The 66,759-nt window shown below is 30.5% G+C and overlaps 6 protein-coding genes across 11 annotated transcripts; 5 read left to right on the top strand and 1 right to left on the bottom strand.

The window, feature by feature from the left end:
- The first annotated feature begins 17,065 nt into the window (after nt 1-17,065).
- Nucleotides 17,066-18,880, top strand: LOC126665670 (probable WRKY transcription factor 7). The gene is made up of 3 exons (XM_050358535.2): nt 17,066-18,011; nt 18,106-18,231; nt 18,338-18,880. The coding sequence occupies exons 1-3, from the start codon at nt 17,185-17,187 to the stop codon at nt 18,498-18,500; spliced, it is 1,116 nt and encodes a 371-aa protein (XP_050214492.1). The 5' UTR covers nt 17,066-17,184; the 3' UTR covers nt 18,501-18,880.
- A 10,307-nt stretch (nt 18,881-29,187) lies between these two features.
- LOC126665734 (uncharacterized protein At4g06744-like) lies at nt 29,188-30,760 on the top strand. The gene has a single exon (XM_050358625.2). The coding sequence runs from the start codon at nt 29,240-29,242 to the stop codon at nt 30,563-30,565; it is 1,326 nt and encodes a 441-aa protein (XP_050214582.1). The 5' UTR covers nt 29,188-29,239; the 3' UTR covers nt 30,566-30,760.
- Nucleotides 30,761-33,911: 3,151 nt separating this feature from the next.
- LOC126665049 (uncharacterized protein At4g06744-like) lies at nt 33,912-35,349 on the top strand. Of its 4 annotated transcripts, XM_056104379.1 has the most exons (3): nt 33,912-34,467; nt 34,879-34,968; nt 35,044-35,349. In XM_056104379.1, exons 1-3 carry the CDS (start codon nt 33,975-33,977, stop codon nt 35,250-35,252), a joined length of 792 nt encoding a protein of 263 aa, XP_055960354.1. In that variant the 5' UTR covers nt 33,912-33,974; the 3' UTR covers nt 35,253-35,349. The 4 variants fall into 4 exon arrangements, with proteins under 4 accessions (XP_055960354.1, XP_050213686.1, XP_050213687.1 ...); XM_050357729.2 differs by having other exon boundaries at nt 33,916-34,467; nt 34,540-35,349; XM_050357730.2 differs by having other exon boundaries at nt 33,916-34,968.
- A 2,858-nt stretch (nt 35,350-38,207) lies between these two features.
- Nucleotides 38,208-43,785, top strand: LOC126664539 (probable inactive receptor kinase At5g67200). The gene is made up of 2 exons (XM_050356972.2): nt 38,208-39,877; nt 43,179-43,785. Exons 1-2 carry the CDS (start codon nt 38,479-38,481, stop codon nt 43,757-43,759), a joined length of 1,980 nt encoding a protein of 659 aa, XP_050212929.1. The 5' UTR covers nt 38,208-38,478; the 3' UTR covers nt 43,760-43,785.
- A 4,799-nt stretch (nt 43,786-48,584) lies between these two features.
- LOC126668115 (uncharacterized) lies at nt 48,585-50,094 on the top strand. The gene is made up of 2 exons (XM_050361332.1): nt 48,585-48,862; nt 49,317-50,094. The coding sequence occupies exons 1-2, from the start codon at nt 48,737-48,739 to the stop codon at nt 49,680-49,682; spliced, it is 492 nt and encodes a 163-aa protein (XP_050217289.1). The 5' UTR covers nt 48,585-48,736; the 3' UTR covers nt 49,683-50,094.
- A 217-nt stretch (nt 50,095-50,311) lies between these two features.
- LOC126668105 (kinesin-like protein KIN-4A) lies at nt 50,312-58,993 on the bottom strand. Of its 3 annotated transcripts, none has more exons than XR_007638339.2 (26): nt 58,431-58,993; nt 57,283-57,429; nt 57,030-57,179; nt 56,540-56,793; nt 56,026-56,213; nt 55,818-55,942; nt 55,670-55,706; nt 55,479-55,570; nt 55,256-55,366; nt 54,929-55,042; nt 54,670-54,763; nt 54,394-54,506; nt 54,048-54,146; nt 53,849-53,962; nt 53,631-53,747; nt 53,440-53,520; nt 53,073-53,144; nt 52,897-52,990; nt 52,622-52,653; nt 52,438-52,535; nt 52,261-52,359; nt 51,878-52,099; nt 51,484-51,646; nt 51,240-51,395; nt 50,844-51,154; nt 50,312-50,762 (listed from the first exon to the last, which is right to left on the bottom strand). XR_007638339.2 is itself a non-coding variant. In XM_050361325.2 (25 exons), the coding sequence occupies exons 1-25, from the start codon at nt 58,641-58,643 to the stop codon at nt 50,942-50,944; spliced, it is 3,213 nt and encodes a 1,070-aa protein (XP_050217282.1). In that variant the 5' UTR covers nt 58,644-58,987; the 3' UTR covers nt 50,312-50,941. The 3 variants fall into 3 exon arrangements, 1 of the variants encoding a protein (XP_050217282.1); XR_007638337.2 differs by having other exon boundaries at nt 51,240-51,410; nt 58,431-58,986; XM_050361325.2 differs by having other exon boundaries at nt 50,312-51,154; nt 51,240-51,410; nt 58,431-58,987.
- Between the last annotated feature and the right edge of the window lie 7,766 nt (nt 58,994-66,759).

The following is a 66,759-nucleotide window of genomic DNA, read 5'->3' as shown; positions in this document are numbered from 1 at the left end:
CTAAACGTTTGAAAATTATGGAGACTTTTACTAAATGTTTGGCCTTTTATGATTTAGTTTTTATGGATGTGGCAAGCATTGACACGTCACCTAAATGACACATCAGCACAAGCACACTCCATTTGGGGATTAGACATTTTTAAAAAGTTGTCATACAGGTTGAGACATTATCGAGACGGTTTAGACGTTTGGACATACTAAAAACTTTCGCTAAACGTTTGACTTTTTTGGGTTATTAGGCCTTAGAAAAACAATTAAAATCAAACGAACTGAAAATTTCATTTGTTTTAAAATTGAAGCGAAACGAATTGAAATTTTAAAGAATTAATTTTTAAATTAAACCGAGCCGATTAGTTTATCAATTATTTCAGTTCAGTTTAGAATAAAATTTAACTAAATTATTTTATGTTTAAAACTTATTTCGCTTCAGGGGGTTGGTTCACCGATACAACCTTTGTAACCTAATGGTATACTCATGGATTGGCTAGTTCATATTTAGAAGGTTGTTGAATCAAAAATTTACATTTTTTTATTCTACCAAACCGAATTGAAATTTTTTATTTATACAAAAAATGAATTAAATCATAATTTTAAAAAATTAACCCAAACAAAAACTAATTAGTCAGTTTGATTGGTTTTTTTGGTTCGATTATTCTAGCTCAGTTTACATGAGAAGTTAGCTAAATTATCTTTATCCTAAAAAAATAAAGAGGTAATTAGACATTACACGGTTAAACAACAAAATAATCTAATTAATACGGATCTTCATGTCTTGTTATAAAAATACCTCAATCTTGTTCTTTCTTTATTTTTCACACTTTTATTTAATGTTTTTACTATTCGATATATTGAAATATACGTTTAGTAGGAAGGGAAGCGGGTGATAAGTACTTGACTTTAAGGGATTTGAATTTACTGTCAATTTTATCAAGTGTGCTGATGTGCAATGTTTTTTGGTGATCAACAGCGTCGTATAGGATAACTTCTTCTCCTTGGTCAGAGTGGTTTCTTGGCAATCAACGACGTCGTACGAAACATCTTCTTCTTGCGGTTGTTGGTGGCAAATAATTTAATGGTTTTTATTTTTTGATAGCGGAATATCTAATTGAACCCCTTTTGTCTCTTCTAAACATGGAATTGCCCCGCAAGTATTTGATGATTTATTCAAGTGAAAACAATTTGACAAGGTATATCAAAGGTTAGGGATATAGATTGAGAAAGAGTTTTTTTATCTTTTTTTTTTAGTTATATTTGCCTATAAATGTCCGTTCTCTAACCAATTTGTGTGTGATAAATTTTGAAAATGAATCTATTTTTGGTGTAGTATGCACCTTTTTTAATTTAGTTTAATTTTGCAGCTTTTTGATAAGAAAAAATTCATATCAAAGTAAATAGGTTTTTTTTTTTGCAAACTAATAGTTAGTAAACTGTTAGTAAACTAACTTAATTTTTTTAGTAATTCGTTAGTAAATTCATTCTTATAGTAATAAAAGTAATAACGTTGAAACTAATTTAATACATTTTTTATAATATTGCTGGTAAACTGATAATAGATTAAGTAATAATTCATCTTAACATTTTATAATTTTAAAATAAAAAATAATAATTCGGTTTTTAAATAAACTGATAGGAAATTATCAGTAAATTGTTAGTGAACTTGTAGTAAATAGATGTTTAGTAAATCGTTAACAAACTTAAATCGTATTTTTACAAATGAAAAAAGTATTTTTGTAAGTCAGACATTGTTCAAGAAAATACAGTTATAAGTAAAATTTTAAAATAATACTATATAACTACCTATATGTAGTTGATAGGATATAAATAAATAATGAAATATATAGCTGATAATGAAATATATTATTTTTTAAAAAAAATTGGTTTGAAACGAAATTTCCGCTTTAGAATCGGAACTGACGGTTCCAATTTAATAAATGATGAACCATCTCAGAACGATCTCTTTGCAGTTTAAGCATGATTCAAGGTTTGACCAGACCGATTCATGGTTCAACCCGTGCATGGCCACCTATAGGAACGGTGGAACCGAGAACTGCCTTCTACGCGCGCTGGTAGAGCAAAGCTAGCCATATTATATCTAAAATGGGTAAAATAATTCCGTATATAGTCGATTGTTATTGACCATAAAAAGTAGGGCTAATCTATACTATATATAAAAGCACGGATGGGAGGGGGGGACAGGCAAATTTGCTGAATAATCCTTTTCAGTTTATTTTATAGTTATTAACTAATTAATTATTTAATTAATTACTATTGTAATTAAAATCCTAATTAAAATAGGTAGCTAAATTATTTCTAATTTAGTTTTTAGTATGTAAAAAATAACTAAATTGTCTCCAAATTAGTAGGAATACATATCTTTTAGTTTGATTTAACTATAAAATTAAAATATTGTATTTGGTCAATATATTATTATTTAGATTTCTATCTAATTATTTTAAAGATATTATTAATAAAATTAAGTTAATTATGGTTATTATTAAAACAAAAGAAGAATAAATTATGTATGGAAAAATTTTGATAACCGAATATACTATATTTACTTTTATAATTTTTTTTAACTAATTTAATATTAATTATAAATAAAAAATTGATATAATTATAATAAATTTATTAATATATATATATTGACGAGTTACGTTACGAGTCACGTGCATAGCACGTAATGCGAAAACTAGTACTTTAAAAAATCCCGATTTTATAACTATTTTTCCATCTTATTTTGACGGTAAAAAACAATTATTTACGGTGGTTAAAATGGTGTGGGAATGAGGAGTGACCACGTCACAAGACATTTATAAATTGCTGGAAATTAAAGTGGGTAGCTTAAACAAGTGGGGGACTAAGACTGGGACCGGTTGTTTGTCAATTTGAGTGGGACCCTTTCAGAGTTTCGTGTTTTGTTTGAGATTCAATAATTTCACTTTACTCATGCGCGCCCGCCACCCAGATTCCTTTTTATCACCTTTTCTTTTGTTCCTTTCAATTATCACCATCTGCAAAGGATTGTGAGATATGGTAAATGTACCTCTATGGTCACCTCTTCCCTCCACAATTACATCCTACATCCTTTTCTTTATTCTTAGTCCATGTCCTAGCTTAGTTGCCTACAATAACAACTCTGTTTAGCAATTCTTGATATTATTTCTTGAATCCTAATAGTTGAATTTGAAAATCACATAGTAATATTATTATTATTATATGTTTTTCTAACTGTTATATTATTATATATAATGGCAGATTCAACAAGTAGAATCAAATAGCATGCTAGAAACAGCAAATATCTCCAAAAATATTTCAGGCAGTAAACTATTTTTATGAAGCTTCTGATCAACGGAGGGGAGTAGCGGACCATCTGCGAACCGCTCCCTTCGTCCATAAATATTTTAACTTTATGGTTGAAATGATAATTGAAGGGAGAGAACATTATCGATCACACATCAAAACTTTGGTTGTAGTACTTATATATTGTTTATTATTATCCAATTATAAATTTCATTATCAGTCCATGTATAAGCCTTTTGTAACTGTTGCCAATGTCGAATTGAATATCAAAACAGTAAAAAGAATATCTCAGGGTAATTAATAGATAGTTTCTTTTAAAATCTAAATTAAGGCATTAGGAGAAGCATAGAAATGGATAATGACATGAATATTAGAATATCAAAATTACATCCTAAATGGGGCATTCATGTATTCAGATTCTTTGTAAAAGTTGAATCTCGAATACAATTAATTAATTGAGGACTGGACAAAATGGTAATGTCATCCAATCATACTGATAACGTGGCTGTCTTCTTCGTCATTCTTATTTAATTTTTTAGACAAATACTTATTTAAATTAGGTCGCTAATTAAATGATATTTCTTTAAGATATTTGTTGTCCAGAATTTTCTCATTTTTTGTTCTTTAGTCCCAGTTGCTTCCATGTTATCTTTAAGTTGGTGGATTATTGAATACAATAAGATAAGAAGGTAAAAGTGGGTGTAAACTATTTAAAATTTAATTTTAAAATAATATCATTAATATATAATTTAATTTATTTATTTATTTTTCATTTTATAAACTTTTACAGAATTACAATAAAATATGTAACATTTTAATTTTTTTAATACTCCATTACTTCAATTTTTTTTGTGGAGAATTTTGTGGAATTATTTGAAACAAAGTATGTGGTCCTCATTTTTCACAAAACATAAGAAGATTAGTGTACATTATGTAAGGAAATGATAATACAAGGCAGTTCCTTTCACGACAATAAGAAAAAAATGATTCATCCAACAATACCTGATTGACTTTTGATACCAATACTTAGGTGTTTTTTTGAGTTAATGTTATAAAAATTCATCAACTTTACACGTTTTTTTTAATTTAATAACATTCTTTAAAAAAAATCATAAATATACACCGATTTTTATTTTTTCTAAATTTATATATGGAGCTGACGTGTCACTCATTCATTGGTTAAAAATGACTTACACCTTAACAAATTGCACCAATGAATGAGTGGCATGTCAACACCATGTATAAATTTGGAAAAAAATAAAAATTGATGTATATTTATGAAAACTTTTAAACAACGTGATTAAATTGAGAAAACATATAAAGTTGGTGAATTTTAATAACAGTATCCCTTTTTTTTAAACGAAAATACCTACTTAGTTAAAGCTTAATTTTATAAGGCAAACAACTCACAATTGTTATTGTGATTGATTAATTTGGGATGCAAAAGTAATATTCCATAAGCTTTAAAACTTATATTCTCTCCGTCCCACTTAAGAAGGGACATATCCCTTTTACACATAGATTAAAAAAATAATAATTACTCTTGATTTTTCTTATTTTACCCCTATTAATTATTGTCTTGTAGTTTGTGTGTAGAGTACTAGCTTTAATTAAAGAAAGAGAAAATGAGGGTATAAAAGAGAATTTCTTGTAAAATGGCACAAAAACCATGATTTGGCCTTTTTATGTGGGACAAAAAAAATTGAGATATGTCCCTTCTTAAACGGGACGGAGGGAGTAACATATTTAGATAAATAAGGTTTAATCATTTAATAATACATATAATCTTTTGAATTCTTTTATTAATTTTTCAATTTTTAAAAAGCGCCAATTTTTGGCTATATTTTAGTAGGCAAAAAGTATAAATAAACAACTTATGATTTTTACAAAAATACAGACAACCTCTTAAACTATTTTTGGATACAATTAAGCCCATTTGTTTTCAAAATAGAATAATTAAACTCTTTCGTCTATCAACATTACAAACTACCGTTAATTGTTGATAGTCTCTCATAATTTTATAGAAAAATATTTAAAAATAATCTTAATGTTTAAAATATTTACCAATTATACATTTATTAATCTTTTATTACCTTTTCACCTCCAACTTCCCAATTACTCTAATTTAATTAAAATTCTTATTAGAATTAATTAAAGCAAAATTTAATTTAATTAAACCAATCAAAACTCAATTAAATCTAGTTAAACCAATTAAATTAAATTAAATCTAATTTAATCAATCAAAAACCGATTAAATCTAATTAAACTCTAATTTCGGATCAACCAATCACAAATCAAACCAATCAAGATAGTAACCAAAACAGCCATAACCAAACATCATTATAGAGACAGATTAACTGAGATGACATCTCGGCATTTCAGAATATAGTCATCCAATAAAATACTTAAAGAACTCTAGAAGACTTTATAATATGTGGCAAACGTTATCGTGCCACACGAACATAACACAAAAATAATGTTCAAACAGACAGATACAGCTTTGCAGAGCATTTAATCGATCGTTGAAGAATTAAACATGTAAATGTTACTAAAGTGGCCTATATAAATAATTTAAAGGATAAATTTTTTTTGGTGAATAATTTGAAGGATACATTTGAAGGTGCTATCTAATTCATTCTACTTTTACATTACTTCTCTCCTTTCTCTTTTTATTTTCCCTTATTATAAACTCATTTGAGCTTCAGAATGAACGACCAAATAATTATTTGGATATGTTTCTGACCACTATTCTAGTGCTTTTAGGTGACTATTCATCTTCTAGTCTTACCTCGAAGTTGATAATTATTTATCGATTGGGTATTGATAACATAGCGGTAATGCGGGTAACTTAGGAATCAGAACACATGAACAGCTCGGAGCTCATAGCTCGTCGATAGCTTGAAATTCGTAGGCCGCATTCTAATGTTCGCCAATCAGAGACACCAAATGCACGAGCTCATACAAGAAAGCTGGTCGCATTACCATAACTCGGAGAGCATGCATGCGTAACAAACTAGAGGGGATCACAAAAGATCCCTTGACACACATAGTGGCGGATCCAAAAAATTTGGATGGTGGGGTTCATATATATACTAAAATTTAATATATTTTTAATTAAATAATGTCAAAATAATTTATTTTTTACAATTGTTCTTGATTTATTAATTTTTTTATAAAAATATTTAATACTTACACTGTTATTCGCACTATTTAAATATACTTTTTAATATATAATACTATCAATTGCATGTATCACAAATATAAGTTTGTCTATGTTCTGAATCAGATAATTAAGAGACTGAAAAATTATTTTATTTTATAATATTTTAAGCTTAATACCTTAAAAATACCCCGACCTCTTTGTCCCTTTTTAATTCTACCTTAACGTTGAAAACTGGTTAATTTTACTCTATTTCGCATTTTCTCGTTTCAATTGTATCCGTTTTAAGCCATTTTTATATATGTTCTAAATTTATTATTAAACTGAACTATACTACGACTAAAATTCATTTATAAATTGACTTTAAAAGACATAAATAATCGATTCATTTAAAATTAATTTTCATGATGTTCTCAGAAGAAAAAATGAATCCTTATTAACAATTCTGCTAACCAATTGCATTAAACACTCCAGATTGTGTCAATTTATCCATAATTGGTTGACTGATTTTCATTTTAAATGTTCTGAATAACAAATTTATTTTATTTTTTGAAGTTAATTAATTAAATTTAAATATCTTTAACTGAAACAATTTTAATCAATCAAATTAATTAATGATAATTTTATTAATTTTTTTTTTTACTATTTCAATATCAATAAAAATATATTAAATGATGAATAAATTAATTATTGATAAGAATATTATGGATAAATTTTAATATAATAATATTTTTTAGATATACATGTAAGTTCAATAATCTATAATCGTACATGGAGGAAGTACTGATATAGCTAAAAAAAATTAATCGGATCGGGGCGGCGAAGTAGATTTTATATTTTTGTTTTACAAAAAATTGTGTTTCTAAACTTTCCACTTTTTTGCATTATCTTGGCGGAATTAATTTTCAACCAAACTATGAAAAAAGAATAAGACAAAGGGAACATAGGCAAAAATTCGATCTAGATACAGAGAGAAGCAAGTTGTTTCTTCAACTGAAATAACTCAGTAGTTTTCTTAAAGAATGGGTCACCGCAACAATTCCAGCAACTTACCTGAATCTCTCTCTTCACCTTCTAATGGATATTTCTCCATTTTCGAGATTTTTTGGCATCCATTTGAAGTGTGAACTCAGTCAATGAGCCATCGCCACCGCAAAGAGGAAGCAGTGGGCCCAGAACCCATGAGAAGTAGTTGGAACATTTATCGTTTACGTGCAAGCTGCAGAGACTGTCCAAAGACTATATAAAAAAATTAAAAGATTTTATTCCTCAAATTTATCTGTCAAGACCTAACAATTTTAATAGATAAAGCCATAAAGGTCCATCCACCTTCTATATGAAATAAAAAAAAAATAAACACCCTGTGCCATAACGGTGTCAAAATGGGTTGGCGGGTCGTGTTTGTGTCGTGTTACCCACTCTGTTGATACGATTAGGGTCAACATGAACACGACCCATTTAACTGATTATGTCAAAATTTCCAACTCTAACACGATATGAATTTTAAACGAGTGACATGACACGATTAACACGTTAAGATCCACTTAATATAACACGATTAACACGATTAACACGTTGCATCACAAGTTCAGGGGGCGCGTTGACCCTTTGTTCATAAAAAAAATTAAAACAGTTCAAATTCAAAATTTCAACAAAAAAAATCTTTAGCTTATTAATTTTCACTAACCACCAGAACTAATGTTGGATGATAATATAACTGCTATAAAATTCTAAATTAAAAGTATTTTTTAAGACTTATGTAATTAAATTATTTTGATTTTTTATTCGAAATTAAAAAATGAAAATGAGTTGTTATTAATTTTTAAATTAATTAGACTTTTTAATCATAAAAATGAATGCATGTGTGGACTATGTACAATGATCGAGTTTGAAAGTTAATTAATTTACAATTAAGAGACACTCTTTTCGGTCTATAATATTTATCGTTTTTCACTATTCCGTATAAAAAAAATAAGTACGTTTTAGTTTGTATATATATTATCAAATTGTCTATATCTATTTTTATATTTAAATAGTTTTATTTAGTCTTAATAAATTATTTATTAATAAAAATAAATTTAAAATAATAATAATATATACTCGTGATATTTTAAAGCGATAATTTTTATAAATTATCTTTCTTAAAATACAAATATTATGTATCGAAGAAAATATTACTCCCTCCGTCCCATAAAGATAGAAAAAGTAGCTCTTTCACAAGAATTAAGATAGTAGTTAATTATACTAGGTAATTTGTGATAATTTTTTTAAATTGTCCTTTTAATTTCTTGAAGTAAATTATAATAAATTAGGGATTTATACAACCCAAAGTCACTATATAAATATTAGCTAAAAAAAATTTAGATGCATAGAAAGCATACATTAAAATTTTAAATCAATTAATGTTGATATGAGGGTATTTTGATAATTTTATAGTTAACTAACACTATTTTTTTTATTTTTGTAGGATAAAAAAATAGCTACTCCCTCCGTCCCGTTTAAGAAGTCCCATATTCCATTTTGGGATTCTCATTTAAAAAGTCCCATTACTATTTTTAGGATGTTTTTCTATTGAATACCCTATTTTACCCTTATTTTAGTTATCTTAGAGGAGCTCTATGGAAAATTCCATTATCATTAATAGGGGCAAAACATGAAAAAACATGAAAAGACAAGAATAATTAATGTTTTCTTAATCTGTGTGTAAAGTCAAATGAGACTTCTAAAGTGGGACGGAGGGAGTACTTTTTTAATTTTTACGGAACGGAAGAAGTATCATTTTCGATTGATCATACAATTAAATAGTTAATGGATGATGATGCATAAATTCAAAGGACCTTTAGCGTTCTGTGGGAAGATTGCTCCAATTCTATCCTCGCTTCTGGCGATAGATTTGGAGTCGAATTGGGCCCACTTACTTTCAAGTTGTCGTTGACAGTTAAACATCTAATTAACCGTCGATCTACTAAACGGCTCAGTCCAGAGAGCTTGTGAACTTGTGCCCATCACTTACTGCGTATGCATTGATGTCATTGAATTTTGAAGTCATGGTTAGACAACTTCTGTTTCAAACGTGTGCAGTGTAACTACCATCCAGCTAGATATATACATTTGCCCCCCTGAATTTTAAGGGTTTAATCACTTACGCACCTTAATTTTTACAATAACTATTTAGACACCTAAATTTAATATTTTCGTCATATTAAAACACTTTTGTCCTGATCAGCATTTGTGTGTATTACAAAAGCCTAGGAGAGAGTATTTCCTTCAGAAAAGATATTTTGAAAAATAAATGCCCCAAAAATTTATACAATAAAATCAATCTAACTACAGTTTAAATGTTTTTACCATTTTAATCTTTAATTGTTACTTGAAACTAAATAAGTCTACTTTTTGAATGATAAAATTATTATAAAATTAATACCACATTTGCATTTCCTTTGAAAAATGGTGCCGTTTTACATCTAAAACACAGCCGTTTTACATCTAAAACGCAGCCGTTTTACATTAAAACGGTGTCAGTGTCTTAATTTCAATAATTTGCAAGTTCATGTACTTTTTTGTCGAAATTAAAATTTTATGTTAAATATGCAAACACGCGTAATTTATGTTAAAGAAGGACCCTTATCCAATAAACAAACACAAAGTTTAAAATTAAAAGTTTATGTTAATGTGCATATCTTAAACGCGTAATTTATTTGACTCCAAGAACCAAGTTTGGAGATCTAATCAGCTAAAAAAAATTAAAGGTGATTTTTTTGACTCCAAGACGTGAGTTTTGAGATCTATTCTAACTAATTAAAAAAAATTAAAACAATTTGTTTAATCCTCATATATAAACCTAAAAGTTAGGTTTATCTTTTTTTTATTGTTCAAATGCAAATATTTAAGAACATAATACGATGATTGTAGCTATCAATTTTTTCAGCACTAAATAAATTTATTTTAGAAATTTTTTGAGATGATTTGAGTCATAATATGTGATTTTATTTAATCCTGGTATATAATTTTAAAAGGTAGGCTGATCCTTCTTTTATTTTTATTCAAGGGGTAATGTTATAAAAATTCACAAACTTCACACGTTTTTTCATTTTAATCACGCCGTTTAATACTCGTCATTTTCATACATCAACTACCATTTTTTCTAACCATACATCATTTAAAAATCTGGCGAAAGTTGATGACGTGTCATTATCCGGTTCGTTATGGCATATACCTATCTGATTTCCAATTCAGCAATTTTTGTCGGATTTTTGAACGATACATGGATTTGAGAAAAATAAAATAATAGTTCGTGTGTGAAAATAGCGATTTTTAAACGACATGATTAAAAACGTATAATAATACTCGCTATTTTTGAACTGTTAGGAAGATAGCGCAAAGATTGATAATATAGGTGAGGAAAATATTGTCAATTATTAAAATAGTGGAATGTGAAAATAAGATGTTGGATTGCGAAAAATCCTGCCCTTACAAATTAGTTCGAGTAATGTTTGAAAGAGTTTAAGAATGTTGGTTATCAAACTCCCAAAAAATTGAGACTCTTAATTATAGAATTACGGGAAAGTTCAATTTAATATAGATCAGTACATGTATGTAAAAGTTAAAAAATAATATAAAATAATACAATCATAAATAAAAATATAAAGTATTAACCAATAACTAACAAAAAAATCCCAGATATTATAAGTAATTAAAGTGATATTTAAAATTACAATTCATATTTAAAGAAATATACTGTATAATCATGTAAATATATTAATATAGAATATACTAATTTTCTGTTTGGATTAAGCATGTGGTGGAGGCCTCTTATCTATAAGCTTAAAGGCCTAAAAGATGAAAGAGGTTGAAGAAGAAGACAATAACTGGTCCAGTCCAAGTGTACAATTTTATGGGCCATTGGCTATTTATGGCAATTCTACGTACCGGATATAACGACTGGCCCACTTATTCAACATTGCTTTCCCTCATCATTTATGGGAGGAAAAAGGGGCAAATAATGCCCATAACGTTCCAGTGAGAGGCAAATATTGCCCTTAATGTCTTTAAAAAGGGACGAATAAACCTTTTCTTAAACGGCGTATTAATAATGTGTGCGTGTTGATATGACAAACGGGAATCCCATATGACATTCTTAAATCCATGAATTGTATCCTTTTCAACTCTTTTTATAATGAAAAAAACAATTTTAAATTTTAAAACTTTAAAATTTCAAATACAAATCAATCAAATCAAGAGAGCTAAAAGATGCAATATGTGGATTCAGAAATGCCATGTAGGATTCACGTTCGTCATGTCATCAAAATGTACTCACCATGCACACACTGTTAACACACAATGTAGGAGAAGAGCTTATTTGTCCCTTAAAACGTTAGAGGCTTACTTATTTCTTTTAAAGATGTTAGCGGCTTATTTGTCCATTTTTAAACTTTAGAAATATATTTGCTTCTGACCTAAAAGTTAGGGGCATATTTGCCCCTTTTTCCTCTATAAGAAGCTACTACTTATTTTTTCTATATATAAAAAAAATTATTGTTTCTCTCCTCTTTTTTTCTAAATAATTATATGGATCCTCTCTAACACATCATCTATGAGAACAATTAAAAATATAATAACGCATTATTAAAATAATATCAATAATACAATTTAGTTAATTACTCTTTTGTTTTTTTTAATTGTCATTTTAAGATAAATTATTAAGATAAAGAAAATACTTTATTTATCCTAAATTATAAATATTAAGACTAATATAAATATTTATTTTATTAATGGAAAGTGTAGTTTTATAAGTCGAATTACATATTTAATAAAAATAGCAAATTTGGAATACAATTGGTTACCTGAAAAACCTAACATCTCTCTAAAGTGAACAACTAGAAAAATGAAAGCACTATATCTACAAATGACTCTATGGACATAATTTAGGTAAGAGTTTGTTTAGTATTAATAAATTATAAACGAATTTATTATATTGGCACGAATCATGGCTAAAATCTCAAACTAGAGTTGACTTTCCATGTATAAACAGTAACAATACTATATTAAACTCTAACAATATTTAAAAAATCACATAAAAAATACATTGTTTGGTCTTGAATTTTGAAAAAGTATTTCAAAAGAGTTTTTAAATTTTCAAAACTATTTAGAAAAAGTAGATAAATGAATATAAAAAATCTTTAGCTTTAGAAATAGTTAATTCAAAAATAAAAATATATTTATAATTCCAAACAGAAATAATTGCCCTACAATCTCACAAAAATCTTTGATGGACGAACAATAATTAATGTTACACGCAATTCCATTTTTAAAAAAAAATCACTGTAAAATAAAAGAAAAGATGCATTGTATGAATTCTATAAGTGTTCTGAGTCTCTCTCTTTTAGCCTTTTGATTTAGGGTTAGATTTATAAGCTAAACTCGGTTCTCCTATCAATTTCCATGATGGCAGCAGCCTCTACTTTTTGCTCTTTTGATCTGCAGAAATTCCGGTAAGACTTGTTTCTTTGCTATTAATGTTTGTTTTTAGTATATACTAGTATTATATATTGTGCTCAAAACATGTGATGGTCAAAATGATAAAATAATTCAATCCTTATGTAAGTTAAGGGTCTGAATGTTAGAAACTCACAGTTTAGTATAAAAGCTCAAATAAAACTTATTAAGTGGTTTAAATAAATTTAAAACTTGATATGTTGTCTCGTTTTATCCCCTTAAATTGAGATGTTAAAGATGCTTAGTGCATTATATACAAATTGGAGTTGAGGTAACGATTTTGGGATTGAAACAATAAAACGAGGTAAAATATCTAATTTTAAAAATTGTAAATTTAATTTAATATTTTATACCATTTCAAAGGTAAAAATGAAGCTTTAGTTATTGTTTTTTTATTTGCGAGTTTATTTTATTTGATCTTTTGCATCGAGTAGTTTGAAGTTTTCATAAAAGAATATGGGTGAGGATTTTCGCACTCCTTTCATTTATATCCGCACTCCATTTTATTTTTAATGGACTATATTACCCTCTCTTTTGTTTCTATATACGGTTCATCCCCAACCCACAAACTTTCAATTTTTTTTATTGGATGAATTCATCACCAACTTTGCTAATCCACGTAAATTATTATATTTTTATTCATAATTTTTTTTATTTTGATTAAATTCAATAGAGGGGCTTTTATTGAAATTTTAAATTTATGTACTTTTATTTGTCAAAAACAAGATGTTGCGTTTTTATTTAAATGAGATTTTAAAAAGAGTTAATTTAAATTCCATTAATATGTTAGTTAATTGCTACAAGTGTATTTAATTTGACTAAATTTAGAATTATTAATTTTCTGCTATAAAATAGTTTATATTTTAAATATGAATATATCATGGAATTGTATGTAGACAAATTGTCTGTTAAATATCAACTTTAAATTTATTTTAAATATTTATAATAAATATATGATATAAAATTAGAACAATAAAATAGAGAATTTATTTTTTATTATTATTAGCGTTTAATTAATTAAGAATAACAAAAATATAAGAAATATAAAAATCTAACCGTTATCTTTCAATCTTCCAAATGAAAATACTAAAATTTAATTCACCAATTATAATTTAAAGAAACTCCAAAATAAATTATCCTAATAAAATTTGACAGAAATTATATTTTGAGCCAATGTTTTATTTTTTAATAATTAAAAAATAAATAGACGGCATCTCAACCATTTCAAATAATATAAACTCAAGTTCTACATATATGATTTTGAATTTTTGATGGTACCAGTAAATGGTGGTAAAGACAAATTAATGAAAATCAGAAAAGGATAATATAGTCAATAGAAAACAATTTGGAGTGTGAAAATCAACTGTTGGAGTGCAAAAATCTCTACCCAAGAATATATATTCAGTAAATAGATAAACAAAGGCATAGAGTGATTGTACATTAAGGTTGTATCTTGTTACTTGTATTACTGTTATAAAAGTGTTCGTGAGAGGCAATTTTATAATGACATAAAGAAAATCTAAAGAAGAACCAATGAGTGGAAATTAAATGTATAATATGATTAAAAAAGAAGAAGGAATTAAAGGTATTATTGAATCGGGAGCACTAACTTAAATTACATTAGTATCAATTAAATAAAGTTTAAATTCAAATTACTCAAATAAATTTACGAGTTGATGACAAATATCAAAATATTTGATTTTATAGGAGTCCAAAAGAGATTTAATTAATTTGTTTATTATATAAATATCTATATTTATAATAATATGACTATTTTTGTACTTGAATCACTATTTGTAATTTTATATGTGATTAATTTAATTTTATATAATCTACAAATTTAAACTGGAGTCCAATTTTTTATTTTCGAGTTCTCCTGGTGGGAGATGAAAGGTGGTGAAGAATTAAAAATGGAGGTTGACTCCTAAATGAAGTCTTTTGAGTGAATGATTGTGCCAAACCCATTAAGTTTTGTTGGAAAGGCAATTGGCGTATTAAAATAAGTCAAAGATTTCCGAAGTTGCACGTCATCTCTTCCATTTCCTTTTTCTCTCATCCACTCTCATAAGTCTTGCTTCTCCCTTTTCTTTGTTCCATTCCAGATTCCCACCTCATACCGTAACCTACCCATAAAATACAATCAATAAATCTTCTAATTTAATCTTTTACTTATTTCTCTTTATAATTTTTTTAATTGTTTATTTACTAAATATATTTATTTTTAGTTATTTATCTTTTATTTTTTTCATGTTACCTTTCTAATGATGGCTCCATAAATCAATTTACAACACATTTATTAATTAATAGCGTTATATTAATATCTATTTTTATAATTTAAAATAAAACACTCACTACTTTAATATGTACAATTTTGACTAAATAAATAATTGAAAAAATGAAGGGCGTATAATTTTTTTATCAATGATAAAACTAACTATGTTAGTCAATGTTAGTATTAGCTCCTTATTATTTTGAACTTTTTTAAAAATATAAATACAGAATTTCATACATCATTTTTTTACCTTAAAATTTATAGCATTGTTCACATTAAAATTTATTTATTTTTTATCTATTTTACTCATTTTGTAATTTTTTAGTACAATCTTGTCCGTTTCATAAAAAATCTATGGGTCCACTGCTGATTATTAATAATAGGTGTTGAAGTTTGAAACTGAAAAATCAAAAAATGTACTCGGAAAGTCTAGTCACTGGACTTGCTTTTATAGTTTATTTAGTATCTATAACGGGGAAAGAAAAAACTTAAAACTTTTAAAAATTATATCCAACATTTGAATTAAAATTTATCGACCTAAATTAAATTTTTGAAGTCTGGATCTAAAAAGTTTAATATATCAATTATTTTATAGTTATTTCCAATAAAATACCACATATCTGCGTGTTTTGTCAGTTATAATCAAACCTTTTAAAATCGTCAATTTTGAGATATTTGAAACCTTTTCTAGCTATTCGTGAATTAAACTGAAAGATTTCTCATTTCTGGATGGGCTAAACTAACCGATTTTGAATGATATGAGATATCTGTAATCTTTTTTAGTGAAATCAATTAAAATCGGTTAATTTAGCCCATTCACGGATGACAAACTTTTAAGTTTGATTTACGAATGACTAAAAAAGATTCAATATTTCATAATGGACAAAACCAGTCGATTTTAAAGTATTTGATTATAATTGATAAAACATTTATTGACATTAACCCATTATTGTATTTACACACGAATCATCATCATTATAAACAAAAAGTCAACTAAAACTATCAAAAGAATTACTACTAGTACTAATTTAAGAAGGAAAGATATGATATTGCAAATATTCGTCATATATTTTATTCGTCCACATTATTAGTATACAGCATTAATATAGTAGAAAGTTTGACTTTAAATAAGAATGCAAAATATTACACTAATTTTCTCTTTCTTTGCAAATTGCAAATATTTTTCAAAGCTTTTACGAAACGTCCACTTATGACCATCTTCCCTCAAATGGTCCATCTATTCTTCGTGGACCCCATAAATTAACCAAAAAACATTTCGAAAATTTTGGGTTGGTTTTCAACGGTAAAAATTAGCTGTGGTAACTTTTTAGTTTTGCTTTTTTTTTTACTTTAGTTTATACTAACAAAAATAAAAATAACAAAACAAATATATGTATAAAGAAAGAATCCCATGTGACTTAAGGGTAGAGATGATGTCTGGTAAAAGAGAAACCCTAGACGGGCCCACAGACGAAGATATTCTCTTTTTTACCCCTAATAGTATGACTTTTGCATTAAAAGGAGCTAAAGGTCAACTCTACCTCACTGTCTCCAACCTATAACTTTCTTTTTTCTGTTTCTTTTTCCATCCGATTTTAACGAGTCATCAAATCTAACGGCTATTCTCTCCCCTTTTGACCTTATCTCATCATTTCCATCAGAGGGTCTCAAACACTCATTTTAGACTAGGCCCCACTATTTAACAGAGGTAGTCAATATGCTGACAGTTCTTCTCCACGTGGAGGCCAGTCATTTGTTAGTACCTTTGACGGCAAAGGAATACACTAAAGAGAAGGCATCAGTTTGACTCTAAAATCTCTCTCTATTTCTTTCCTTTTTTTAATTGCTTTTTCTTTCGTTTTAAATTCTCTCTCTTTCTTTATTTCTTCAATCTGATTCTCTCTCAGTTGAGTTCTTATAAATTTATACTCTCCTTGTTGCATGGTATATTGATAAGATGGCTGTGGAACTTATGATGGGGTATTCCGGCGATAGTTTTGCAGGTAAAATGCAAGAAAACGCCGTTAAAGAAGCTGCCACTGCCGGGATCCAAAGCGTGGAAGAGGTTATTAAGTTGATCCAACAGAATCACATTCATCAACATAAACAACAATTACATCAGAAATGCTACTCCGAATCGGACGATATCATGGCCGTTACAGATGTCGCCGTTAACAACTTCAAGAAAGTCATTTCTTTGCTCGGCAGAACCTCAAGAACGGGACATGCACGGTTTCGCAGAGCCCCTGTTTCCTCTGGCTCTCCGCCTCAACAAGAAGATCCAAAACCAGTTGCCCAGCAGCAGAAACAGCAAGTTCAAGAACCAGGATCCTCTAAACCAGTAATTAATCCGCCTCAAATAGAACAAGTTTCTGCCTTTAAGGTATATCAACCGACCCCGGTTCACCGGTTACCTCCTTTGCCCAACAATCACAACCACCACCACCATTTTCATAACCAGCAACAGCATCAGAAGACCCCTCTTTTAGTGACAAAGAACGGGTGTTTAGAGAGAAACGAAGCGGCTCCTTCTTCTATTAATTTCTCTAATTCACCGTCCATTTCTGCAGCTACTTCGTTTATTTCTTCTTTAACAGGGGAAACTGATAACACTAGCCTACATCGATCTGTGTCATCCGGGTTCCAATTCATTGCACAACCCGGTTCATCTTCTGGTAAACCTCCTTTATCCTCAACTTCACTCAAAAGAAAGTGTAGTTCCATGGATGATGCTGCTCTTAAATGCGGTTCCTCTTCCGGTCGCTGCCATTGTTCCAAGAAAAGGTTTGTTTTCTATTTTTGTCACAATTGTGAACTCTTTGTTGGATTAATTTAGATTGGTTTATTCTAAATCTCATCGTTATGGTTAATTAAACAGAAAATCAAGAGTTAAGAGAGTAATTAGAGTCCCTGCAATTAGTAGCAAGATGGCTGATATTCCACCAGATGATTATTCCTGGAGAAAATATGGTCAAAAGCCCATCAAAGGCTCACCTCATCCAAGGTTGGTTTGCAATTTAATTAGTTTTTCAATTCATAAATTGATTGAGTTTGAGCTATAAATTTCTAAAATATGATTTACTGATTTTGTTTAAATTTATGTTTATCAGAGGATATTACAAGTGCAGTAGCATGAGAGGATGCCCAGCTCGTAAGCATGTGGAGAGAGCTCTGGATGATCCAATGATGCTCATTGTAACTTACGAAGGTGATCATAATCACTCACACTCCATCGCTGATGCATCTGCGGTTCGAGTACTCGAATCATCTTGATAAATGTCAACTCATCCATCGGTCCAGAGAAGCATCAGGAAAAAAGTAACGTTCGGTTCAATCACAGCCGTTCATAATGATCTGTGGATTAAAGTCAACGGAAGAGAAAAAGCTGAGTGGGTTGATTAAGAAAGAAGATTGTTATAGGATTCCTATGTTTTTGTCTTCTTTTTAGTTTTTTAATCTCCAAAAAAAGGAAGATTAGGAAAAGAGTAGATATTGTGGATTTGGTGGGGAGTTGAATCATGCAGGCAGTGGGGAAGTTTTTTTTTTCTTTTTTTAATGCTCTTATACTCTCATCTTTTAGAATTGTTCATTTATTAATATATAAACACAACTTTATATAATTATATGGTGGTGGATCTTATGACCTTTGCCCACTTGAATTTGTTCCATTTTCCACTCATGTTTTGTGCATTTTTTTTCCTTCAATTTCATGGGTGTAGTTTAAATTCGAAGTCAATGGGCTTAAAAATACAAACGTTTTTTTTAGTTTTTGTATCATTTTTCTTTTGATTGAGAAACAAATTGAGACATAATTTATTGGGTTAATATATAAAAATTCACAAACTTTACACGTTTTCTCATTTTAATCACGTAATTTAAATTTTCTCATTTTCATGCACGAACTATCACTTTTTTTTTAAATTCATGCACGGTGTTGAGGTAGTCACGGCTCCATTGGTGTAATTCGCTGATGTGGAGGTCATTTTACACCAATGGATGAGTGTCATCTCAGCACCGTGTATGAATTTGAGAAAAAGTGGTAGTTCGTGCATGAAAATGAGAAAATTTAAATTGCGTGATTAAAATGAGAAAACATGTAAAATTCGTGATTTTTTTTGACATTAACCCTAATTTATTACATTCGGTTACTTATTAATATAATTATTTTAGAAATTTTAAATCACATACAATTAGAAATATAAATAACCCGAGTTGAGTACAAATTATACTAAACTCAATATTATAAATTTGGCTTAATCACTAAAAAATGCCAAATATTTATGTTTTGTGTCAGTTATAACCAAACCTTTAAAAATCACCAGATTTAGCCAATTTCGTTATATTATATTTCTTTTTCAGTCATTTTTTAATCGAACCGGATTTGTTATCCCCATGCAGTGGCGGAACCAGTACTCCAAACTAGGAGGGTCGAAATTTTAACATTCGGCTATTTAGAAGAATAAAACGACATTAAATACATATAAATCTGTTAATTTATAATTCTAGGGGCGGTTTCTAGGGGCGGTTATAACCGCCCCTACGAGAAAACCCTAAAATTTTTTACTTTTTTTAATTTTTTTCCGGCGAGGAGGGTCGGCCGACCCTCTTCGACCCTCCCTAGTTTCGCCCCTGTCCCCATGTCATCCATGTCACTTCCAACTCTGCAAATTAGCTGACATGGCAACATCTCAAACCACCAATCCAACTTAACCGAACCAAATATTAAACCAAATAAAATCAAATCCAATTAAATCAAATTCAGGGACCGTTTTTCGGTGATTAAGCCTATAAATTTTGCTTTCTTTGTAAAATATAAATAAATAATTTTTTGTAACCCGGTGATTCAAATTTGAAGCCTATTCTTCTTAAATAGCGCTTATTTTCCACTTAAGTTAACCTATCTTATCATTTGATGTTAAATAAGTTCTAATTTCAATTTTTAATCTCGAATTCGAGCTCCAATGACATCCAATTTAATAAGTACTCTCTCCGGTTCATAATATTTGTCGCATTTGAAAAAATAATTGGTCCATAATATTTATCACTTTAACATATCAAGAAAATATTAATTACTATTTTTCCAAATTTACCCGTAATTAATTTATTGAATGAATACAACAATACAAATAGAAATAATAGTCATAAATGTTAAAGTTTCACGATAAGGATAACTTGTTGTCTATAAGTTCAGACGTACTATTTACTTTTTTAGTTTTTATGTCAAAGACAAATGCGATAAATATTATGAACCTGAGGGAATATAATAAAAGAAATAAACTTACATTTAAAGTTTTTAAAAAATGATGTATTAAAAAGATAAATTATTATTTAAACTCGTAAATCTCTCATCAAACATCTATGCGAGCTGGATTAGATACAAAATTCAAATAATTTAAACACAATTCAAATTTTTCCAATTAATTTAATTTGTATTTTGAATTGATATCTAATAACTAGCGAATAAGAACTGATTTATAGTCTTGTCCATAAAGTTTGAATAGAGTTGTCCCTTTATTAATTGTTTGACTGTGCGATTTGTAGTGCACTGTGCGGTGGTGATTTGATTTTTTTTAATTCAAAGATACTCTAGTTATTAGCGAAGTTAATAAGAATTACTCCCTCCGTCCCGTTTAAGAAGGGAGAAATGACTTTTTCACATATATTAAGAAAGCATTAACTACTATAATATTTTCTTATTTTACTCCTATTTATGATAGTGTTGTATTTTGTGTATAGACTAATAATTATTAATTATAAAAAAAGAAAAATGGTTAAAAAAAGAAAATTCATATAAATTGGCACAAAAAACACGATATGGCCTTCTTAAGTGGGACAAATAAAAATGGGATATGTCCCTTCTTAAATGGGACGGAGGGAGTACTTGTTAGTATTACATACTCCCTCCATTTGTTTTAATTGTCCATTTAGCAAAAGTTGCACATATTAAAAAAGTGGGGTTTTTGTCTTAAATTATGGGAATAAATACTCATATAACCCTATTATATAATAAATGCTTATGTAAATTGAGTCATAGAGTCGTTTATTAGGGAAAAGATAAATTTAAAACATAATAGCTAATAGAGAAATTCTTAGGTAGACTCAGTTCACCACGTCATCCGTGGACTAACCCTATCACATAATGACACGTCATTAAAATGATGGCAATCTTGTAACATTACTATTCAAAGTGTAAATAAGTAATAAACGAATTTACAAGATTGCCATCATTTTAATGACGTGTCATTATATGATAGGTTTAGTCCACGGATGACGTGGTAGACTCAGTCTACATAAGAATCTCTCTAGCTAATATTATCTTGAATTCCTAAAAAGACAACTATTAATGGAAAAATGCATTTGCCTAAAGTGACAACCTAAGTAGCACGGAAACGGAAACGGAAACGGAAAACGGAAACGATACGAAACGGACACGGGGAAACGAAAGTTTTTCAAAATGAAGGATACAAAACATGGGGGAAACGTGTAAATAACAAAAAAATTGGGATATGTTTATAAAAATATTATTTAAATATTTATAATAATTAACAAAATAATTCAATTTAATATACTAAATATTTAAAATTTTATCAATATATAAAAAAATATAATACAATTCCACACAAATAAGTATATTTGTTGTATCGTGGGTAATGCGAATGTAAAATTTATGATAACTAGGTAGATTTTTTTATTTGTGGGTAATAATTTTAAATTTTTTTACAAATTTTAATTTTTATTATTTACAGAAACGGCCCGAAACATTTAGTACGGGTGTCCAAGAATTTCCGGTTTCCGAAACGTTTTCGAAAAGAGAAACGCAACTTTATCGAAATTTCCGTGCTTCTTAGCTGACAACCAAAAAAAATGGAGGGAATATTTTTTAACCACAACCTGAAAGAGTTCAGAGTCGAATCGCCAAACTTATACAGAGCAGAAAGAGTTTAGCCACTAGACCAAACCTTCTAAGTGTGTATGATGGTGATAGGTAACAGTACTAATTATATGTATAGGATAAACACTTTTGTATGTTCTCCGGTGGTAGCACTAGGGGTGAGTACGGTTCGGAGAAATTCGGGGACTGATAAATCTCCGGAACCAAATTAAAAGTCGGAGATATCGAAAATTGGATCTCTGGATCCGTACCAATAATTGATTCGGTTTAGTTCGGAGATTTTATTTTTTGGTACGGGGATTCGGTTCTAATCGTTTGGTACAGTTCGATACGGATATCACCAGAACCACGGATATTGTTTTATTTTAAAATATGATCTCTACTATATTATAATATATTATTTTGATTTTTAAAATTAATTAGCTGCTTATTCATTTTTTTTATATTTTCAACTATCACAAATAAATAATCATCAATAAAATAAAAAGGCACAATATGTATATTATCGTTTGATTTAATATTAATTTTTTGATTAAGGGTACTTTTATCTATTCTCAAGTATAAATTATATCATTTTTGTTAAAACTATGTAATTTGGTCAATAATAAAAAATAATAAATATATAAATTGTTCATATCAATTTTTTAAAAATATTTTTAATAATTATTAAATATTTGACAAATTCATATAATTTTATAAATAATTTTAATGTTTTGTAATTTAAAGTTAATATGAATACAACAATCAAATTAAAAGTAGAATAATATATATACAATATAATTTCGGTTCTTCGGGTATAAGTTCGGTATTTCGGTTCGGTTCTCGGTACTGTTATTTTTAAAAGATCCAAAATCATACCAATAAAATTTTCGGTACTGTTCGATTCGAGAAAAGTCAATAGTCAACGAATATTTTTCGATTCTAGATATTTTCAATCCGGTTTTTAGTTCGATTTTAGAGATATCCAGGATCTTAGCATTACCTCCAGGTAGCATCATTTTTAATAGAAAGAAATGAAATGAAATGAAATGAAGGGGTGTAGCTGTTATTTGTTGGATTTGGAAAATCTGAAAAGTAAATTTTGTATACGACTTCTATATAATGCAAAGTCAAAAGGAATCGGTTGGGGTTATCATAATTGTCTCCCACTCTCGCCATTCTTAATTTTATTTCAAAACTTCTATTCAACACCATAAATATATCCGTTATAAAAACTAACTTTAAATCTTTCTTTTGACAAAACAGAAATTATGACTATTAAAATAGTAAGTCAAAAGCTTTTATAATTGCTGTAATAACAAAAAAAAAATGCGGAGTGTCATACAATCTTTTGTTTTCAAAGTTTTTATTGGTTTTCTTGGAGTTGAATTCTTGAGTTGAGTTTTATGTATCTGACAGAATCTCATAGAATATGCTGAAGAGTATTGCCTGCACTACCAAAAACGTTTGCTCTATGGTCAACCATAAGAGTGGAATTAAAAATTAAAATTAGCATTTGCTTAGTGCTAATGTGTCTTACACTATGTTTGATGAAAATAAATACTAAGAAGATTATGTAGAAAATACTTATATTGATTAATTTGAAACTTATTAATTTTTTCATTCTGTGAATTAATTATATGTTTGGTTTCAATTCTAGTAAACTTGATAAATTTTTAAAATGTATTTTTAGAGTGTAAGGTTTTTTTTAGTGATAGTAAGAAATATTTGTGACATTTAACAAATAACAACAAAGAATTTTTTTTTTGAAAGAATAAAATATTTTTTAAAAATTTAGAATATAACATTTATTTTAGTTTATATTCTTTGAAATAATTATCCGTTTATTTGTTTAGGACATAGAATTTAATAATTATTTATACTCTAAATATTTTTCCGTGGTGATGATCATTTCAGTTTCATCTATCAATGTAACAGCATCTTATGTAGAAACTAGAAAGTCTTGTAGTTGTGTGGGCTTTAAATGTTTCACTTGGCATTCATTGGATTTCATTAATATTTGGTCAAGTGGAAGTTTGGTTTAATATCAGGCAGAAATATTATTTAGATAATATGTCAGGTTGGATTTAGTTGGACTGGAATCCACTCATTTTTGCCCTCCTTAGATGCCAGTTTGAGCTCAAACCATTCACAGTCACAAGACAAGCCCAATTTTTTTTCTTTAGTTTTTCTGAAAAACTCCCTAATCTTATAAACTAATTGCAAAAATATGGATTAATTTTTTTTTTTGAAATCAATATTTATTTGACTGGAAATGATTTTATAAATATACGCGAGTTGTAAAAAAATGTTTGCACAAACAAACACACAATTAGGAGCGTAAATCAAGCCGAGCTGAGATTTTGAGTGTTTATATTCAGCTCATTTAACGGATAAGGTGCTCATATAAGGTTCATATTCGTTCGAGTTTTGTGTTCATGTTCAGTTTATTTAGATTTTATAATGTTCATATTCACCTCGTGTTTATTCATTTAACTGCTAATCGAAAAGGCTTGCGAACAACTCGGAGTTGTTCGTTTAGCTGTTAATCAAACAGGCTCGCGAACGAGTTTGCGAACAAGCTCGATAAGTACCAAACGAGCCCGTTCGTTTAACAGTTAAAACATATAAAATTTGTGAGCACAAAAATACGTTAGTTTCTTATATCAAAACTACATAGTTTTGTTAAATCTATGTAATTTTAGAATTAAATAAAATATTTGTGTAAATTGATTTAAATATGAGTCAGTTCATGAACACCTAATCGAATTTTTAAATGAGCTTGTTCACGAACCACTAATTCAACTGTTTGTGAACGTAAACGAGTAGAACACTACTATGTTAACTCATACTCGGCTCGTTTAAATTATCGAGCATAAAATCAAATTGGAGCTCGGTTCGTTTAAAATATGAACGAATAATTTTTCAATAACTGGATCTAAATTTCATTGACTAATCTACTTTCTCTGTTTATTTTTTCTGGTCAGGAGTATCTCTTAAACTCTCTAATTGCTATGTCAAGATTTGAAAAAAAAAATAGATACTAATTTCATTTTTTAGGAGAGCAAGGAAGTACGAGGTATTGGATTTTTTTTTTATCTAAGATGGTAATCGATTTTTTAGAGTCTCAATTGTTAGTTTGTTAGTTACCGAGGCGTGATTCGAACCCACAACCTCTTAATGCACTTAGAGATGCCTTAATTATCCAAGTTAGGCCACATTGGCGAGGTATTGAAATTAATAGTCATGAAATGAATTTCTACAAAATAGGTTAATTCAGATATATTTTAAAAAAATTATCTCCAAGACGTACATAATTATAATGCGATTTCATGCAATGCTAGGAAGTTCCAGCTATGACATGGTATCTAAAATGTAATTTGATTTTCATGTGAACTCATTCACGTTTCACAATGAGTATAATATATACACCTTTTCTACGTCCAAAAAATTTAAAACTTTATACATGATAGATATTTGAAAAGAAAAATAGATAAATAAATTGAAAATAAAAGAACATTTTTATGGATTAATTTAAAAATATCACATAGTTGAACATTATTTGAGAAAATCGCATTGATCAACATAATAATATATAATTTTTTAATTTCAATTTGCATCTTCAAAAGATTTTTTATTTTTCAAAAATTTAATGGTGTCAAAAGCCAATTTTTTTTTATAAATTTGTCCAAAATTTTCAGAGTTTATAAATCAATACTAATTTAATAATTTTGTTGCAATTTTAATTTTTTTAATTAATTTAATTATTTCAATTTCCAATCGAATTATTTGAAAAGAAAAATAGATAAATAAAATTGTAAAAATCAGCTTCTAATCCAAAAAAAAAATCAGAAACAACATCGAAATTTCATTTTAAATTTCCTAATTTTTGATAGTTAAAGAAAAAAAACAAGTTTAAAGCTAAATTGAATGAAAAATGCAATTTAATATTGTACTGACGTGGAACATACAATTAAATTGATTAAAAAATTAAATAGAATTATAACTGGATAGTCAAAATTGATATAGATTAATAAATTTCAGAACAAATTACAACTTCTTTTTAAAAAAAATGATTCTTTATGACACCATTTACCCTTTGAACAAAGCAAAAACTTGGGACATCTTAGATAAAGAAAGGAATTAAAGCATCTTTTGATCCTTGTATTTGTACTCATTACCCCATATCATCTCTTATCTTTCAAATTAAATTATCTAACATCTCAACTTATAGATTTTGCCTATTTAATCTTTAAAGCTGCCATTTTTATAATTATATGATCCCTCAATGTCCAAGTGGACCGAGTGTATGATTAAAACCAAAAGAGGTGTGTGAACATATATTTTTAACTGACGTGTCATATGGTTACGACATATTTTTAACTTTTGAATTTGCATTTTTTCACCCATAAAACCTTTAAACTTGTAATATTTCACCCATCTGATCCCTTTAATTTTTAATTTAACTCATTTGACTTCTCATTTTTTGTGATGTGTCGAGTTAGATCGCGACCGAATCAGTTTTTTTTTACCACATTAGTGTATTTATGCCTTATTTTTTTAGAAGTTAAACAAGCAAATTTTACATGTTGAGACTTCACATAAGTTAAAATGGAAGATAAAAAGTCAAATGAATTAAGGAGTATAAATTAAGATGTCAAAAGATGTATTAAGCCTAAAAGGAAAGCAAAAATGTTTTTATATGATAAGGTGGTGGGCTAATGCATAAAAAGCTTGAAGAGGCTCCTTCGCCATTTTATTTTTTCCGATAAAGCACTAAAATATGAATTCTATTTTTCTGAAAAAATTAGTACAAAATTAGTTTTAAATAGATTACTTTTTAATAATATAATTTTTTATTTTATACACTATATTTTATTTATATTTATATTTTTCTATTTTATAAATGTCTTAAACATATATCAAAGCCATGTCTTTAAAAAATTTCATATGTATAGACGATGTATTTTTTTATAATTAAAGTTAAAAAATATAAGAAAATGATTTTTTTTATTTTTTAGTTCAAGATATTTTTTTTGAAATTAAAATGTATATTAAAAAATTTGAATAGTTTTGCGGTTTTTTTCAAATGATTTGATGTTGATACTTCTTTGACTTTTGAATAATATAAATTTTTTACCTAAATTTGGATATTCATGAATTATATCCATATAAAATTCACTAATCTGGAATTGTAGATCAAGTATACGAGAAAATCAATCCATGAACATTTACTCTAAATGAAAAGATTTCTTTTACATTTGTTATAGACAAAATGAATTTAAATATCCACAAAACGAAATTGATAAATATATCTTAAATAAAATGTTATGTCAGTTTGGTCCATCGGTTAAACATCTTGAATTAATTTTAGTATTATACAAAAATAGCAAATGAAAAAAAAATAAGATATGATAAAATATCATAAGTTAAGTTCTGTGACGAGTTAGTCCATATTTAATTGGCGAAAATATTCACTTTTTGATAAATAATGTAAAAATTGCTAACAAATTGACAACACCACAATTTTTTGATTAAATTAAATAGATAGTTTCTTAAAATTTATATGTTATTCTTTAATTTTAAACTAAATTATTGTAAGAAACAATAAATTAAGTTCATATTAATTTTTTTTATTAAAGACATATCTATCAATTTTACTATAATTTTGGATATTATAATCCATTTTACCTTTTGTTATAATATCATAATTACGAACACATTTTATTATAATAGAAAAAAATAAATTGGATTTTTAACCATAATTTTGAATTTGTAATCAATATAAGTGTTGCGTGACAATGTAAGAGATAAATTACACAATTCTCGAGTTTAGCCACACCAATTGTGCTAGATTGTTATAACAAAAACTATAACCTCTAAGGGCTTTCTTGACTAAACAATAAGCCATCTAATTACGAGTTCTTTTCACAAAAAGGAAGGAATGTGGCATTATATTTTCCGATAACTTTGCAGTCTTGCACTATCAGATTGCAGTTATAATCCACGCTGGAGCCTACAGACATTGCATCAATAATAATCTTGGCATCCCCTTCAAAAATGACCTCCGGAAGTTGAAGTCGCACTGCCAGTTTAATGGCATCACGTAAGGCCATTGCTTTGACGCACAAATAACCAGTGGCAGCAGAATGATTGGCTTTACCGCAGTGATTCTGAACAACACAAGCTCATGTTCCAGATTTGAAGTCCGCGTGGAAGGCTCCGTGGAAGTTGATTTTGAAGTGATTCACTGACCCTGTTTCAACAAATCTCAGGATTTAATCCTGAGTTCATTCAACAGCTAAAGTTAATACTAAACAAAGAAATTGATAATTTTCTGATATGTGCAATTGCTGACCCCTCAGGAAAGCTATACATAAGAAAAAAAGACGCTAATGCTTTTATTCACTTTAATACTTTTTCGACTAAAGTAATAAAGTACCAACATTCCTTATCAGCCAATTATTGGCGTATAATATACAATTCTGCCTAATAATTGAGGCAGGAGCCGCAGGACACAGATTATTCATATTTTTCAAACTTGACAGTGGTAATAAGTAAAAACATCGATTAATTCCACTATTTAATTAATAACTGTTGGTGACTGGATTAACCGTCTCTAATCAAAATATTTCTTCTTTGAAAAGTGAACTATAACGTTGAAAAGGAGAGCTAGTTACCAAAATAAAGTGCATATATGGAGAACAAAGATGATTAGATTGATTGGTTGATTTTGTTAATTTTAGCTACTTTTATCCATATTTCAATATGGCAAAACCCATAAGTTAACACTCTCTAATTTTTATTATTTGATGAATGATTCTCTAATTTTTTAATAATCTGTAGTTAGACCCTCCAACTTTAATTTTATTTAATTGGATCCCTATATGATAAAATTTAAAGGTTAGGGAGATAAATGACCCTTTTTTATAATAAAGTAAAAGTTCAGGACCCAAATATATGTTTTACCAATCTTTAGCTACTTTTATCCAAAGCAAAAGAATAAAGACGGAACAAAATAAAGAACCCCATCCCTATCAGAATGCAATATAGGATCATCAATCAATGAGCAACACCTTGTATAAGTAGTCTATCCATTAATTATACTATTACTGTATCCTGACAGAACTCTCTTCTAACAATGTCACCTATTTTCCTTCTCCTTGTCTTAATCCTGCAAACATATTTATGTTCCTTTCAATCTCTCGCCCAAAAATGTCCTCTGCCTCCAAGATGTCCTCCGATTTCACCGCCACCACGTCCTCGTCCTTTCCCTCGTGTCCGCCCTCGACCGCCTTTATACCCTCCTTCACGCCATCTCATGCCTCGCCAACCTGCCGCAAATCCTGGACCCTTATCTAGTAGAACTAGAATTCTGTTTATCACTCAGCAACTTAAACGGAACATTACGTCTGACCCTAAAGGCTACACTGCCACATGGGTCGGAAACAATTACTGCCTCTTTAAAGGGTTCTTTTGCGATACGGTTCCTGACAGGAACATCACCGGACTCGCTTCTGTCGATTTTAACGGGGCTAATTTTGGCGGTAACTTGAATTTCTATCATTTTATCATGAATTTGCCTGATATAGCCATTTTCCATGCGAATTCTAACAATTTCAGTGGCCCAATTAGTCCAAACCTCAGTCAGTTGCGGTACTTCTATGAACTTGATTTGAGTAACAACAATTTCAAAGGAGGATTTCCAACAAATGTTCTTGCAGTACAAAGGTTAAAATTTGTAGACATTCGTTTCAACAATTATCTCGGTTCTGTTCCAGCTCAAGTATTCAATATCGACACGGATGTTCTTTTCATAAACAATAATAATTTCAATCAGACAATCCCCACAAACTTCGGCAATACTCCAGCACTGTATCTCACAATAGCTAACAACAAATTTACAGGATCCATCCCAAGAAGTATCGGCCGAGCCTGGAATACTCTGACAGAGGTCGTGTTCTTAGGCAACGGCTTGACAGGCTGTTTACCATTCGAAATCGGCTACTTGCAGAAGGCGACATTGTTGGATGTTGGCAGAAACTTACTCACGGGTCCAATTCCTCAATCTTTTGGCTGCTTGGCGAAATTGGAGTACTTAAATATGGGTCATAACATGTTTTACGGGCCAATACCTGAGGTTTTATGCAGGCTGCCAAATGCATTTAATTTTACACTGACTTATAACTATTTCACTCAAGTTGGTCCACAATGCAGGATTCTGATAAGAGCAAGAAGATTAAATGTGAATAATAATTGCATTTTAGGGTTGCCTAATCAAAGACCAGCGGCGGAATGTGCGAGGTTTTTTGCGAAGACGAGGAGTTGTGCTCGTGAGACTAGTTTTTCTATTATTCCATGTAGTCTTCCTGCTACTTCCATGAAAATACAGTCACCTCCTGCTGAAAATGAAGCTCCTCCTGCTCCACAAACCTATAAGGCCCTGGAAAAACCTTCTCACCATTGATTGGTGGATTCATGTTAGAGATTGTTGTGGTTTAGGTATTGCATTGTGTTTGATGTTTGTTAGTGTTTTATTTAGGACGTGCAATTACTTATATATCTGCAAATTGTTGTTTTTTCCAACTTCTTCGCTGTCTTCAACATTATTATCTACTGTTGGTACACACAAAATTAAGTTGAAATTTTCCTCTTTTCTCTTGATTTGTTTTCAATTATTATTTTTGCAGTTGCTAGCAACCGTCTCTTTTCATGTTATTTTATTTTAATCAAATTTAATAAATAATCAAAAAAATCATCTTCATTATTTTAGTCCGTTAAAATTCAACGACGAAACATATATTAAATTCAATTTATTCGCGAATAAGAATTAGAGATTGATGAAGACCTTTCGGCAATAAAAACGGAATCATTTAGTGGGTTGAAGTAGTTTAAATCTTTTTGAAAATATTTTATTTAATTGTTTGTATTTTTTTATAGAAAATTTATATGTTCATTTTGTGGAAGGTTGGTTTGCCATTTCTTAAAAAAATTATCAGTCTTTTATAATAATATTAAATATTTAATTCTAATTATATTAAAAAATTGTATAATTTTTGTTTTTATTTTGTAGAACGACATGTGAGTAATAATAAAGAGATAATTGTTAAAGCATTTTATTCTATATCAGATTATTAAGATTACGTTTATATTTTTTTAATTTTTGTATACTTATAGAAGATTTTTTTTAGTAAAAAAATATGCAACCTATGGAATTACAGACTCTTAATGTAATATGCATTACTTGTTGTATCTTTTTTTTATGGGATGTTTATAAAAATATTTATGAAGTAAAAATATTTACCAATCTAATGTCAATACTATAACTTAAAAATTATATCCCAACGCCCTTCTAAATTTATTTATTTTCCTCTAGTACTTTGTTCTTTTTACTCCAAATTCTGTTTCAACATGTTTTTCTAAAAACAGTTTTAAATGGTGTTTAAAAACACAGTTTGCAATCCTTTTTATAAAATAATTTTTGAAAAAGTTTCAAATGGTTTCAAATAATTTCAAAGTTTTTTGAACGTTTTTTCTAGCAACCGTTTTTAAATGGAGTTTTTGAAACAGTTTCTAAAAAAATGTACTTTTATAAATTTAGGGAATATGGGTAAAAAATTAAAATAAAAAAGTAAAAATAGAATTTCAATACCAAAGTATTTAAAATAGAAATGAAAATAGAGTATTATATACAAATTGCCTTTTCTGATTTCTTGACAAAATGCTCCCAAGTAATCATGCTACAGGCTCCAAACAAGTAAACTCCCACAGGGCCACAGCCCTCAAATTGATAGATAGTCTGTCCAACTCAAACCCTGGTAAGCTCAGGACTAGAGGTGGCAATTTTCACCCATACCCATCTACTCATCTATACCCACTCATTATATAAAAGGTATGGGTTATAAAAGGGTAGTTATATGTTAAATGGATAGTAAATGAGTAAAAATCTTTGGCTGAATACATAGTTTGACCCCTGAACTTGTACCCTTTTACCCATCTAACCTCTAAACTTGACGTCTCACCTATCGAACCTCTGAACTTGTTAAATAATCCGATTTGACCCCAGAACTTGATAAAAACGTAAACATTGAACCCCTCCGTACACAATTTCTTCTAGAATGTTTCAAGTGACAGGTGGCACGGAGGGGTTCAATATTTACGTATTTATCAAGTTTAGGGGTTAAATCGGATTATTTAACAAGTTCAGAGGTTCGATAGGTGAGACGTTAAGTTTAGAGGTTAGATGGGTAAAAGTGTACAAGTTCAGGGGTCAAACTATGTATTAAGCCAAAAATCTTTCAACCCATTAAAATAAGGGTTATAAAAGGGTTTGACATGGGTACCTATGCTCTACACATAATGATCCAATAGGCAAAATTGGTTGAATGACACATGTCAATTTAAGAGTATTTGAGTTTTTTTTTAGAATATCAAATAAATTTTAAATTTCAAAATTAATATTTAAAACTCATAATGAACTAAAAAAAGTTTTTCAAATTTTTTTTTTATCAGAAAATATTATTTCCAGAATTTTTTTTTTCGGAATTTTTTTTTCTTTCTAGAACATATTTTTTCTGGAAAATATATTTTTTTGTCGGAAAGTATTTTTTTTCCGAAACATATTCTTTCTAAAAAAAATTTCTCTAAAATTCATTAATTCTCATAAGATGTACAATTAAAATGTAATATAATTTAAATTTTAAAAAGTCAATTATTAACATTATACATATAAAGTGGGTTAATGGGTGGATTAAGGTCATATAGAGTTATAAGGGTATGGAAATCCATATAAATTTATAACCCTACCCATTTAAACCTAACCTATATCCACCTAAACCCACCCATTTGCCATCTCTACTCAGTACCATACGGAGTATTATTTTAGTTCAACTTTGATTTTGATTCGGTCCGAACCGAATGTACATGTAAGCACCACCCAGTTGGATCCATTATTGCAGGAAACGAAAATAGGAATCCACCCACTGGCGAAAGTTAGAAGTTGAGTTTTCATCTTTTTCCTTTTTCTTTCGACAAAGGCAATAGGGCAGTTCCATTAGAAAAAGGATAAAATGATAAAACTGGAATAGCATAATTAATTCCTTTTAGTCATGACAGCAAGCTTAGGTCTCGCTTAATTGGGGTAAATAGATTAGGAAAATTATACTTTTCGAAAAGTAGCAAATATTTTTTATTTGATTCAATTTACACATTCTATTTTCCGAAAAGTTGGATGTTTGACTTCCCTTTAATTAAGGAAGTAACTTCCCTAGCAAAACCCAAGGAAATAGAACTTCCCTAACATTTTTATTGTATTTTCCTAATTTAATCTTAATTTTTTTTTTAAATTTATATAAAAATTATCATAGGACATTTTTGTCTTTTAATTAAAAATTTAGTTTCGTACTTTCCGTAAAATAAAAATCAAAACAAGCAATATTTATCAACTTGCTGATAAGTTAACTTTTCAGGAACTATACTTCCCGAAAATTGTTATAAAACGAACCAAGCGAGGCGTTATTTTAATCTTCTTCTTTTTTCATATCGAAATAGATACTATATAAAATTAAATTTCATACTGCAATGTGTACCCCACTCTACTAATACCACAAACTATGCCAAGTAATTAAGTTTAGAATGAGAGTGTTACTGGTTACATAAATTTAAATATCTCCAATGCTTTTTGGGTCTGCAAATTTTGAATAAAAACCTAAAAAAAATTAATGTAAAGTAGGTGAAGAAGAAGAAGAACTAGAGAGATGGATGATTCTGGATATGTGGCAGTCTGCTATAAGTTACAGGTCACTTTCTTGTTTGCCACCTCTTTTAGTCTTTGCCATATACAAACAATAATTTACACACCTTCTCATCAACTAAAAATGTCCACTAAATTACTAATTTCTCTCCTCTCCATAATTCTCACTTCTTTCCTTCTCAACAGTTCAGCAGTAAGAGTCAAGAACACACCCAAAAGCTGCAAAAATGAAAATTTCAAGAATCACAAATTACCAGTGCCACTAGACTGTCAAAAACCACTGGTGGTTCCTCTACCACCAACACCATTACTCCCAGCTCTCCAAACACAGCTCTTGAAATTTCTTGATCAAAGGCTGGCTGTAGTATACCCCGTCATCCAAAACTTCAAGTCCACCATCACCTCTGATCCTTTCGGCATCACCAAGACATGGGTGGGCTCAAATATATGCACTTACAAAGGCTTCTTCTGTGATAATCCTCCTGATAACAAGTCAGCTATATCTGTTGCTTCTATAGACTTCAATGGCTTCCAACTTTCTGCTCCTTCTCTTAATGGGTTTCTTGATCAGCTTCCTGATATTGCTCTCTTTCATGCAAATTCCAATTTCTTTTCCGGTACCATCTCTCCCAATATCTCTAACCTAATCTATCTCTATGAGCTTGACATTAGTAACAACCTTTTTACAGGTCCGTTCCCCACAGCTATTCTTGGTATGAACGGATTAACATTCTTGGATATTAGGTTTAATTTCTTTTCTGGTTCAATTCCACCTCAATTATTTGCTCAAGAACTCGATGCTCTGTTTCTCAACAACAACAATTTCATGACAAGCTTACCTGAAAATATAGAAAACACCCATATTCTTTATCTAACCTTAGCCAACAACAAATTCACGGGTCCAATACCAAGATCCATTTTCAAGGCGTTTGTTTCCTTAACTGAGGTGTTACTTTTAAATAATAAGCTAACCGGTTGTTTACCTTATGAGATTGGTCTTTTAAAAGAGGCTATAGTGTTTGATGCAGGTAATAATCAGTTAAATGGTCCGTTACCGTTAGCATTGGCTTGTTTAGAGAAGGTGGAGCAGCTTAATTTTGCTGGAAATTTGTTGTCTGGTATGGTGCCGGAGTTGGTCTGTAAGCTTGGAAATTTGGTTAACTTATCTTTGTCTGATAATTATTTTATTACAGTTGGACCTTGGTGTAGGGTTTTGATTGCAGAAGGGGTTCTTGATGTAAGAAACAATTGTATTCCTGATCTTCCGTTTCAAAGATCGGTAATGGAATGCGCAGAATTCTATGCACAACCCAAGTTTTGTCCTGGGATGTGGTCTTACAGTTATATTCCTTGTAAGCCTTCTTTCAGCTTAATGATTCCTGAAATGGCTCCTTCACCTTGACCCCTGCATACTGTTATATACATAATTAAAATTCTTATGCTCTGATTTGAATTTTGTAATGTTTCTCAAGATATTGTTTGCATAACTTTTGACTCAAGCTACGGAACAAATTCTCGGCAGTGATTTATCAATTCGTTTTGGAAGATTAAATTATGAGCAAATTGAATGGTTTGTCGCCAAAATAATGCTAGCAGATCTGTTCTATATTTCATAATTTTGAATATAAATGGTGGAGCATATGATGGGATATCATCATATCAATATGCACGCCACATGTGTGAATGGGAAAAGATTTTTTTACACTACAAAAAGGGCATTTAAACCTCACATTTGAAAGAAAACTAACAAGGCCATAGAGGTATCATGTTTAAACTCCGAGTATGGAACAAGTCGTCGTAACGTATTCTATCTGATTCGATTTGAATTAATCGGAACAGTGGCTCTGCGTCAAAAATAATAAAAAATAATAAAAACTAATGGTCGAATAGACAGAACTTCCGCTCTGCCGCTCGTTGAACATAATATTACTACGAGTAGATTGTGCAGAGAAGATATTTTATTTTATATGGTCTGAAAAGAATGAGTGTCAATGGGGTCAGCTTCTTGCTATTGCATATACACAAATAGCTGTTGTTGAAAATATCTTACGATAGGGCACTTCCTCAAACCCTTGATTTCAAACGATGATTGGGTTGAGAATCCAAATTGAGTTTGGAAGAATACTGCAGTAGCCATCCACATTCAGACATTCTTATCTTCTACTCCAAACCATGTGGTCCAGCTCAGAAAGTAACTCATTGAAGCATATAACTATAAGTATGGTGCATTATGCACAGCCTTGTCACTGCTCACTGTTTTTGTTTTATTATGTCTTACTGTGTAATAAAGAGCAGCTTTTGATTAAGTGAGTGGGTTTTGCTGTGTTTCATTGGACTAGGCCTTTGAAATTTATTGCACCACTTCTTTTCAATTTAGTTTATTTCTACATCGCTATTAAAAGAAAAGTTTATTTCTACATGATTTTTGTTTTATATGGAGTAATATGAATGTTAAAAATACCTGTAAGTTGTAATTTGTTGCTTCAGTTTTTTTATGCTCATGTAAAATATGCATAATATTTGGTGAGATCTATCTAGAAGTGTCATTGTGTCACGGCCAACTTGCTTCCATTCTCCTTGGTACTATCAGTTTGAAGAAAAATTCTTGTATAAACTTCAGCATATAAGATTATGAACCATGACATGTGGCGTAATTAAATGTTTTATCCAATTAATAAATATAACATTAATTAGTGATATTTTAATTAAAATTAAATGCTTTTTATTAATTGGATAAGACATTTAATTTGCCACATATCATATATTTAATGGTTTGTTCATAATTTTACGTGGTGAACTAGGTTCACACAAGAAGTTTTCCATTTTGACTAATTACTTGATCAAAATGTAACTAATTGGACTTGAATAAAATATAGGTGGTTGTTTAAGTGGGAATTAATTTTTAACTAGACTGGATTTATATTTTATTTACAGAATCAAATCAATATGAAGTTAGGAAAATAAAAATTAGTGAAAATGCCTAAATTTTTCAAATACTTTATTGATTTATTCGTGAATTAAATAAACATTAACCTGGTTTTTTTATGAACAAAATAGATGTACACTGAAAAAATCAAAGTAGATATAGCAAAAATAATAGAGTATTACCCCAGGCCACAGGTGAAGACAACATAGAAAAATATTTCTCAGATCATAATTAATGGCGTAACCGGTTAAATCTAAGAGGAGCAAACCATAATATTTGTTTTCTATGAGATCAAAATTCATATGAGAGGAGACTATCTAAATTCATCGAACATAAGGTCAACGGCTTTCGAATTTCTGTTTTCAGGATTAAATATATTATTTTTAACTTTTTTTAGTTAATTAAATTTTTAAATTTATATTTCGAAATTAAATAGATCACTTTAGCCAATTTAAATCCTCAAACTTGTATCTCGAAGTCAAATAATTACGCGTTTGAAGTATAAATAGTGGAGGTTACTTGACCATAATTAAAAGAATCTGAAATCTAATTTATTTATTTAATCTCAAAAGATAAATTTAAAAATTTTGTTGATTAAAGAAATCAAAATGGCTAAGTGCAATGACGTTTGTGGGGTCTTTGGGGACACAGCCCTAGGCCCAAGGCTCCATTGCGACTGGACCCCAAGCCCCTCTGGTTCTACATTATTAATCCATATCTTATGCAACTGTGGGCTTACACTTTTCTTTTGGGATGTAAAAGTTGAGGTAACTATATGCCTGCCTATAGAAATTCATTTATTATGAAATTCAAATTATAAAAGTTTATATTGATTTATTTATTTTTATCTAAAGATTTTTAGATTTCATAAAAAGCAAAATTTTAACAGAATGTTGATCAATTAAACCATTTATGATTTTAACAAGATGTTAATCAACATTTAAACCATTTAAGCAATAGCTTATGTTGGTAAAGTTGAAATGAGTTAAAACAATATCGATATATATTTTGCCTGTGATGCACGTGGATTATTTATACTTTCTACCAAAGAAAAAGAAAGCAATATGAAAGAATAATTAAAGATTTTAAAGTAGAATTTGAAGACGGATGTGAGTTGATAAAACACTTTTCTATTTTAAATAAGGTCGCTAATTTAACCCATGAGTATTTATTTCATGCAACGCACAATGAGCGTTTGTAGTATATAATTTTTTAATTATTATTTATTTTTTTAATTATTAATTTTTTTTATGAATAACATACATTGGTTTGTTTCGTGAATTACATGTGAATAATTTTTCATAAACTATACTCGTATATAAAAGTTCAAGTTGATATCCGTTTACGGGAAAAATAAAAGATTTGAAGGCATCAGAGCAGATAGATTCTTTTAATATAAAATTTAAACCTTCCTCCGAAAAAATAAAATTCCATTTAAAACATAATTTCTGCTTTTAATTTAGCTTCACGTGATTCTGAGGGACATGCAGACCCGACAGACAGCTGCTTCTTCTCAGCTCTTACATCCTTTTGTCACATAGCAAGTGAGCCCTTGAGTTTCACCCATTACCATCTTTTTTTCTCTTTGAACTCAGCTTATGCGTTCTTTCACTTGCACATACACTTCCTCATCGGTGGAAATGCAATCTTCAACAGCATCTCTGCTTTATCAATAACTTCTATTCATTCCTCTGTCAAAAATATGATTCTATTTATGTTCTCAACTGCCTTTTTGCTGCTCTCATTTTCCATAATAATCACTTCTCCGGCCGCGGCAATGCACCATCTACAGCCGTCGTCTGATGCAACTGCACTTCTCGCCTTTAAAGCTAAAGCTGATTTAACCAACACTCTTCCCTACTCTCAAAAAAAAGCTCTCCATTTATGCGAATGGCTAGGCGTCGATTGCGTCCAGCAGAAAATCGTTCGTCTCGTCCTTCAAGACTTAGATCTCGGCGGCATTTTTGCTCCCGACACTTTGACTCACATTGACCAGCTTCGGGTCCTGAGTCTGCAAAACAACTCGCTCACCGGTCCTATTCCAGATTTGTCAAAGCTTTACAATCTCAAATCTCTGTTCCTTGATCACAACTATTTTACAGGTTCTTTTCCTCTTTCAATCCATTCACTTCACAGGCTCCGTACCATTGATTTTTCACACAATAATCTAACCGGACCGTTGCCAACCTGGTTAAACTCTTTAGACCCGTTGTACTACCTGCGTCTCGAGTTTAACTGGTTTAACGGCAGCATTCCTCCGTTAAACCAGACGTCTCTTAAAACTTTCAATGTCTCTCACAATTATTTCAGCGGTGCAGTTCCCGTAACTCCTATACTACTGCGTTTTGATCTTTCCTCTTTTTTATCAAACCCTAACCTTTGCGGTGAGATCATTCACAAAGAATGCCATCGCAGTCCTCCATTTTTCGGTCCGTCGTCCTTATCGCCTCCGGCTTCTCCACCGTCTGCGGTTACCCTCAGTCAAAGCGCCGAACTGCACGGAGTTGATTTGTCAAAACCGACCTTCAAAGCTAAATATAAAAGGACAGCTGTAATCATTGGGTTTTCATTTGTGGCGTTCATTCTTATTAGTTCGCTTCTCTGTATATTACTAGCTGTGAGGAAACAGAGGAATCAGAAGCACTCGAAGGCAGCATCTGAAGGAGGAGCCGCCGCTGTAGCGGCGGAAGTAGCGGCGGCGATAGAAATAGATCAGCAAGAAAATGAGTTGGAAGAGAAGATAAAAAGAGTGCAGGGAATGCACGTTGGGAAGAGCGGGAGTTTAGTATTCTGTGCGGGTGAGGCACAGGTTTACACGCTTGACCAGCTAATGAGAGGATCGGCTGAGTTGCTAGGGAGAGGCAAGATGGGGTCCACATACAAGGCAATGTTAGATAACCGTCTGATTGTGTGCGTGAAGAGACTTGATGCTAGTAAATTAGAAGGCAACAGTAAAGATTTTTTTGAGCAGCACATGGAATCAGTAGGCGGACTCCGGCATCCTAATTTAGTTCCGTTAAGAGCTTATTTTCAAGCTAGAGAAGAAAGGCTCCTTATCTATGATTATCAACCCAACGGCAGTCTATTCTCTCTCATTCACGGTAAGCCAGTTTAACTCCGTTATCATGGGTATTTTATTATACGTAGTAGTATTATTTAAAGTTTCTGGCCTAGATTAGCTCCGTATCTTACCTAACCTTTCCACCAACACCAAGAATCTCGCTGCTGACAATATTGGGAATGCCAATTCCACTAAATTTGATTAGGGTGATGCTATCCGGATAGAATCTATCCGGATAAAAACCCATTTTTTTAAAATTTAATTATTTATTTAAAATATAATTACTCTTCTAACCTAATTGTCATTTTTATTACTATTGTCAATTTTTAATTACTATTTATTTTTACATTTACTTTTAATAATTAATGTTTATCTCTAACTTATTTGAATTCAAAAAAATCTACACTTTTTATATTTTAGTGATAAATTAATTTTTTTTGATGAGAAAGAATAAAAAAACAAAAACCACTAAATAACTAAAAAACTAAACTGTCAAAAAAAAACTAAAGAACTAAAAGAATTGGACACAGTTTGCACTTCTCTAAAGTCATTCAAGTCCTTCAACAAAGCTGCTTCTACTATAAACGGGACTGATGCTATCCAAATTGTTTTTTCATTAGTGGTTGCATGAGCTGCAAGTTTGTGAGCTACTCTATTGGCCTGTCTCCGGATATGACACCACTGAACATTCTGAAAAAAATTCACCTCTATAAATTTTTATGACATTAACCCAATGAATAATATACGTTAGTCCCGATATATAATATCAATATCAAAAGATTCCTTATTAATAATATATTTTAGTCCAGATATATTAGTTTATCAAATTTATATTTTCAAATCAGTCACTAATTTAGACGATTTCAAAAGGTTTGAATATAATTGACCTTGATATTTTTAAGTGATTAAGCCTTTAAACTATAAGCTGCATTTTAATTTTAATAAAATTTGAAGATTAAAAGGATTCCTGATTACATTGTATTCATTTTTATATTATCCAAATCATTTAAATTGACATTATCTATCAAATACTAGATGCTTGCTGAATGCTGTATGAAACAATTGAATTAAACCAGTCGCTATCTAAAAAAATAGTTGATCTAACATATCGGGTCAATAATTTTATTCGGTCCAATAGATGACTTTTGATCGATTTCGTATGGTTAAAACGGAGGCCGTATTGGTTTTGGTTTTAAATTGAGTAAATTAAAATTAATTGAACTAACTAGATAATCAAATATTAAACCCTTTTTAATTTTATATACTTTAATCGGTTTTAACATAACATATCAGTATTTAAAAAGAAAACCATTTTTTGATTCAAATTGTTTTTTTTAATGATCAGTTTTGTTTCAGTTAATAATTTTTTATTCAATTTTAAGTCTAAAAGAGTTCGACTAAGTTGATTTGATTAAATGTTTACTCTTATATCAATTTATTATGCAAATTTCATAGAAAAACACTATGAAGTTCATAGATGTGAAATAATTCATACTTTTATTCACTTTTTTAAAAATCAAACGAAATAGTCATCCATTTTCGTTGTCATTAATTTAGTTTCTATATGTTTTTTTGTGTTAGTCAACTGAATTAAAAAAAATAACTAAAAATTAATATTTAGATTTTATTCGTTAAACTTATTTTTAATATAAATATGAATATAAATTATTAATCTATAAAATTCAATGGTTTTATAAAAAAATACAAAAAGAGTAAATTAAGATCATTAATTCACCAAATCTCATAATAATGTGATTTTTATTTAGACATACTAAAAGTATAAATTTAGAAATTAATTTGAATTTTATTTTATTCTAATATTTTGATTCAGTTGACTAACTTTTAGTGAACGAAAACACTAATACTATGGACGAAACACAAAAATGAAAAACTATATTGTCTGAGTTTCAAATAGGAAGGACAAAAATATAAACTATGACATATATACGGGTCTTAAAACGAGCCGACACCTCATCTGCATAGGTACATACGTAGTGTAGTGTCGCTCGCACATTCAACATAGCATCCGGACTCAACAAAAATATCTTCAATAGTCGGTCCATTTCCATCAGTCGGCTGGTGGGAGCGAAAAGTTAGAATATGTTTGGTGTTTCTTCCAAGAAAGGGTTATTTTTAAAGTATTCTTGGGAATAGATCTAGTTGGAGACAGGGGAAGAGGGAGAAGGGGCTGTAAATTCTGCTTGCCAAAAGTGGATTTTCAAATATTTTAATTTAAAATTTTATTTGTAATTAAACGAAGAAGATGGCGAAATATGCTAAAAAAAATATAAATATAAAATCTGTAAATAATGTAAATATCAAGGATGTTTTTGAAATTTTTTCATATGTACCACTTCACCAGTTTACGGTGATTATGGGCGGAAGGGTGTTTTTGTGCAATAAAAAATTTGGGGGGATGAATTGTACCCCAAAAATCAAAAAGAGTTGTCTTGTACTTTTTGCGAAACCGCATGAGTTTTTGTATACCTTTTGCCTTTATTTTAACATGATAAATTATTTTATTTATAAATTTTAAAAGAATACCGTGAAAGATAATTTATAAAAGATATTTTTTTTATGATATTTGTTATTATACTTTAACACAATTAAAATAAAACTATTTAAATTTATTAAAATTCACATATATATGATATAATTTAAAAGTTGGCTTCTTGAAAAAAATAAGAGTTGGCTTGATAGCTGGGGCCAAGTATGAGCCAGCTATCAAGCCAATTTATTCAAGTGTTTAAGATAACAAATTTAGCTGGCCCTAGTTAACAAAACAAAGCTTATCTTAATTTGATTTTCTAACTAATTTGAAACTATAGCTTTCAAATAATTTGTTCAAAAGAAAAACTGATTTGGTAAGATTCTGTCCATCTTTTAACGTAAGTAATTATTTATTCACTGAAGGTTATATTTGTCTTTATAATTTTATTTACACTTTACATTACTCAAATATCCCTTCAATATTAAGTCAAAAGACCAAAATAGACCTTTCTATCCGGATAGATTCTATCCGGATAGCTTTTTCCATTTGATTATTAGGAAATTAAGTTTACTAATCACTTTATTTATGGGTGCTTTTCGTGTTACGAGCAGCATAGAATCTGGTGTTTAGTTTAGTACTAGTAGTAATTTTAATTCTCGATTTAGCGTGTGTGCCATATTTTCATTTGGTGCGGATATGCTTACAAACCCACATGCTGTGGGGTCCTAGGGCACAATGCCACAATATGGGTCCCACTTTACTAAAAAATGGGTGCTGAACCTACGCGCCATGGCACGCGCAGAAGGTCAAAACTTTGAAATTTCTAAATGTGGAAAGTGTAAATTTGCAGGTTCAAAATCAACAAGAGCAAAACCACTACACTGGACATCATGTTTAAAGATAGCGGAGGACGTAGCCCAAGGCCTCGCCTACATTCATCAAGCATGGAGGCTCGTCCACGGCAATCTCAAGTCATCAAATGTGCTCCTCGGGCCCGATTTCGAGGCGTGTATCGCGGACTACTGTCTCTCAGTTCTAGCAACTTCACCATCAATTGAAGAAGATAACAACCCAGATGCCACGGCATACCAAGCACCAGAAATTCGCAATTCCAAAAACCAGCCAACTTCAAAATCTGACGTTTTTTCATATGGAATTCTTTTATTAGAGCTCTTAACTGGAAAGCCTCCGTCCCAGCTCCCATTTTTAGCTCCGGACGACATTACAGAGTGGGTAAGGTCAGCTAGGGAAGATGATGGTGGAGGAGAAGATGGTAGACTAGAGATGCTTCTTGAGGTTGCTATAGCTTGTAGCTCGACCTCGCCGGAACAGAGGCCCACTATGTGGCAAGTATTGAAAATGCTACAAGAGATTAAAGATACTGTATTGACTGAAGATAATGTAGTTGACCAACACATTGCCATATCCTAATTATTCCATTTTGGAGTTCAATTTTAGTATTATTATCCATAGATTAGTAAGGAAATAGGGGGATTTGAATGCATCTGCTTAGTTTCATATTTAATTCCTGCCTAACTACTTTATTTCAGTTAGTTTTATAGGGAAAGTAGTAACAAGAAATTGATATTTTCTGTTGGACAGATCACATGAGCTTTATTTTGTGCTATCTGTTGAAGATTTTAATTTTTCCAACAAAAAGATCTTCACTCTATGATTATGTACCCGTCACTAAAGCTGAGTAGACAAGTCGATTCAGTTAAATATCCATCCATTTAAACTAAAACTAAATTTAATTGAATTTTTTTATTTTTTAGACTTAACAAATCAAATTTCTAATTATAATCAAAAAATATATATAAAATTGAACAGATAACCTTACTTGATTAATTTAGTTAAACTAAACATAAATTTAAGGAATAATAAATACATATAAAATATTCAATTAATTTGGCTAATCAATTTTTTGATAATTTTCTTAAATAACTCATTATTAACAGAATCAATCAAAATGTTGAGTCAAATTTAACTAAAATAGCTCAATTAAATTAGTGTTACGAACCGTATACTCAAACGAGCGGTCATGTATGAGTAATATTTTACGCAGCGGTTATATCACATCACTTTTACAACATGTTAATTGGTGTTTGCGAAATTAAATATTCAATTAGTATTTATTTTTTATCATTTAATATTCTAACATTATACACGTCCTATCGATTTATTGTACGAATAATGTAGCACAACTGTTGCGTTGAATAATAATTCGTAGTGTATTCATCGACTAACGGGTCCTTTGATGGGTACCTACTTTAACGTATAAGATCAGAGCCGATGGTGTAAATCTCACTTTAAATGCAATCAAAAATGTTAATGAATGCAAGAAGAGTATACATCTATGGCAACTAATTATTTATTTATTTATCACGGATTTAATTTCCTAAAAGGAACATGTAAATGAATGAAAACTCAACAGCCATGTGAAGAGTCACATGCCATTAGATACAAGCTCATGATCATATTCTGTATTAGATCAAATCAACAAACATTCTTAACTAGCATGCAACATTCTTGAATTGTTTTCTTTTTTCTTTTTTCAATTTCTTCTAGTTAATCTTATCTTCTGTGCGAGACTTTTTCCCTTTCAAAATATACAAGTTTCTCATCAAATCTATACAACTTGAATGTAATTTAAAGAGCACTTTTCAAGCAAGACCTCTATCTTATATTTATGTTTATGTTTATTTTCTCTCCCTTCTCAAAATTTTATATTTTTTTTTGGTTTGATTAAAAAAATGACTATAAAAAACATAATATGTCGAAATGACTATTTCCGATGAGTTGAAAAAATTTGATTATAATTGACACAACAAGTAAAGATTTGGTAATTTTAGTGAATAGGCCAAAATAATTTGAAATGAGATCATTAATAATATTAAAATTGCAAAAAATTTAATAGAATAAAATTATTGAGAAAAAGATACATACTTGCATGTGATGCAAATTGTAATATTACAAAACTTTATCTATATATTTCAACGCTATTAATTTGAAAATATCAATAAATGATTTTTTGATTTCTAAATTTGTAATTTGAGATCAACAAACTCATTTTCGCAGTTATTTTAATTAATTTAAAATAATATTTTCTAATTTTAAGTCAATTAAGGAGATTATTTTTTATTTTTAGATTAATTAAAAATAAATTGTATCCTTTTTGTTTTTGAAATTATTTATATGATGTAGTTTTATCTTAACTAATCTAAAATAGAGACAATTGTTCTTAATTGACAAAACTATTGAAAGTGAGCTTGACCAGTCACATGATTGAGTCTACCCTTGATAAAAATATATATTATTAAATGTGAATTTCTAATTTCGTTAGTAATACTATTGTACTCCATTTACAATAATTTGCAGCATTGCATTTTACAACAAATTGCAACATATTAATGTACTCCTCGACTCTATTGTAGTTTATATGCTATTGTGCAAGAAAATATGAAATAGTTTATTAGCAATCGTTCTATATTGTAGCTATCAATTCGATTGTTACTACTGGACAAGAACTTCTAATTCAGTGTTGAATAATGCCCATGTAGAAATACAATACCTAATTTTGCAGGATGAATAAGAAGTTGATGATTTAATTTAAACAATAAACATCTAACTTTCACTTATAATCAACAAAAAAGGATTATATATAATAGTTTAAGTAGTTATTATATTTTAATATATGAAGAGTATGAATAGTTCATCTATTTAATTACCTCCAATATTTCAAAAAATTTCCATAAAGTTCTTTTTATGAATGAAAAATGAATTAAAATTTCTCCAAAGTTTTTCCATAAAGTTGATAATAACATGTTGGGATAACCAGATTTTCTTTGTGCGAATTTTGCGTGATAACAAAAGTTGTGTGACTATAGTAACCTTGCAAAATATCTAAATATAACATGGTAAAAAAAGAATGTTTCTGATTTTTATTGTTGTTGGAGGTGCAGAGAGATTTACCAAGTAGGGTGTGCACGGAAACGAATGAACCGAAAAACCAAATAGAATTCAACCGAATGAAATGGTCAATTCGGTTTATGTATTACTCCCTCCGTTCCATTTAGAAAGTCTCGTTGTCATTTTTTTTTGTGTCCTACTTAAAAAATCTAATTATACTTTTTTTTGCTTAAACTTTCTTCTTTACCCCTTATTTTATCTTGATAATTAAACACTTTTATAAAGTAATAATTATATGTACAATTCTAAAATATAATTAATAAGGATAAAATAAAAAAAAACGAATATATCTTTCATATGTGAGAAAAATAACAATGGAACTTCCTAAATGGGACTTAGGGAAAATAATTTTTAAAAAATTGATTAAATTCGGTTTTTAATTTTAAAAAATTGCTAATTTTCTTATATATTTAAATTTTAAAATATATAATAAACTACAATTAAACTTATATTTAACTTATGAATTTAATATCTTTTTATTTTTATTTTAATCTTAAAATATTAAAAAATATCGATTTCTCTTATATTTTAGATTAATTAAAAATCGAATTGAGCCTAACAAAACGGAACCAAATTTTGTATACTGTGTGTAATGAAAAAAAATGATAAATTTTGATACTATTACTTTTTTATCCTAGTAAATGTTCAGTTGCTTTCAAGCCAGTAAAGCCTAATTCAAGTGGTTAAAGCTCCACAATATATTCGTGAGGTTTTAGTTTCGAGTCTCAATAGAACAAGTGATCTAAAGCCGACTTAAATATGAAAACCTAATTAGTTATCACAAACTAGTAACGTAATTAAATTCTACCTGCGTTAAAAAAAGTAGAACATTACACGGGGCACGGAAAAAGGATAACTTATTCTGAAAAATACAATGTGGCGCCGATCCTTGCAGATTCATGGTAGAAGTTGATCGGAGCTGAACATTCATCTCTTTTCTTTATTTTTACGGTTTTTTATTGCAATAGTATGATGGCCTCTGATTCTTTTATTTGCCTGAGCTGTACAATTGCTTGTCCATCGAGACGACACCGACGAAGACGATTCCAATCCTGATGAAGCCGGTGATGCTTGGTTTTCCCCTATTTTTTGAATTGTATAATTAATGAGTATTTGTTATTTTAGGTTAACTGCTTATTATTTTCTCTAATTATGCACATGTATGAATTTTTGTTTTTTCACGGTTTGAATGTGTTTGACGTCCATATAATGAATATAATGTGTTCGATAAAAATTCTAAATGAGCTCAAGAATCTGTTTGGCATCCAACATATTTTGAAAACATATATAAAAATGTAAACCTGTAATAGTTAATTATGTTAAAGTAAACCTATGATAAAAGCAGTGGTAAATTAAGCAAAATAAATTTGTTTTTTTTAGTAATTAAACTACTAGTAAAGTGATAGTATCAAAGCTAACATCAATTTAGTATATGTTTTATAAGTTAGAGCTGGCAAATAGTTTTCCAATCCAAACCCCTTACCCAACTTGGCCAAAATAATATAGTTCATTTTTGTCCAAAAAAAAAAGTTTGAGTAATTTTTGACCCAATCTATTTTAACCCAAAATATTTTGGGTCCAAACACTTTTCTAAGAATCAATGGACAAAATTAGGTCCCATGACACATTTCAATAGTATTTGAATATTTTAGAATAATAAATAAACTTTCAATTTTAAAATTAATATTCAAAAGTTTTATCAAAAAAAAATTCAAAAAAAAATTCAAAAAAAATTTTCGCAAAAAGTTTCCTTTTTGAAACATATTTTTCTCGGGAAAATAATTCCTTTGAAAGGTAATTTTGTTGAAAAAAATAATTCAAATTGATTTTTTTATTTTGAATTTTTCATCCATGGATTTCAAATATCACATCCTTTATTTTGAGTTTTTTTTTTGTGATTTGGTGACCCAATCCAACCCAAAATTATCCAACCAAAAACTATCCAAAAAAATTGACCCAGAATTGCCGAAACTACGCATCCAAATCCACCCAAAAACAGTCATTTTCCACCTCTACTAATAGTAAACTAAGCAATAATTTATTTAAATATTTTTATAATTTTAAAAAATAAACAATAATAAATTAGTTTTTTAAATAAACCTTTAGTAAATTTATTTTTAGTAAACCATAATATTTTGCCATTTTATGGGTATTTCTCACAATACCCCCAAAAAAGTTCAGTTTTCAAACAAACCCAAAAGAATAAAAACGGCCCATTGGAAAACGTCCAGTCCGAAACTAAAACTGCATAAGGGGACCTTTTGACGAGAAAAAGAGAGTTACCGTGAGAAATTGCTAGAATGGTCTAGCTTCTACTAAATAAAAAAATAAATATATCTATTAGAATTTCTGGTTTTTATTTGATTTCATTTTCAACACAAGTCCAATCAACAGAGATTATACATTTTCAAAGAGAATCTAAAAAGAGTGGGGAATGCCATGGATACAGAGATGTCGAACACAGAGGCAGTGACGGCGGTTCCAGAAAACGATGCCGTGAGAGAGTACCTCATGTTGGGTCGTCAACTTATCACCCAGGGAAAACCCACTCAGGCTCTTCAAGCGGTAATCTTTCTTCTCTTTTCTTTTACAAATTCGCACTCTTTTTTAAGTTTTATTCAATTCTAAAATCTGATATCTTTTAAGTTTTTTAGTTTTATTTAATTCTTTTTTTGTGGTTCTTTAAAAGAAAGCATGTTAATGGATTCCGTAGGTTTAGGTTTAGGGTTTTTGCCATGTCTGGTCCTTGGAGCATTTGATCAGTTTCTTTTTCTCTGGCTCTCCTTTTTTGCCAAACAAATGAGAGATCAGATTAAGAAAAGAGATGGATTTTCAGTTCTTCTACCAATTTGTTATTAGTTTATTGAATTGAATCTTTTTGTGGAAGATACAATGCCGTATTATTGAATTTCCGAGACTGTCGAATGCTCATAAGGATCTGAAAACTTGAAATTTAATAAAGAAACCTTTGAGAATGTGTAGATTCTGCGCTTATTTGGTGCTTGCTTGTTTGCTACAGGTTGTCATGGCAATGCGAGCCAAAGGCGGGGATGAGGCCGTGTTTCAATCATTGCACCGTGCTCGTGAGTTGTACATAACCCGGCTGCAAGAAAAGACTGCTGTTGATCAACTTGCTTCTCTGTTTGCTGAGTGTGCAATTGCTGAAGCTCAGCCTTTCGTAGCAGAATCACCGCCTCAAAATGTAGGTGGCTCATCAGTTCTGCCAGATTCCCATGTGAACTCTATACTTGCAGAAACAGGGAGGATGCAAATTGTATTGGATGCGTTTTCAGACGGGACCAGCTTCATCTGTTTACAATGTGGAGGTCTTGTCAGTAACCATCGCAAAGATGAGCATTATGCTCACTGGTGTTGCAATCTTTGATTTCGAGGAAATGTGGAATGAGTACATATTTCAATGATTTTGACATGCTTCACGAGCGTACTGCACACAGGACATGATTAATTGGATACTTTTATCATCCAATATAATGTGATCAATTTTGGTCCAGAAGTCAATTGCAGGAAGAAGAGTTTGCTACATGCCCTTCTCAGGGGCCATTAATATGTTCCTTTTATTACAATAGTAAAGAATGTATTGAGTGGTTTGACAGAAGAATCTGAACATTCACATTTGCATGGATCAGATCGGTGTGTATCTATATGTAATCTTGTAATCATGTTGAGTCTATAGTTCTTTGAGGTGTATGTGTTGCTTTCCAACTTTGTTGTAACAGCTTTCCGCTACAGTTCTTTATCTATGTATCTGTATTGAGCTTCGATGCTCAAATCTCAAACCTTTGCATACCCTTTTTCTAATGTGTATGGAACAGTGGGTCATGGAAGGAAGTTCTTTGACGTTTAGCAAGCTGGTTATTGCTGTTCAGAGAAAATTTGTGTTCTTTTCGACTTCTTTTAACTAAATGTCGGAAACAAGGGGAATTAAACAACACTTGTGAATACACAACGATTCCAACAGTAAAAACAAAAATGTATTCGTTGTTTTCCTGAAAATGAGATATAAACTTTACAGGGGTTTCAATCATTTCAATAGAATCAATAATGTTCTTACACAATAAACAATCAATCAAATTAGCAAGAAACTTACAATTAAGCTCAAGGGAAGCAATAAAAAAGCTTTACACTTCTATACTTTGATGGGATGGTTTTATTCCCTCAAACTGTTGTTATTGACCCAACGTATGCATTTATATATATATATACCAAAGTACTAAATCAGGAGCAAGCTATTCTTTTACCAGTGTATGACTAGTACACAATTTTCAGACCTCTTGATATCTTCTCGATAATATATGAGTGAATCATCTGCAGCATCAACATTGCTTTACACGATGCTCCCAGTGCATAAACTACAGCAAAAGATTCCAAACTGACCAACCTAACTTTTTCAAAATCAGCTCATCCAAGGGAGCTATAAAAGAGCTCCTCAACAGCCATTTCAGCACTGCACACAGTGAAACAAATAAAGGCTTGTTGTCTAAGTTATATCCATATGTATAACTTAGGCTAGAATATGTCTGCATACCTCCATTTGATTGTATGGGTGCTCCGTGGAATGGGAGTCCTATTTATAGGTCAAAGATGAGTATTGGGTAAGAAAAACAATCTGACTATCGCAAAACGTTACACCGCTTGTGGCAGAGCATGCGGACGATATTTTGTCCTCACAATCGTCTCATCACTGTGCCTAATCAATTCTGACAGTCTCCATGGCTTTTGCCACTTCCATTTGAATTGCAAAAGCCATTGATGATGACTTCTCTTCCACCTCCATAGCTTCCCACCTTGTTTACCAACAGCTAACTTTCTCATTGACAGCTGCCCCATAGGTACCATCTGCACCAAAAGAGTGTTCCCGTAAATCTTTTAGTTAAGTGAAAAGGCAGATCAAAGACTACTGAGAAATATAAAAGACGCAAACCTTTCGTGTCTGATTCATGAATGCTGCCGATTCTCTGACTGAACCATTAGCAATTCCTGGAGTATATTTTAGCTGTTTCTGTGCAGGCACAGACATGGGAGACAAGGGTCTACTCATGTCATCAGCAAAATGTTTCAGTGAATTGTAAGAGTTTCCCTGTTCATGGCCGACCTAAAACATTTTAATAGTCAGGAAATGAAGATATAATCTGGTATATAATCTCAACTTTTAAGACATATCTTACCGAAGCTGATGTAGCCAAAGCAATGGCAACTGCCTGCTCTCTCAGTTTCAACTCCTTCTCTATTTCCTTTCTTTGTGCCTCACTTTGTCGCAAGATGCCAACAAGTTCTTTAAACTGTTCTTTCATTTCCTTGATTTCCAGTTCTTTCTCCCATATTTGGCATCTGTTTAATACATGTAATTTAATTGGATCAATAATATTACCAACCAACATAATTCACAGATAAATTACATACTGCTTCTAGGACACGTCTCGTGAGTTTACCGACCAATATGATTTAAGTTTTCACATTGTATTTTTTTAATAAGTACATCACAGGTTCTGAAGCTGCATTCAGTGACTGAATGTCATTCCAGAATATACAATTTCAGACAGCATTGTTCATAGAAAGCACCTTGCATCTCCCAGAGAATTGAAAAGATATTGAAGCAAGTTCTTTGCATCCCCCATTGAACGTAGCTGATTCCAACGACCACGGTTAGTGAATCCACGCTCCCGTTCTTCTGCCTCAGAAAGTTGTGAAGCCATTGCAACAAGTGAATTAGATGATATACTTAACATGTTTTGAAGTGAAGACATCCTGGCCATTCTTGCAGTCGGTGACATGGAAGAAGCCCTGTAGGAGTAGGAAAAATAATTCAAGAAATTATGAAATTTATCTGAAATGATGCTCTTCTATCAGCCTGATGCTGTCTGTTGTACAGCCGCAGGCCATGGAGAAGGGAAGAAATGCGAATAATTGAAGAAAAATTATATCTCAGAATTCATGACTTATACCTGGCAAATCCGTTCTTTCCTCTAGGAGGACTTAGCCCCTTTGAGGCAAACTCATCTACTTGCCTCAACACGGCTAGCTCTTCTGCAAGTGCAGCTCGTCTGTAGATTCAGCATTATAACAATGAAAACTATTTGTAGACAAGACCTGAAGTTACTCATCCAATTATAAGTACTTACACTTGGCTTTGTTTCTCGTATTCAAAACGAACTTCATGCACATTCACCATGACTTCTAGTTCATGGTCAACAAAACGCTGTAAGGATTTCTCATTGCTCTGCGTATGCAACATTTATAATAAATAAAAAAGTTGCAAGATAAAATAACTAGATGAACAAAAACTGAGAGAAGGAACACCATTACCTGTCCATTTGTTCCATTTCCATTAGTGATAGCTGGAAGAGAGCAGATTGTTATTTGATATAGGAAGGGAAAAAACTGCTATGTTAACACCACATGCATCAAGTAAAGAAAATATGCTAGCAGAAAGCATGTAGCATCTGCATTGATTGCTCGTATCTAGACGATTAAAATTTCTGAATAATTTTATGCTACTGAATAGGTGGACGTACGTACTTATACAAAATTGTGTATGTCCAGATCATAAGCCATTGAAACAATATCAAAAGTAAACACACCTGAGCTGTCACGGGCTGAAGATTTGCGAGCTTCAAGCAATTCCTTCAGTCGCTTGGTGGCCATTGCAGCTTCTTCTGTCTTTCTCTGAAGGACCTGAAAGAAAATAACTATGATAAATATCTGCAAAATGTGCGATAAAGAATTATTGGAGATTCAAGAAACAGTATGAACTCACCATTTTTTGGCGCTGGTTTAAAGATTGTAGTTTATGCCTTTCATATTCATTTCTCCGTCCCTCCTTCCGCAGCTGCAGTAGAAAATGCAAGGAATAAAAGGTGAGCCACATAGATTATTTAATTGTAATATGCTAGTAAAGAAGAAAATCGATACTCTCTGAGATAACATCATTTACAAGATGCTTCTGCCTTGTTAACCTAAATGATAGAAACTCACATATGCTTCCTACCAGATATGTCACTGCTTCAATTGATTGGCAGTTCTTTCGACACAAATTACAGGAAACACATGTATTTGATAGCATGATTAAAGCAGAGATGGAACAACAATTGTATTGAGGTTAACAAAAGGGAAAGGCAAGGCACCTGCAGCAGCTCCTTTTCCCGAGAGGCTTTCCACTGCCGAAATTGTTCTGCCTCTTGTTTGATTTTATGTTGCAACTGAACCTATATATTCACAGAACATAAGAAGGTAAAGATAGAAAAGGAGTAAGAAATGAGAAAAAGACAAAATTTAGCAAGACGTAAGAAAAACTAGTTAATGCAAAGTAGTATACCTTTTGTGCCTTTATAGATTGGATTTCATCTTGTAACCGCTTTGCCGCTTCATCACTCTTTTGTTTTTGCTTTAAAAGTTGAACCTGGTTTTCTTGTTTTTTCTTCAGATCCAGAATCTGGCACATTACATAATGCAAATTGTTTACAACCTTGATATAGTTATGAGGCCTTTCGTTCTTAAATAGGAAAAGAAATGGAGGTTAGCTTAAGTAGGTACTTGTGTCTCGAGTGCTTTTAATTTCTGGGCATGTATATCTTGCATTTTTTGTGTCTGCCCATCGGAACTGGCTGAGATATTTTCAATTTCAGTCAACAAATGATCCCTTTCTTGCTGCAGCAATAAATTGAACCAGTAAAGAGATTTGTCTCTAGTCTCAAGAAACAACTAAAATAATGACATGAAAGTTCATTCTAACCTGCACAGTTCTTTTTTCGTCCTCCAGTTCCATTAATTTCTTGCCAAAATGTTGTTTGAGAGCTGCTGTGTCAACCCCTCCAAAAAGTTTCATTTCTGACTGCTCAAACAGCAAAAGTTAAAATGTAAAAGATAAAGATCATGTCATAAACAGGACAGAAGCAGATTAGGGACTAGACAATGACAGCAATTTTATGAAAAAATTTTCAAGCATACAGATTCAGCAAATGAACAAAAACCACCTTGTTGTGCTTAGGTTTTTTACAAAAAATCAAAGATTTTACATTTTCTTAATTGGGAGTATTGGGAGTTTTTCACGATAGAAGTAAGCAAATATTATATAATACCTCCTTCTCCTCTAATCGCCTGTTCAATTCATGCAACTCTTTGTCCATTGTACTCTGCAGGAGAGTATGCTCCCATTCTTTTGCTACCTCTTCGTCAATTTCCCTTGAATCAGCTAATAAATATGGCATTTACAGTTCAATTGTAAGTGTTACAACAGGAAACCTGAATTTGACTTTACTGAACAAAAAAGCTACCAGCAGAAAAGCTATGAAACAAATGTAACTAGAAGATATAAAAGAGGATGTAATAGCTAATAGTAGAAATACAAGTTCTACCTGACATTGTTACTCCCATCTGATAATCTGTCGACTCTATACTTTGCAAACTCCTCTTAAGCCCGTCAGTTTTTACATAACAGTTGCTACCATCCTGAAACAAAATTTCATTTTTACATGTTGAGCTTATCATTAATAAACAAAGCTTGATTTTAAATTTCCAATTATTTGTGCTCACAAATTAATTCATAATGAATTTGAAAAGGTTGAACCAGAAATTATAGGCAAGGATCAATTTTATAAAGCATCCATAACATACTTGAGCATCTGTTTCACGTTGATCTACCGCAGTGCATTTGCTGCGGTAGTCATGAAGTTCTCGACAGAGGTCCTCATTAGCAGCTTCAAGCCAAGCGATCCTCTCTTTGAGAACCTAAACAAAATTAACAAATAGATAATTAGATAAATCATGTAGCTAATACATAATAGAACAATCCTCTACTTCAGAACTTAAACAAATAGATCATTAGATAAATCATGAAGCTAATTCAAAATAGAATATATCTCAACAAAATCAAATGTAGGCTGGGTAAACCTGCAATTGCATGAAAGAAACACGGAATATAAATTTAAGAACTCAAGATACCTGAACTTCATCCGATGAAGAACCACCTCCTCGAGCACAAAGTTCAGCCTGTAAATACTCTAGTTGTTGGCGCATCCTTAGCATCTCACTAGACATGGGATCCCTATTGACCTGTCAAAAAAAAAAATCTACAGGCATGATGCTGTTGGGAAGACATTAAATCTTCATATACCAGCAGAAAGGGAAAAACTGCAATGGAATTGCATCTATCATGAAAACTTACAACAGGCTTATTTTGGATATTGCGAGCACGATTTGCATACTTCAGAGTATTAAGAGTTTCCTCAGCATTAATATCAGCGGGACTAATGCAAGCTGGGAAAGGGGAAATGTGCATAATGTTAGGAAAAGAAAATGAAATAATCAAAAGTGAAGGAAAGGAAATACAAGGTATTGAAGAAGGCTGCAAATTACCTATCATAGTGGTTTTGCTGTTACCACCTAGAGAGTCCTGGAAAGCTATATGAACTTAGTCTAAGCAAAATAATGTAAAACTTGAAATTTATTAAAAGGCCCTTAAGACCAAGTCATAGGATTTTGCATTAATTTGGTGTGACATTACCTGCAAAAGCCGAGTCAGCTTACTATCCCGATAAGGTACGTGAACACCTTCTTTGCGCTTTTTTTCATCACCAAGTGCACTAATAACATTGCCAAGGGCAAGAAGGCCTTTATTGATGTGCACTCCTGTTTTGAAAATGAACTTTTTATTCGTAAGGTTTCAATCAAAAGGTCATCATATGCAACAAGTTAAGAGCATTGATACCGACCTTCCTTAAATCGCACACCATCAGAACCTGTTCTTTTAGCCCTCTCTGAACCGGCAAGATCTACTAAATGCAACTTGGCACAGAGATACTCTTCGTTCATGCCATCAATAGGACTGTTGTCACTAGAGAATACAGGATTGAGCTTACGCATTTGCTCTAATGTGATGGTGAAGATTGCATGTGAACGACTGCGTAAACAAATTCACAAGAATTATACTTCACTACGGCAGTGGGGGGTTATGAAATCTCCCTAGTAACATAACTAAGTCCAGTGATTCTTCCCCAGAAGTTGTATATTAACAGGCCCTTAATGTGAATCAAGTAATTTGACAATGACAATTTCCGATTGTTGCAGTGCATATTGTGCGCCAACAGTAATACAAACTAGATATACACGTTAGAGGTGTTTATGTACATAACATTTAAGTTTATGCACTGCATTACTATGATAAAATTACAATATAACAGGGGTTCTAAAACTTTAATGATCAAAGTATTAACATTCGAAATCTACCTTGATTGGTTGTTCATGTTTGTACTTCCTGTTGCCCTGCTCAATGATCCTTGTTCTAAGCAAGCTGACATTTCTCTTAGTGAACTAACACTAACTTCAGTAGATCCTGCTAGTGTTATAACACCATTTGATGTTTCACGGATTTGTATTGGTGGTTTCCCAGGGACATTTACTTTTCCTGCGTGCCCATTTGGAGTATCTGGCTTGTTCAAACAAGCAGGATCCAGCAGATCACGAACTTCTTCTTTTAGAATCTACGCAATAAAATTTTCCAGCTAGATAAATGTCACAAAAACTCCATATTTGTTCAGTGTAATGACTGGCTATATAAAGTTCTTAACTGTTCAAGATAAGATACAACATGATAGATGTGATTGCTATCAATCACTACAGCATTTTCCAACCTAGGTTTGGAAGTTCATGCACATTAAGAAAGACTGACTAATGATAATAATTTTAGATAAGGGCAAAATAGAAAACTTTAGCACACCTCAATGAAAGAAACTTGCAGTTGGAACTCAGTTTGATGCTTTAATGCTTCAATCTTGCTAAACAGAACATTCATGGCTTGAGGAATTATTCCTGTTTGGACACCATCTCTAAATCCAGTGCCCATTGTATACGTTTTCCCTGATCCTGTCTGCAACAATATCGAAAATCGAGAATAAGGAAAAAGAAATTGCGCATTGCTCAAATAAATTGTATACAACTTTAAAAATTTCCCATGGAAGATTGAAATTTACCTGCCCATAAGCGAGAACCGTCGCATTATATCCTTGCAATAAGCCATCAACTAGAGGAGCAACACATTCTTCAAACATAGCAGACGAGGGAGAACCAGTGCTCCCATAGACATGGTCAAACGTAAAAGAGTGAGCGCCTATCTGTACCTGCACCATAGTAACAAAAACCATATCTTCAAAATGTCAGGACATATAGATGACGGATACATTAGGTGCAGAAGATGTCCCATAAGTATGAACTTCAGTTTCATGTCGTATATTGTAAGAGTGGGAGGCACCGTCTATAACTTGAAAATGAAAATTAATATGATCATTGTTTTCATACTAACATATTCTCTATCAGGAGGCAGAAAATAGGACTATTTGGCTGGAAGTACTTACTGAAACCCCTTAGAGACAATCCACCTACTTCAGGAACTTAGACGATACAATAATTATAGTTCCAAATTAATCTACATGCAGAGATTTGCAACTTGAATGCGAGTACATAATAAAAAGTTATGTATGGCAGTGGTATGATTCTTGCATGATAAAGAAGCTATGACCAGGTCGTATGATGAAATTCAATTTAGGTGAATTTAGAAGTTGGTATAAAAAAAATAACAGAACAAACAGATTACCTTTGATATAAATTGGAAATATAACAAGTTTCAAATCCAGCACTTTATTTTTCTCAAGGAAAACAAAAAAGGAAAGAAATTGTGAAAAGAAAAAGCTGCAGAAGTGGCAGATAGCCTAGCTATTCTTTAACAAATTTCCACACATTTAAAATTGCAAAACGAAATGCTTTCAATTAACAAGAAATTTTAATGTCAGTGTCATCCAAAAGCCTGAATTATGAAAAGAAACCAAAATTTGTTGAAATGGCAGGCACCGACTTAATTTCTGATCCAAAATGAGATATCTGCATGAGTGGAGTCTCAGATTTCCCATTTTTAACAGTCAAAAACCATTACCAACACCCCATAAGTAAGTTAAAAGCTGCAGATCTCTCCCAAAAAAACTAAGTAATCGACAGATTCACAACAAAGAATATTGAATTACGCATTGAGAGAAGCTACACAGAAGGAACAAAAAGGCTTCTTCATCCATGAAGTCATAGAAACAAATTAGAAGTGTACGGCACGGTTAATTGAGAATGTACATACCTGAGGCTTCCCTGGTACGACAGTGACGCAATCTTGACAGCCTTGAGCACGCTCATCACCGATGAGCGGTCTGACATGAACCGCAACTTTAACACAACAATCTTCCGACACTGATGCCGAACCATTATTATTAGTAGTAGTATTATTAGCAGGAGAAGATGGACCTCGAGGAGAAAGCAAATGAGAGGGAGAAGGAGAAGACGGAGCTTCCATTAACAAGAAAACAGAGTAAAAAATTGATCAGCAAAGCAAATTATAATAACAATTAAGATGAGAAATAAATTGAATTCCAAGACATAAAAGAAAGTGAGAGTGTGTATAACAGCAGTAGAACCAGAGAAGGTGAGTAGAAACAAAATGCAAGAGATTGCTATGGTCTGTTTGGTTTGGTTATTTTAGTTTTAGTTTTAGTTTTAGTTTTAGTTTTTTAGAGAGAGAAAAGAGAAGGGGTAGTTGAGGAAATAACGGCAAAGGAGAGGAATAATATATCACAGCTACGAGTATGATCAACTGTTAAAAGACAACAACAGCCACTATCATTTTCCTTAGCCTTCACCTTCACTCCCTTATTCCTTACCAGCCAAACACCCCCCATACTGTTAAAAAACTTCCCTACCACTCTTTCCCATTTTGCCCCTTACTCTCTCCCCCGCTATTACCCATTTGCCCTTTTTAGCTGACACGGCGTATTATGATGTTTTATGATTCATGATTGTCGCTGCAAAGAAAAAGAAAAATGAAGGTCCATTTTCACAGCACACAGGCCACGTGATGTCGATTCGTAAATAAACGCACAGCTGAGCATTTAGGGTTTAATTTATGTTTATACAGAAGCTTCCGGTACCAGGAAAACAAGGTTTTGCATATCTTTCATATTCTCTACTGCCACTCTACATTATACATACTTCCAAATCATAATTTTATATTCGTATATATTTATTTATAATTTAATTGGAAATTTATGTATTTTAGTATATTTTGAAACATCTGAACTAAACAGATTAAACATATTCAATTTCAAACCGAACCAAAAAAAAAAAAAACGTTTGCAGCCCGTGAGTATAAGAAGCTGATGAGGGAAAGTAACAAGTGAGGGAGGGGAGGGAGAGCCCACATATTAGACAGAGCCAGCTGGTGGTCTCCCCCTCCTCACATGTTCTTCTTTTCTTCTTTTTAATAAAATCCCTTTGCTCTCTGTGTGGACCTTCATTTATCACTCCGCTCTCAATCATTTCTTTTTTTGGAATTTAAAATCCATCTCTAATTTTACAGAAATATAAAAATTTAATGACTTTTGTGTATATATTAGAAATATTATTCAACTTTACATGTTTATTTTTAATGATTGTAATAGAAATAAGAAATCGAATTTGAAATTTTTAAATAAAATATAATGTTACCATAAATTATTTATTATTTCGAAAGATGATATTTACAATAAATATTTGAGAGATTAATTCAAAGGTCTGACTATAACTGACCTACTTCAAAAAAGTTTGATAACTTTAAGCAGTGTTTTAAAAACCGTACACGCCGATCAAATCGGTTAAAACCGGAAACCGACCAGTGATCCAGTTTAGAAGCATAAAAAATCATATTTTTTAGTTGAACCGGATTGGACCAGATCGAACCGGTAAAAAATCGGATGTTGAATCGGTGAATCGGAAGTCGAACTAGTAAAAATCGGGAAGCTTTCATCGGTTCGGACACCGGTTCGAGTACCGATTCGGTTTTTAAAACACTAACTTTAAGCGAATAAGCCTAGATTTTATAGAAAGTATATATATCAAGTAATAAAAAAAATACTAGTAATTTATTGTCAGTATTTGTTAACTTTTAATATTTTATTCACAACTATTTAAACAATATTTTTTTTAGAAATAGGGTTCCACTTTTTTCTTTCAAAGATAGGTACAACATGTTTTTCTTCTTCTATTTTGTTTAAATTTAGTGTATAACTTTACTTTATTTAAAAAAATACATTTCAAATATTTTATTGTAAATAAACATAATTAATTGTACAAAATATAAATAAATACATTTTGTCAAAATTTTAATAACAATTTTATTGTTTCTTGTTATTGCTTATGGCGGTCCCAAAAGAGAATAATAAAGCAATTTTTATTTTCTTTTTTTGGATTTGCATAGGTGCTTTGTGGCAGTTAATCAATCTATCCATTTCTGTAATGATAGTGCATAAAAAAAATTCCATTATTTTACTAATCTACTTAATTTTAAGGATAATCCCTGTGACTGTAAGTGTGGGCAGGCGAAACATTTGACAGACCATCGCATCTTTTTGATGTAAAATCATCGTCCAACGTTAACTTTCTCATCTTCAACTCCCTCCTCCATACCTCCTCTTTTAACTTTACTAGTTTCGCATTACGTGCTATGCACGTGGCTCGTAACGTAACTCCTCAATGAACATATTAGTAAATTTATTATAGTTATATCGATTTTTTTATTTATAATTAATATTAAATTAGTTAAGATTTTTTATAAAAGTAAATACAATATATTCGGTTTAAATTTTTTATTCCATACTGAATTTATTTTTCTTTTGGTTTTATAATAACCATAATTAAATAATTAACTTAATTTTATTAATAATATCTTTAAAAATAATAAGATAGAAATTTAAATAATAATATATTAACCAAATACGGTATTTTAATTTTGTAGTTCAATCAAACTAAAAGATAGGTATTCCTATACTAATTTGGAGACAATTTAGTTTTGGAGATAATTTAGCTAGTTATTCTAATTAGGACTTTAATTATAATAGTGATTAATTAAATAACTAATTAGTTAATGACTATAAAACCTTTATTTAGTAGTAAACTGAAAAGGATTATTCAGTAAATTTGCCTGTCCCCCCCCACATCCGTGCTTTTATATATAGTAGATAACATTAATTTCAATGACCACGTACTCCTTTGGCTTAATAAAGTAGTATTGATTTCCAAATATATTTATATATATTCATAATTTCTTTTCATATAAATAAAAAAAGTTGAATTTACATAAAAATCAAATTAGTTACAATTTTACTAAATTCTTATTATATTTTTAATTTAATTATTTTTCAATATTATTAATTGTTGATGAAATACTACAATAAATTCCACATCACCAAAGACTCGTTTTATTGCCTGTAAAAGTTGAACAGTGGCCACTCAAAAAGGTATATATTATTTTGATATATTAATACATAAAAAACTTGCTTAAAAATTATCTGCCGTTGTGAGAAGAAAAAAAGAAAAGAATAATATTTTTGAATATCAATACAGCTGAAAATATATAGAGATATTTGTTTACCACCGAATTGAATAATCTTATTACAATGCCGATTTTAATGTCACAAATGTGGCTTACATGTGGTCTATAATACTAATAAGGACGGCTATTAAGCAGCTTAACCCAACACTCGTAAACCATTAAAGCTGGGAAGAAAGAGTGTAGATGGATGGTTAATGAGAGAGTTGAAAGTAGATCAAGTGGTTCAATCAATTGCATTCAAAGCCAGCCCAAATGCATCGCCCATTTTCTTTTTTCTAGCTTCCTGGGGACCCCTTAAGGCACCTCTTACGTATATGTGTCACTTGATTTTCAATACTTGGCATTAGGATTTAATCTGAAGGTCCAAATATCATATGAGCATACCAATTATAATCATATTCATAGAATAATCAGTTTTATCGAAGCTTGATGGCTTCTTCTCACCCATACACTGCCTTGCCTCTGTAAGCTTTTTCATCAAGTGGGCCGTACCTAAACCATCATTTCATGTTTCCTTTCTTGCAGGATAACCAGCCTACATTAACACTACCAAATCTTTTAAAACTTTTAAACTAAAACTATAAAAATAAAAAGAGGGCTAATAGTCCATATAAAATTCAAACCTTTCCCATTTTTTACAATTCTAATCAAAACTCTAAAAATTTACAATTTTATCCTAATTTAAAATTTTCGCATCGGTTATAAACAAATTTTTCACAAACAATTATATAAAGGCTCAATTTTTAAATTTTTGGATAGAATAGTAACAAGTCGAAACTTTTTGGATTTTTTGGACTATACATCCAATAAAAGAGCAAAGAAATAGTAAATTTAACCTAACATCAGTAATTTCGGAAAGAGAAACAAGAAATGGTGTTGGAAGCATCTGAAGGAGAGATAAAATTGGTGGAAATATAAACATTCCATGTGTGGTAGACTGCAAGTTAAGCAATGCACAGCAGTTGTCTGAGCGAGAGGCTGCTGCCTCCTTAATTCACAAGCAACTAACAAATCGGTAGCTAAAATCCAAATCCCAAGTCTCATTTTCCTCAACCTAACTCTTCTTTTTCTCATTGGATTTGCTTCTTTTTCTGACCGTTGGCTTAGATGCAGACCCAATAACAACTGCATATGTTTATAGAGGCATAACCCCACTCAAACTGGATTACTGTCTATTTTAGCAGACCTTTTAGTTTGGTGGTTTAAGCAATACTAATTACTGTAATTTCCCACTTTTGAACCCATCTTACCAACCTGAAAAGGAGATTAATATAACCTTAATCTGCCATTTCGATTAACTTAATAATGACACTTTGCCTATAATGGTTGATGGAAGTGCTTCTATTTTTGTTGTTTTGTGTCTTTGATTGATCATTAGTTTCTTTTGGAAATCATTAGCTATTAGGATTAGTCACCTAATTCATTTGAAATCTGATTTATCTTCCTAATTGTTAGCTTTTACAAAAAAATTGCTGACCGTAGTTAAAACTCAAACTTGATAGTTCACCACTTCGAATATAATTTTAGTATCAACTAATTAATTATTAGCTCTTACATATAAAAGTACTGAGAAAATTTATACAGCATTTTACTTATAGCTGCCATCTCTTTATTTTTGTTACTAACTTAGATACATTAAAAGTTTGAAGGCACTGATTAAACCATTTAATAGAAGAAGTTTGTATTTTAAAAACAGAACCCTAGTGCTGAATTGGTGTAGCCATCGGTTTACGGTCTAAAATTGATTCAACTGACGGTTTAATCAGTAAATAAATAAATCTCTAAATAGTAATCAAATGATTTTTATGGTTTAAGCGGTTCAACAATTTCTGAATTTTGCAAAAAAAATTCAATTTAAAAAGTTGGAAGTGTATATCTAATTTTTAGGAAAGAATCGAATCGGATTAATCTTTTATTTCCGATGAATAAGTTGAACTAGCCAGCTGATTCGATTCTTAAAACGTTGGTTTCTTCTACTAATTATAATTTAAAACACCAACATATATATGAATAAATTACTTTGTTTCTTTTTCTGAAATTAATAATCATATTCTCAACTTAGAAGACAATTTACCATATGGCGTTTGTTAAGAGTTTGGTTAGGGACATTCCAAGTTTTGTTCCCCCAACTTGGGAATAGAGGAATGGCACGCCCATATCATCTTTACTTTATTTTTGTTACTAACTTAGATACATTAAAAGTTTGAAGGCACTGATTAAACCATTTAATAGAAGAAGTTTGTATTTTAAAAACCGAACCCTATTGCTGAATTGGTGTAGCCATCGGTTTACGGTCTAAAATTTATTCAACTGCCGGTTTAATCAGTAAATGGATAAATTTCTAAATAGTAATCAAATGATTTTATGGTTTAAGCGGTTCAACAATTTCTGAATTTTGCAACTTTTTTCAATTTAAAAAGTTTGAAGTGTATATCTAATTTTTAGGAAAGAATCGAATTGGATTAATCTTTTATTTCCGATGAATCAGTTGAACTAGCAACTGATTCGATTCTTAAAACCTTGGTTTCTTCTAATTTAAAACACCAACATATATATGAATAAATTACTTTGTTTCTTCTTCTGAAATTGATAATCATATTCTCAACTTAGAAGACAATTTAGCATATGGCGTTTGTTAAGAGTTTGGTTAGAGACATTCCAAGCTATGTTCCTCCAACTTGGGAATAGAGGAATGGCACGCCCATATCATCTTTGCATTAATCAGCAATATCATAATAATAAAATCAAGGACAAGAAATCTCACTCTTGTTTTTTCTTTTGCTTTTGTATGTCAGCAATTGCATTATGAAATTTTTTAATTCCATATAAAAATGCCACAAATAAAAATATAGCAATAGGTCCACACCACACAACTCAATTTTGCCAATTTTTTATGAAACCCATGAATATTTCCTAACGTTCTTTAACTATATATAAAAAAGTTCCCTTTCTTTTCCTTTATGCACCACAAGATAAATCAGCTTTCGGCCAGGCAAAAATTGGCCTAATTAAACTAGTGTAAATTAACATAGTTTCTAATTAATTCAATATATTTTTTTTTATCAGAAAGGCACATGATTGTATAGCCAATCCAGCATAGCTTTTGATATTTTTCTTTCTATTTTCCCACTAAATCTTAGAGAGGAAATGTAAAAGAAATGCTTTCTTTATTCCCACACATCCTTCAACATCCTCAGCTTTAATTTTTGTAACCCATGTGGTGAATGGTGATTCAAGACTTAGCATCACATGCAACCACCTCCTTTACATCACACCATTATTCCTATCACCCGTCATTTCCTTTTATCATGTTAGAGGTATAGTAGAACAAATATTTTTACGATTCGACTATACTATTTTTCCATAACGGTTGTCGATATTTAGTTTATTATTCTCCCCATTCTATAAAAATAGACAAAATAACTATTTTTAGTGTATCAAAATATAGACAATATTAATTTAAATAATTAACATAAAATACCAATATTAACCTTCATTAATCTCAACCACTTTTTTATATATCATAAATCATCATTAATTATCACTTTATATAATATAAGAATTAATACTCCCTCCGGTTCATGATATTTATCGCATTTGGCCATTTCACATGGATTAAGAAAGCAATAAATATATCTTAATTTGTATGTATTTTTAGTAAATTGTCCATATTAATTACACTATTTTTATATTTGACTAGTCTTTTTTAGTCCTATTAAATTATTTATTGTTAGGGATAAATTTGAAAAAATAACAACAAGTACTCTCTTGGTGTCCTAAAGTGACAAATATTATGGATTAAAATAATTTTTCAAATGCGACAAATATTATAAACCGGAGGGAGTAACAAACTTATCTTTTCAAAACTTAATTACAATCCCAACACAATAATACCTTTCTCATAATATAAATTTAATATTTAAAATATTTAAATATTTAAATTAAGGTTACTATTGGAAGTTAACAAAATATAACTACTTTAACCATTATTTCTTAATTCTTATGCAAATTTTATTTCGCCTATATTTATGGAACGGATGGAGTATATTTTAATAACGCAATATCCATTTGTCAAATAACGAAAGATTATCCAATTATTTAAGTAAAATTTTACATATGTGACGATATGTCAATTAAATGACATTTTGACAATCTATAGGCAACATAAATATAATTTACCCCGAATTGATCATGTAACTTTTTATTGTTTGATCGAGTTATCTATGTTGGATTATCAAAATATAATAAAGTAAATATCATTATGTAAAACTAGCATAGTTATAAATGATTTTTGATTTAGATTTAAACCCGAACAAAAATTTAAACTTTTAGAAGAATTGATTATATATTTAACATATTGAGAGAGCCTCTATGATCGAAGTTATGAAATTGATCAATTAATAACTATCATTTGATTGATTAAATGTACTAGATCGAGTAAATGTATGCTTATCATTGCTTCACATGCATAAATATATTAAAATTTATGATATAGTTGTAGCTTCACCCATGAACTTGAGATAAATAGATTATTTTACATATTCTCATTTCCATTCATTCCTTATTTTCATTAGTTCTGTTGATTATTACACTCACTTTTAAGCCCTCTTTTTTTAAACATAATCTTATAAGTTTTCATGCATAGAATAGATAAATGATTCCAAAATAACATAATTATGATAATTGTGGGCCTCGTCAACTCAAACCCAATACATACAAAACCAAATCTTGATTTTGCATTTTGGGTTGGATTAAATCTTGTATTGCTATAGAAAAAGGTCTTTTTAAGTCTATACGCCATCTTATCTTTTTTATGCAATTTTAGGCTCCAAAGTGTTAATTTTATTTCAGTTGTAAGAGACATAGCATGTGCAGATTGATAGTGCTGATCATTCGAATGAAATTTATGATTGCTTCAAGATTTGGACTTAGTGGTAGAAGTATATATCCGGTAGTTGTGGGGTTGTTCTTGCATCACCGAGTCTCATCTCCAACTTCCTGATACTTTTCTTTATCTGTTAAAAAAAATCATCTTTCGCGTTTATAG

The sequence above is a fragment of the Mercurialis annua genome, linkage group LG1-X, assembly GCF_937616625.2.
Source record: "Mercurialis annua linkage group LG1-X, ddMerAnnu1.2, whole genome shotgun sequence".
Lineage (NCBI taxonomy): Eukaryota > Viridiplantae > Streptophyta > Magnoliopsida > Malpighiales > Euphorbiaceae > Mercurialis > Mercurialis annua.
Note: the sequence above shows the minus strand (reverse complement) of the source record. Positions and strands in the feature narration are given on the sequence as shown.

Excerpts from the sequence above, each read along its gene's own strand:
- LOC126664539 (XM_050356972.2), top strand. The coding sequence starts at position 38,479 with ATGATTCTATTTATGTTCTCAACTGCCTTTTTGCTGCTCTCATTTTCC. Across the intron at positions 39,878-43,178 it reads TCTATTCTCTCTCATTCACG|GTTCAAAATCAACAAGAGCA; the intron begins GTAAGCCAGTTT and ends GTAAATTTGCAG.
- LOC126668115 (XM_050361332.1), top strand. The coding sequence starts at position 48,737 with ATGGATACAGAGATGTCGAACACAGAGGCAGTGACGGCGGTTCCAGAA. Across the intron at positions 48,863-49,316 it reads CCACTCAGGCTCTTCAAGCG|GTTGTCATGGCAATGCGAGC; the intron begins GTAATCTTTCTT and ends TGTTTGCTACAG.
- LOC126665049 (XM_050357728.2), top strand. The coding sequence starts at position 33,975 with ATGTCCACTAAATTACTAATTTCTCTCCTCTCCATAATTCTCACTTCT.
- LOC126665734 (XM_050358625.2), top strand. The coding sequence starts at position 29,240 with ATGTCACCTATTTTCCTTCTCCTTGTCTTAATCCTGCAAACATATTTA.
- LOC126668105 (XM_050361325.2), bottom strand. The coding sequence starts at position 58,643 with ATGGAAGCTCCGTCTTCTCCTTCTCCCTCTCATTTGCTTTCTCCTCGA. Across the intron at positions 55,367-55,478 it reads ATATCCAAAATAAGCCTGTT|GTCAATAGGGATCCCATGTC; the intron begins GTAAGTTTTCAT and ends TTTTTTTGACAG. Across the intron at positions 53,963-54,047 it reads ACGAAAAAAGAACTGTGCAG|CAAGAAAGGGATCATTTGTT; the intron begins GTTAGAATGAAC and ends TTATTGCTGCAG.
- LOC126665670 (XM_050358535.2), top strand. The coding sequence starts at position 17,185 with ATGGCTGTGGAACTTATGATGGGGTATTCCGGCGATAGTTTTGCAGGT. Across the intron at positions 18,012-18,105 it reads TGCCATTGTTCCAAGAAAAG|AAAATCAAGAGTTAAGAGAG; the intron begins GTTTGTTTTCTA and ends TTAATTAAACAG. Across the intron at positions 18,232-18,337 it reads AAAGGCTCACCTCATCCAAG|AGGATATTACAAGTGCAGTA; the intron begins GTTGGTTTGCAA and ends TATGTTTATCAG.